The 68,484-nt window shown below is 49.1% G+C and overlaps 1 protein-coding gene and 1 pseudogene across 1 annotated transcript; one reads left to right on the plus strand and one right to left on the minus strand.

Annotated features, from left to right (window-relative positions):
* Positions 1 to 9,460: 9,460 nt before the first annotated feature.
* TMPRSS13 (transmembrane serine protease 13) lies at positions 9,461 to 33,724 on the minus strand. Its single transcript, XM_040976734.1, has 13 exons — positions 33,704 to 33,724; positions 24,281 to 24,476; positions 23,173 to 23,277; positions 21,035 to 21,157; positions 19,942 to 20,071; positions 17,452 to 17,544; positions 16,542 to 16,585; positions 15,164 to 15,326; positions 14,156 to 14,328; positions 11,600 to 11,698; positions 10,350 to 10,492; positions 10,043 to 10,195; positions 9,461 to 9,487 (listed from the first exon to the last, which is right to left on the minus strand). Exons 1-13 carry the CDS (start codon positions 33,722 to 33,724, stop codon positions 9,461 to 9,463), a joined length of 1,470 nt encoding a protein of 489 aa, XP_040832668.1.
* A 6,647-nt stretch (positions 33,725 to 40,371) lies between these two features.
* LOC121153990 lies at positions 40,372 to 40,973 on the plus strand (annotated as a pseudogene).
* Positions 40,974 to 68,484: the final 27,511 nt, after the last annotated feature.

Genomic DNA, 68,484 nt, shown 5'->3' on the forward strand with positions numbered 1-68,484 from the left:
GGTAAAGACTGGCAGAGTGAGATATCTTCTCTCCCCTGGTTCACCTGCCAGAACTTAGTTCAAGTGTCATGGGTGACAGGGGCCCAAATACTTGAGCTATCACCACTGCTGCCTAGGTAGAGTAGCAAGAAGTTGAAATAAAAACAGAGAAGCTGAGACACCACCAAGCCTCTGGGACAACTTGTTAGCTGGAGTTGGATTCAAGTCTCTTTTGGATACATTTCAAAAGATCATCAGAGAAGGCCTGATAGATCCCTGACATCTACATCCAGCCACAAAACAAACTCCACTCAAACTTCACTGCTGATACTGAAGCCATTTGGAACACTCTCCCAGCTCTGGGAAAAAGATGGCAGCATTTCTACAGCTCTGTTAGAGCACTCACCTGGGGTGCGTCAGACCAGGAAGTTCAGAAAAGGCAATCCCCATCATTCTTTCATCTAATTAACAGCCCTCTTTTTCAACAAGAACCACCCTGCCCTCACAGCCTAAATGTGACCAATCTCAGACCTCCTCAGACCAAAGATTGTTTACCTGGATGTTGGTCCCAGAGCAGGCAGTGAGGGAAAGATAAAAACATGATTCCAGGGGCTGATATTGTAGCTGATAATACTGTCACCTGTAATGCTGGCAACCCACCCACTGCAAATGTACCATTTCTGACCTAGCTCCCTGCAAATGGCCTGTGAAAGCAATGGAGAATGGCTGCTTTCCCAGGTCCCAAGTGCTTCAGACTCTGCATCTACCTGGGGGACCTGTAAGAAGCTCCTGGCTCCTGGCTTTGGACTGGCCCAGCTCTAACCTTTGTGGTCATTTGCAGAAAAAAAACAACGGATAGAGGTTTTCTTTCTCTTTCCCTCATTTCCCACCCTTTCTCTCTCTTACTCTGCCTTTCAAAGTAAGTAAATCCTTTTGGAAAAAAAAATCAGAATATTCTTGATGAGGCAATATAAATTCTTGTTAGAGTTAGCAATGTTATTAAATCTCAGTCCTGAATATTCATCTTTTTAATTGTGATGTGACAGAGCAGGAAGGACATTAAAAGCATTTTGTCCTGAGAATCAAAGTTCTGAGTTAATTTTGAGGAAAACACCTTCAAGTCTGAGCTGCCTACAGAACCAGCCTGTTTCTGCAAAGCATCGTTTTTATCTGAATGGAGATCAACAGACAAGCCATGATTATTTGGACGTGATAGTTGGCAATCATGTTCTCAGAAACAAATGCAGGGAGTTTGTCACTTCAAGGAAAACAACTGACAACATTTCTTGCTTAATGATAGAATTTGGGTTTTCCAGTGAAAACTAGAGTTTTAGAGAATATGCATCCTTCAGTGGAGCTTGACAGTTTCCTATCTTCAAAGACTATTCAGATGAGATCAGTGGTGATAATTATACACATAGTTTTTAATATTGTGTAAGGAAATGTGTCAACATATGGAATGCATTCATAAGTTAGAGAACCCACATTTTCCAGATGACCAATGAATGATGCCACAAAAGTAGGCATGGGTAAAAAACCTACTAAGAGTGCAACATAGACCAAGAGATTTTTTAAAATGTATTTATTTACTTTCACTTTTTATTTGAAAAGCAGGAAGGCAGAGACAGAATGAGTCAGAGATAGACAAGCAGAGAATGAGAATTCTCATCTATTGGCTCACTCTCCAAATGCCTGCAACATGTCAGAAGCCGGAAACCCAGAATTCCATAGGGGTCTCCCATGTAGAGGGCATGGACCCAAGCACTTAATCATCACTGGCTACCTCCCAGGGTGTGCCTTAGCAGGAAGCTAGATCACAAATGGACTAGCCAGGGTTCAAACTCTGTCACCACCAACAACCCTTATCACTGAGCCAAATGCCTGCTCCCCAAGGGATTTTAATTCAACCCGGGACAAAAAGATTACTGATTTGATTTCAGATTCTATATTACAACCAACCTTAAACAAGCTGCCATTTGTTAAATGTAAGTATAAAGTAAAATTTTTTATTTAAAAATTTCCCTAGTTATCTGAAAATGCTATCAAAATTCTCTTCCACTTTCCAACTCTCTGCATGAGACAAAGTTGTCCTCATTTATTTCAGCCAAAGCAGTTTATCCCAAAAGATTGAGTACAGAAGCAAGGATGGCTATTGAGTTATCTTATATTAAGCTGAACACCAAACAGAAGAGACTTGAATAACTGTAAAACTATGCTATTTTTCTTATTCATTCTTAACAATGTATTTACTTTAATTAAAATGTAATGTCAACATGTAAACACTAAGCTGTGAATCTAAGAAGACAGGCCTGGGATTTGTACACTGAGGACTACAGGACTATGATGATTGATATCAAAAACTAAATAAATAGGAGAACATACAGTGTTCATGGATTGACAGATTCAACATTTTGAGCATGCTAATTCTCTCCAAATTGATCCATATGCTTAACACAACTCCAATAACAGTTCCAAAAGAATTCCTGGTAAATATGGACAAGTTTGTTCTAAAACTTACACAGGAATGGGGAGGAATTAGAAAGAATATAATAATTTAATAAAAATAAATATGGAGGATTCATCTACTAATTTTTGAGTCATGTTGTAAAGTTGTACTAATTTGGACTGGATGGTATGGGTAGAAGGATAGACGTGGACAGAACTGAGAGTCAAGAATATACTCACTCAAAGATGTCCAATTGATTTTTGACAAAAATTGAAGGCAATTGGCTGGTGAGAGTACAATTTTTACAACAAAAAAGACAGAGACAACTGGACATGCTGTTGTAAAAAAAAATAATAAACCTTACTGTACAGAGACCTCAACAGTATCCAAAAATGAACTCAAATGTAAACATAGAGCAACTGAATTTTTATGAGAAAACACCAGAAAAAAAATTTTCATGGGTTTGGATTTGGCAAAGAGTCTTTAGCTATAGCACAAAAACACAACCTCAAAAGAGAAAAATAATAAATTAAACTTCATCCTTTTAAGTATTTTTATTTATTAAGGATACAGAGAATAATAGTGGAGACCACATAGGGTGAAGATAGTTAGAGGTGATAAATAAAATCAAGATTTTTATTCCAAATGAGCAAAGAGTTCTCAAAATTCAACAATAAGAAGCATCTGTTGGTTCCTAGTCCAACAAGGAAGTGGGCAGTTCAAAAATATGGAGCAGACATTTTGCAAAGGAGGATACACAGAAGGCAAATAAGCATGTAAACAATTCCCCACAGCAGCAGTCATTGGGGAAATGCAAATTGAAATATCAATGAGATACTACTGGAAAGCACTTAGAAAGGCTACAATGCAAAAAAATAACAGCTCTCCATTCTAGTGTAGACCTGGAGCAACTGGAATTCATTGCAGGTAAGAATAATGGTCAAATGGCTCTGCTAACAGCTTGACAACATCCTGCAAAGCAGAACATGTCATCAAACAGATACCCAAGCATCTCACCTATGGTTAGATATCCCCAGAATGAAGCAGTATGCTTGCAGGAAAACCTGCATACAGTTGTTGAAGGGAAGGCTGAGGGGGCTGCAGGTCACAGAAGTCATGACAATTGCACCAAGGAGGGAGGACTCAACAGCTCAAGATCATGGAAAGTTCCAGGAAGATGAGGACTCAAACATGTCTCCCAGCAGGTGACCCCAGGGAGCCACTGGTGAGCTGGATGGGTTAACATATGGGTAGTAGGGCTGTGTGCCCCTCATAGCCTTGAACTGACTGGCTGCATGGGCTACCATGGCTGACATAGCTGTCAGAGGCCATCAGGGTAGGAGGGCATTAATGACTACCACAGGAGATTTCTCCCAGGGATAGGCAGCTGTCCTGGCTCTATTGGTAATAAGAGAGTGCCAGGTAAACTCAACCCAGTGGATCTCCATGACTTAGAGAATCTCAAGCTGGCAGTGTCACCTCCGTGGACGAGCAACTCATTGCTAAAAACCCAGGAGCACAGTTTATGGAGAAATAGAATGTTTCCTAGACTTTGAAGACTTGTCCAAATTTCTCCCCCATCTCCTTTTCTTGGTGAAGCAGCATGGGGTGAAGATTTGACCCTTAAGCTACAAATTCAATATTTTGGGGGCCAATGCTATGGTATAGCAGGATAAGCTACTACCTGTGGTGTTGATATTCCATATGGGCACTGAGTTGAGTTCTGGCTGTTCCACTTCTGATCCAGCTTGCTGCTAATGTGCCTGGAAAAGCAACAGAAGATGTCCCAAATCTTGGGCCTCCGTACCCATATAGGATACCTGGAAGAAGCTCCTGGCTTCTACCTTTGGAACAGACCAACTCTGGCTGTTGTAGACATAAGGGGAGTTAACCAACAGATGGAAGATTCTCTTTGTCTCTCTCCCTCTCTTTCTCTCTCTCTCTTTCTTCTTTCTCTGTAACTTTTTCAAATACAAAATAAATATTAAAAAAACACTCAACATTTGTTGAGTCACAACATAACAACATCTTGCCCTGCATTCCTACATACATCATACTATTTAATCTTACAGCAAGAGCACGTGGGCTAAATGGTCCCATTTTGTGTATGAAGAAACAGCAGAGCAGTCAGCTTGCCCAAGCCCACATAGCCAAGCGAGTGGGAGAGCTGGAATTTGTGCCTCAAGGTACTTGGATTCTGACTCCCAGGCTCTCTTCAGTACAGCAGCATGAAAATCTGGGGACTCCTCAGGACACAGTGCCAGCTCCTTTGGGGGGCTTACAGAGAGGCTTCCTGTTGTGTCTCCATCTAGGGGGTGGGAGGCTGCTAGAAGTTGAGCTATGGAGGACCAGGTTGTATCCTCATCTTTCTCAGACATCTCTGATTCTTCTTCTTCTTCTTCTTTTTTTAAAGATTTATTTTATTTTTACTGACATCAGTACAGAGAGGAGGAGAGATAGAGAGGAAGATCTTCCATCTGTTGATTCACTCGATTCACTCCCCAAGTGGCTGCAAAGGCTGGAGCTGGGCTAATCCAAAACCAGGTGCTAGGCACTACCTCCAGGTCTCCCACGTGGGTTCAAGTTCCCAAGGCTTTGGGCAGTCCTCCATTGCTCCCAGGCCACAAGTAGGGAGCTGGATGGGAAGCAGGGCTGCCGGAATTAGAACTGGCTCCCATATGGGATCCTAGCGCATTCAAGAGGAGGACTTCAGCTGCTACTCTATCAAGCCAGGCCCTCAGACATCTCTTCTACTGAGCATCCTACCTGCATGGGTCTCCCTGCCCTCCAGGCAGACCCAATGTCTGTGTTTACTTCTGGGGCTGGGCAAGAAGCCCCAGCTGGTGTAGAGGAGGTAGGAAATGAATGCAGGTGCCTCTCAAGAGACACCCAACCACATTGAAGAAACACAGAGTAGTCCTGAATGACAGTCTGCCACAGCCTCCCAGAAATCACCTTCCTGGGGTGATGTAGGGCCTTCTCTTACTCCTGATACACCTGTCCAAGTGTCTAGAAACTCTCTGAGTATATTAGTCAACTCTTTGTCAATACAATGAAAGTGTCTTATAAGGGTATTTTAGGAAGGAAGAAGGGGTATTTCAGCGTGTAGTTTGGGAGCTCAAAGGCCAAGATCAGGTGGCCCCAATTTGCCTGCAGTTGGCTGAGGGCAGAGCACATGCCAAGGGAGAATCACGTGGCACTAAGGAGGCACACATAGAGAAGCTGGATCTAGCTCAGCTTATATAATCAACACCTGGGCAAGAATTGCCCTCTGAGGACATGCCCCTGATGACCCAAAGACCTTTGGCTAGACCCACCTTCTAGACACCATCATTAGACCAAATCTCTACTTCTAATCCATTAGCCATTTATAGGAGATTTGGGGACTTAAATATATGCTTGGGTTGGATAACCCAATCCTGTTCAAACCACAGCACTGGGCCAAGCCTCCAGTTGTGTAACACTTTGAGAGAATGGGCCCAGCCTGCTCTGTGGAACTGTCACTCCCTGCCCATCCTACAAAGACACGCAGAGGCAGATGGCAGAGCCCATGAGGTCACAGGGAGGGGTCTACTTGCTGGTAGAAGCAGCAGTAGCACACAGGGTGTATGAAAAAAAGCTTTTAAAAGCAGACAGCTTGGATCCAAAGTCCCACCCCCTCCACTTGGTGGCTGTGTTGTTCAGGGGGCTGATCTTGCTTCCCATGGCCTTTGTGCCCCTGGGAGATGATACATATCAGGTGTCCAGTGAATGTCTGGCATATGGCATACATTCTGGGAACGCTGCTGTTATTATCATGATCATCATCATTATCAAACTGGGAGTTCTCTGCTTGCATTCCCAATGTCCTCCCAATTCTGTCAGGACAAGGGCTAAGCAATTATGGGAAACAATGGCGCTTGGGAATCTAACCAAAGCCCAGAGGCAGCTGGGTGCCCAGCTGGGCTTGTCTCCAAAAAGCTATCCCGGACTCCAAAACAAATGCTCCCTTCCTTCCCCAGACAAATTCCATGCAAATTCAGGGGTTCATAGAGCTGGCAAGGCCACAGTATTTGACTGATACCTGGACTGCCTGAGATCCAGCAACACAGGACAATGTCACTACACCCCAACCCTCACACACAGCTCCCTGGAGATTCTGGAACAATTTGGGGAGCCACATTTTGGTAGCCTCTAAGCATTTCCTAGGTCAAAGGAATGCGCTGGGGATTTTTTTTTCCCTTTCTTTCTATCCAGAACCTACTTTTTCTCTACCTTGATTCCCTGCCTCTCACCCAAACACTCCTGCCAAGAAATTCATGCTCCAAAAACACTAGAAGAGGAGGGGAGGGGTCTGGTTTCTAACGAGAAAGCAACAGAAGTGACCAAAGTCCTGCTGCTCTGTCCCAGGTCTGGCTTCTGCAGGTGTAGCCAGCTTCCTGCACTGGGAAAAGCTGATGGCTCTCCTGCTCACAAAGTGCTTGTTCAAGCATGAGACCCAGGCCTACTTCATCTACGTGTGACATGAGACGTGCTAACATCTGTGTGATCACATCTGAGCTGGAGTAACTGAAGAGATGGATGTGCCTTCTTTGCATTTTATCCGTAATCATAGTATCCTACAGTGGGAATGACATAGACACAAGACAGGAAGACCACAAGTTCCTGAAAGTCATGTGAAAAGCTATCCACTGATCAGAACTCCTCATCTCCTCATGGACTGTAAGGAGATGAGAAATTAGCTTCGAGTGGCCTAAGAGACTGGACTGTTGGATCTATGACAACAGTGCTACACCCTCATCCAAGCAGTATGGCACCTGCCATGTCCTCCAGTTCTTGTAGAGCTGAAACATCAAATGACCTGTACAAGGATTGACTCTGGTGTAGATATGAGAGACCAAAGTAAATTTGAGCTGTTCAAAGGCCAGATACACAGGAGCAAATTCTATACCTGCAGCTGGAAGTAAAGTGTGAGTGTTAGTGGTGCTGGGAGCTGGGCATTCACAGACGGGATCATAATGGTTGGAGTCAAGCAAAGCAAGTGCAGAACAAGAAGGGACCGATTCTTCTATAAAATTTAATGGGGCTGCCCATCCACCTCCCTTGGAATATCCATGTGAGTGCATTGTAAACTTACCTCTTGCTAAACCAGCAAAGGCAGAGGTGGGGAAAGAGGAGGGAATGGGGAATGGAACCCTGGAATGCCTTCCCTGCCCTGCCCTGCCGCATGCTTTGGGAAGGCTTGCAGACTTGCTAAGACTTGTTTCAAGCATAACTTGCTCCATGAAGCCTTTCCTGGCATGTGCAGGTGTGACTGGTGGCCCCTGGGTTCATGTCCCATCTATGGTGTCCACACGCAATCACAGCTGCCATCACTCTTGGTCATGACCCAGTTCCCTGAGGACACAGTAGTGCTCTTTGCATCTCCTGAACCTAGCATGAATTCAGGGCATGGAGTTGGTCATGACAAGGTTGGTGAGTGGATGAATGACTGAATAGCTGATTATGTGAGCCTGGACTCCATCTTCCACCTAGGACATAGTAAAACATCCAACAACAAGTTCTTCAAGTCCCATGATTTTATTGCAAGACCATGCCTGGGGGAACATTGTCCAGCCCCCTCCCTGGTCTTGGTAACATTCTCCAGTATATATGATCCCAGTTGCCTCTGGCTGCCCACACCAGCCATCTTTGGCTGCCCTTCTTGCATTGCCTGAGCAGCCTGAGACTGGGTTGATCTGTCACATCTGGCCTCTGAGACAGTGCTTGAGTCCAAGATGCCCACAGGGAGCCAATGGAGTGGGGCTAGGGATGAACATATCCCCTGAAGAAAAGGCCAGGAAATGCCCATGCCTTGGATGGTGAGGTGATGCCGACAACTGGCAGAAGAACCCGACTTTGACTCTCCAGGGGATTTGTCTGGAGAGTCTGGGACAGTGGTCAGCTTCCTCTCTATTACAGTGGCCATGGCAGTGCTACGTTTCTGGAACAACTAAGAAATCGAAAGACAGAGAAGGCTGAGCAAGACTTCTATGTCCTGGGATAGGCCTGTGTATGAGGATGCTGTCCACTTGGACTTCTGGGGGCTCCTGGGAGCCTGCACAGGAGCAGCCTCCACATCTCCAGGCCTTGCCTATAGCCCATGCTGCACAGCAGCCTGTGGCTCTCCCTGAACTGGATTTGCTCATTGCCTAGTTGCAGATTCTCTTCCCTGAGTATCTCAAAGGCATTGCTAGACCCCGCACTGCCTTCAGATCCCCTTCCTGGGGACTCGTCCAGGCCGTTGGCTAGTTCCTTAAAGCCAGGAACACTGTGTAGGATTACAAAATTGTGCCACTCTCATGAGCCCCCCAGGGGTTCTTGGGTGACTGATTTTGCAGACTCTTCAAAAATACATCTATTTACACTTCTTAAATTAAAAAAAAAAATAGTAAAATAAAGCCCAATGCAACAGCTTGTGAGCAAACAGGCATAGTGGCCCCATTCATGATCAACAGCACAGTCAGTCACAGCGCAGGCTGGCTCTGGACATTGAAGGCACCAGCATGAAGGCTGGGCAGGAGCACCTGCTCACAACATCAAGTGGGCAATGATCCCCAGCCAAGGACAGTCCAGACACTGGGAGGCTGGCTTTCCAGCAAAAACCCTCACCCTCATCTACTGTCCCTGTCACCAGGGCTTCAGGGTGCTGCTCACTCTTGGCTGGTCCCCAAGTGAGCATCAGAGCAGCTGGAATTACTGAGGTCACCTTCCAGGCCTTTCTCTGGGCTCTCTTTGGACTCTACCTCCTCTCTTTGTGGACCCCTCTGCGGGAACATCCATGGTGCTGGCTCTTGTCTGCAAAAGGTGCCCAGTCTGGGGTTCTGGAGGAAGCTGGCAGCTGTCCTGGTTCCTGCAGAATGTGGAAGGGCAGCACACACACACACACACACACACAGTGGCACACAGTGGAGGTGGGAATCATGCAGGTGCCCACAAATGCTGCATATGGCCGAGGGTCCCTGGGCCTGAGTGTTTGCAGCAGTCCGTGTTGCAAGGGGGGAGACAGGACCTCGGTTAGGATTTCTGGAAGCGCACCTCACTCTAGGAAAGAGCAATCAGGAGAGTGCAATGAGGGTGAGGCTGGGCTTTGGGTAAGTACAGATACCCTCTCACTCCCTCCCAGGTGAGGGTCCTGGGTCTACACCCAACCCAGCTGTCAGCCAGCTCCCTCTGCCTCTGGAAGAGAGTGCCAGGAAAGAGAGAAGGAGCACCTCAGCATCATGAGAGCCCTTTGCATTCAGCCCTGGAGACCCCCACTCCAGCCCCTCTGTGCTCCTCACAATTCTGCCCTCTCCCTAGGAAGAGGACAGAAGGGCTGGGCATGGCACTGCCTGCTTCCCAGTGTACACCGAAGGCCCAGGAAGGGCAGGGGTGGAGCCTGGGTCCTAAGGTTCTGCTTCCTGCCCTAGAGGGAGGGCCTTCTAGAGGAACCAGAAGGAAACTCAGACAAACAGCAGACCCAACATGTGATGTGTCTCTGGACACTCAGGCTGAGTGGACCTCTGTCTGTGCTCCTAGCAGGGCCTGGGCTTCCTTGCTTTCCCATTTCTAGAGATAACCAGACTGTCCAGTGCAGTGCTGGTGCTAGGCACTCACCTCCATCTTGCTGTAAATCCAAGGAAGGACTTCGGTCACTTTGGTGTACACCCCAGGCTTGTTTTTCTGGCCACAGCCTGTGCCCCAGCTGGTGACACCCGCCAGGTACCAGCGGCTGTTCTGCTGGCAGACAAGAGGTCCCCCACTGTCTCCCTGAAGGGGAGAGTGAGTATGTCAGCCAGGGAGCAGGGGAGAGAGGTAGACTCTGCTCTGGAAAGGAAAGCCCCAGTTCCCGCATCAACCCCAACATGCTAACCTCCTTCCACCCCAGGATCCCAGGCCCTGAGCCCTGGCCTTGCTGCCTTACCTGGCAAGAGTCCCTACCCCCACGCAGGTCCCCAGCACACATCATCCTTGGGGTAAGGTAGCTGTCATACACCAGGTAGTCATTGCACTTCCGGAAGTCGATGAGATTGACCTGCACCTCCCGGAGGAAGGGGGATGTCTTCTCTTCAGTGAAGTTGGGATGGAGGAGAGGGGGTGGGCAGTTGATGAGCCCCTGGATCTCCAGCTGCCCCTCCCCCACAAGACTGAGACTTGGCCTCCTGGGAGTAGTGAGCTCCCTGCCTGTGCTTGGGCTATGTGACTGGACACTAGGACACAAGGGAACTCACTCATGTGCCAGACACGACTCATTGTGCATGAAACAGACCTACTTGAGCATGTACTAGGAAGCTTCCCTGGCCACACCCACCTACATTCAGAGCACCGTGGTCCTTTCAGAAACCACGTGCCCTACAGAGGGTGAGCCTTACTGATCAATTTGCAGGTGGAGAATCCTAGTACCAAAGAACTGTGTGCCTTTCAGCTGGTGGCTAGGCTTGGATTGGAAGAGGGCTGTGGCCACACCATCACACAGAGCCATGGAAAAGCAGCCCTGCTGCTGGGAATTGGCCTGAGTGTAACCATGCCACCAGTGCTGCTGAGGTATCCCCTGGGGGAACATAGAGGCCAGCAAGTCACCTGTGATCAGGATGAGCTAGGTCAAAGCAACAGTCTTTTTGCACAGGATCACGATGCTAACCTCAAAAACATCCAATATCCCTTCTTCCTGCCATTGAAGGTGCCAGCTTCTTCATTAGCAATCATGGCTTTGGATTCCTCCCTCCTTCCAGAAGAAATTACTAAGATTCCCAATCATAGAGTTGTCCCCCTTTGCCCCCCTTAGCATCCAGTCTAGAGAAAAGTCCCACATCTTTGAACCTTCTTCAAAGCACACCGATGCAATGACAAACTCCTAACACTGTCTTATAGAGATTCTCCACAGCTCCCCGTGGTGTGTCACCCCACAACCTCCAATGCAATAAGCCATGAAACCAACTTGTTCCCCTACAGGGATCTCCAGGTGGTCTTGCCATACCACCTATGCTGGCATATGCATATACACATATACACACACACATATATATATATATGCATATACATTCAGACATAGACCCTTGAATCTGTTAACCCAAACTCTCACCCACATAAGCTTCCTCTACATACACATCACCTCCATACATGCACATGTGTAGACCTGCACTTGCACACACAACACAGTGCATCCGCTCTCACCATCTGTCTCTTTGGTCTTGCCAAAACCTGTGATCCAGCACGTCTCGTTGAGACTGAAAGTCTGTCCATGCATGGGGAGGCAGGCAGGGTGCACGTGAGCTGAAATGTGATTGCAAGACATCAGTGAAGGAGCAAGGCTGGAGGGATTCAGACACAGGACACAGAGGAGCAAGAACTTAACACTCTAGGAGGCCCAGAGCAGTGAGGAATCCTCCAGAGTCTTGGGCTAACTGGACAAGAAACACCCTCACATTATCCTAACCCTTTAGCCAGAGTCCCAGAACCATTCTGAGTTGCTGCCACATTGGGCATGCATAGATGCTTAGAAGCTCTCTTATGCCAAGTAAACACTGACAGCTGCAGGTCTCTCCTTACCAAGCCCAGCTCTCCTGGCTGAGCCTTCCCCGTGCCTTTTCCTTGGAGGGAACAGAACAGCTGCAGGCCACGCTTTCTGGGTGCTCTTGTGACCTGGTGGGAGGCTACCTGTTGGTTGGCCAGGGCCATGACTCGCCCCACAAATGTTCAACTGGCCCATGGTGAGACGCCTCCCCAAGAAGGACACAGCCCTTGGCACTGACCAAAAACCATAGCACAGTTGTCCGCACACCCAGAAGGATGGAGAAGGGGCCATCGAGGACCACCTCCTAAGCTCTCTCTGGGAACTGGTGTCCCTGATAGAGGGCATCGACCACCGGATACCAAGTTGGAGGAGGCAAGCATAAACAGGATGTTTGTAGCATTAGCAACTGTTGCTGCTCACTGCAGCCTCCTGTCTGCAAACATTGAGTTAGAGGGCAAAGTAGACAGCCAGGAGAGAAACAGAGAGGGAGGATGAATGAACGCCCAATCCTATACACTGGGCTTTAAACACTGACACCTACCGCGTTCTGTCTGCTAGAGAGCAAACAGAAAGTAAATGAAGGGATAAAACCATGCATTATTCACCAACAAAGGAAAACCTGCTTTCTAGTCTACATCCATTATTTTCTGTGTACCACTGCTAAATGCCCATTGAGAGATATGCCACTCACTTATGTAGGGAATTTGATTTCTCAGTGAGTTTTCACACGCTTTTCCCAGAAAGAACTGTGACTCCCAGGTGCGAAGCCTGCCAAATGAATTTCAGAAGATCTGGCCTGATTTCTGAACCAAAAAGCAGGGCACATGGTCCAATGTGAATCTGCACTACAATTCTTGGACTAAGGGTCTGCTTCCTGCCCAGGACGGTTTATCAGAGCCTGGAGGAGGAACTGTCACAAGCCGGAAGGCACTGGCCACGAGATGAGGACTTTCATTTGGTTTTAGAAATGACTTTGCTTTTAGAATGTCAAGTAACGTTAAGGGGTCTTGACAGTAGGTAAGATCTGGGCGTTAAGTCTAATGGAATGTGGGTTTTACAAGGTTGAGAGGAACTGTGCCCCTGGATGTATATATGTGTGTGCTCATATCTGAGCCCCCATCAAGGCTGGAGGGTGTAGCTTTGGAGGTGTGGTGATGTGGGCGTGGTTATGTGTGGGCATGGCTGGAGGGTGGGTGTGGCCACAACTAAGCATGGGTCTGGGCCAGCCCTGCCCAGACAAGCTGTGCAGAGATCCTCCTCCTCACCCCACTGTGATGAGCTCACAGCTCTGACTCACAGCAGCACCACCCCCGTAATGAATGTGCCAGGAAGCACCAGCTCACAGGTTCAGGACACAAAAACGGCAGGATCAACCAGAGAGCCATCCTTCTGTTCTTCCTCCACCTGAACAGCTTGGCTGATGCTCTCTAGCACCTCCTTTAGGGGCCCTCTGGGGTACCATTTGCGTACCTGCACTATCTGTTCTTGGGCAAGCTCACCCTCCTCTGTGCTCCTCTCATCATCACTGGGCTCCCTGACTTGCCCTGGTGCATGTTGTTGGTTCTATTTGTCACTGTAATTGCAGAGCTGATTGTGTAGTAGTACACACAGCAAGGACCTGATAAATGAGCTAGTCAATGAAGGAGGCCTTCTCTGTTCACAGTGACCCGTGGACTCTAGCACTACCTGTGTGTAGCTTCTCTTGGTTCTGGGCTCACCTACATGGCAGTTGGCTGAAGGGTGGGTGCAGCCCACATTCTTGGCTGCCATGTCTGTAATTTGGAGCTCAAGGGTAGGAGCACTGCTTGGGAGTCACAGTGACCTGGATCCCACCCTGGAGCTGCCACCTTCTACCTGTAGCTTCAGGGAGTTCTCTTGCTCTCAGATGAAGCTATTAATAGAACCTGCTTAGCGGGGTTGGTCAGTTGGTTGGGAGGAACCCATGAAATAGTGTATGTAAAATGCCTTCCCGTGTCTGACCCTAAGTGCTCAGTTGAGACTAGCAGAACAATTCAATCCATGCGTATTGATGCAGACCAGTATCCAAGCCCTGGCTCTGTCATCAGTTGGTGATGCGAGTTGTATCATTTGGGGCATAAGTCTTTCAAGCTCCCTGGGCCTCGATTTCCCCAACTATAAAGTCAAAGTGTCCCACATCATCATTTCTAGGACTCCCAGGGCTCGGCTGGGTGCAGCTGGGGCACATTGTCACTCACCAGACAGGGTCAAGGGCTTGGAGAGCCGGATGAGAGCGATGTCATAGTCGTCTTGCTCATCAGTGTAGTTGCCGTTGATGATGATCTGGGAGATGGAGGCCGCCTCGGGCAGCTGGTGCAGGTTGTTGGTGCCCACGTATATCTTCCAGCCCTCCAGGATCTTCTCGCGGGTGCTGCAAGAGCGTGGGCTGGTTACCTGTCTGGCAGAGCTTGTGGGTGGTACTCAAGGAGCTGCAGCCCTAAATACCAGCTTGGAGATGGGAGGACGAATGGGACAGCCTCAGAAGGTGACCTTCTGTCTTCTCCCAGGAGGCCATAGCATCCCTCTTCACCCCAGAAGGCATTCTGAGCAGGACACTCTGTACCTTGCCATGCTATAGAGGGAGGCACACATGAGATAGGGCTCCCCTCGCCCACAGTTTCCTCTTGTGGCTCCAAGGATTGAATTATGTGGGGCGGGGGTAGGGGACGGTAGATCTCATCATGGCCCCTCTGTACCTGTAGAGACTTTGACAGGATGCAGTGGCCTGAAGCAGACTCATACTGGGGAAGTTGATGCTCCTGTGCCTGACCCCTTTTCTGCTTGTTAGATCGGGCTTGGGCCTTCCAGAGGACAAGGCTGGCTGGTGGCTCAGCAGCTTATGGCATGTTCCTCCCTCAAGCCTTGTCCTACAGTTCTCGATTTCCCAGACCCTTCTCCTGCAAGTTTTAACTACAAGAACAGGAAGCTGAAACTAAACCCAAAGCTCTCATTTCTGTTCTTCAGGGACAAGCGCCCTCTGCCCAGCTGTCCTACTCTCCTGAATACCATCGTGGCCTCTTCTCACCCGAGGGCCTTACCCCTCAATCCTGCCCCTCAAGGGATCATTGCAGCCACACCTGCACTGTTTGGCCCCAGGTGAGCATACCAGGATGGCACCCAGAGTCCTCCTGCACAGAAAGGTCGTTGTGTGGTCAGCCCTTTTCCTGCTGACACCCCATGAGTCACCTGCCACCTCAGAGACTTACACAAAGAAGCAGTGGGCAGCGGTGAGCACCCACTGGGCGTCGATGAGCGTGCCCCCACAGATGTGGGTGGTACCGTAGTGTAGACTGGCTTGCCAGGGCCACTTGCTCTCGGGAGCCAGGGCCCCTCCCACGATCCTCCCAGTCATGGCTCGCAGTCCACAGTCTGGAGGTGGGGTTGGGGGAGTGGAGGGGAAGCAGAATAGACCAGTGGTGAGCTCAGAGCCTCTGCCACATTCAGCCTGAAGCAAACCTGTGCAGAATGACAGGCATTCTTCTACCCACAATGGCCTCGCTCTCTGAATCTGATGGAGTCTGGCTGCTTTCCTCCGGCACAGCCATCCCCTGCCAGGTTGGAGATTTGACTCTAGGCAGCCCTCTTTCCCTTCAATCGTTCTTTCAGTAATTCAACAAATGCTCATAATGGCCCATGCTTTGGCCCCCTATGGGGCCTGAAGTTTGTGATGCAGAATGCCAGGGCTGCCATTAGGTGGATAGATTCTACTTAAAAAAAAATACACAAAAACTTTGTTTTCTAAAAGGTTTATCTGAAATCTTTAAAGAGCTACAGAGAGAGGGGGAGAGAGGATGAGCAGCATCATCCAGCTGCGGATTCACTCCCTAAATGGCTGTGCCGGCCAAGGCTGTGCCAGGCTGGAGCTGGGCACCAAGAAACTCTATGTGGGGTTTCCATGTACATGGGTGGCAGGGACCCAGGGATGTGGGCCATCTTCTGCTACCTCCCAGATGCATCAGCAGGAAGCTGGGTTGGAGGCGGAACAGCTGCATTTGAACTGGCCCCCCTGTGGCAGGCTTAACCCTCTGCACCATAGTGGACCAATTCTAACACAGCGCTGCATTGATGAACAGCATCATGGGGAATCTCAGTCATTTCAAAACCAAAGGGAAATAGAACTAAGATGCACAAGTGGGGACCATGGAGTCTCCAATGGACATTCAGTGCTACTGGGAGCCCTTCATCCCAGCCCGCTCTGGAGCGAGTCATTCCAGGAGGATGGCTGCTGGAGGGTGCTGGGCATGAGTCCCCATCTCTTTGAGAGGAGCTCTGGCTAGGGAGCCGGGTCTCCAGTTAGTTCTGTCTGTGGAGACTGAAGCTTTACACTGAGCTAGCAGGTACTCTCCCAGCCCACCTGCTCCTGCCCAGAATCCAGTAAGAAGCATTCAAAGGGCCCTCATGGAAGGAGAGAGGTTACTGGGCAGCCCATGCTAGGAGCAGAAGTTACTCTGGGCTGACTCAAGCCTTGTGGGAATCCTTGCCCTAAAACAGGTCTTTTCCTAGCTTAGATCCCTAGGCCAGCCCAACCCTCTGCCCACATTCCCACCCCACATGGGTCACAATACAGGAAGAAGAGTGTCTTACGGGAACACTGGAGAGAGACGTACCGCTGGGAAGGGCATTCGGACCTGCAGGAAGAGACACAGAAGATAGGAAAGGGGCACATTAACTGACTCCTTCAGGTAGTCTTCCTGATTTACTTGTTTAGTTCCTGTCTCCTTCCCAAGGAAGCTCCCTTTGGCACAAGAAGGTGGAGAGCCTGACCTTCCTCTTCCCAGAAGGACTATCTCCTTTCCAGTGTTGTCTCTGGAAATGGGGAGAACACAGTGCGGATCATTTCCACCCTCATCTGTTACCCTGAGTCTCTGGCAGTGAGTGGACAATACATGCTGGCCAGATCCAGGTTCTTTGAACCCAGGATTTCATTGTCCCTGCATCATGGAACAGCTGAACAGGTGGCTCCTTGGTGGAACAGGAACAGGCAACAGATGCCCTGCCTAATGAACTGTCCCTCACCGCCCTTTTTTCTGGGGCACTGCTTGCTCTCTGTCCCCACAAGGCAAACAAGGCTCCTGGGGGTCTGCCCCCATGCTCCTTTCTCAAGGGAGAGGCTACAGAAGAGAAGGAGGCTAGGGCCCCAATGGGCTCCTTGTGGCTGACTTTTTATATTTGGCACCCCGCTCCCAGCAGAAATGTTTACACTTCCCTACCCCAAGTGTACCCTTGCAGAAACTCTCAGCCCAAATCCAGCTGAAGAATGGCTCCAAGGTCGACCAGCTGTCTCAGAAAGGCAATTTAGTAATTAACTAACCTTGGGCTACCACTAACCTTGAGGGTCTGGTCTTCCCCAAGGCCCCTAAAACCTTTGCTATTATGAAATGGTGCTGTCAGTGAGGCCTGAGCATTCATTCTAGACTTTTAAGTCCTCCTCCAAGGTCCACCAACCCCAGACACCCCCGCTCTCAAACAGGTAGTGTGGCCCACCATACCCTACCGGTACAGGCTTTCCTGGAGGGTGGAGTTGTATTCAGAGATAGAAAAGCTGCTGCTAAAGTCCCTGTGAGCCACTTCGGTTGTCCGGTAAGCACTGTGGGGGAGGAGGGACAAAAGAATGAGCCCAAGGAAGTGGAGCGCGCCTGCATCCCCCACTGCTGTGCAAGTCCCCACCAGCCCCATGGACAGAGGCTGCCAGCGGTGGGTAGGACAGCAGCCACTGGCCCAAGCTGCAGTCAGGGCTCCACATGGCCAGAGCCCCACCCATGGATTGCATGCTGTGTACTGGCTCAGCAGTTCTCCAAGTCTGGTCCCAGTAGCATCACCTGGCAAAGTCGGTAGGTGAGTTCGCAGGCCCCACCCCACACCGGCTAAATCAGAAATTCTGGATGGGCCTGGCAGGTTGTGTTTCAGCTGGTTTGTCAGGTGGTACCCATGCATGCTGGGAATTGGGAAACACTAGTCCAGCCCTTTTCCATCCACATTGACGTCTATGTACCAGCCACATCACCCTACACCCACTGAACCCAATCTGCATTTACAGGTCACCAGGTCATTGGTTTGCACATTAAAGTTTCAGAACTTGGAGCAGGTGTTGGCCTAGAGGTTAAGATGCCACATCCACTGGTAGTGCCTGGGTTCAACTCCTGACTCCAGCTTCCTGCTCTTCCTCTCCCTAGGAGGCAGCAGGCGATAGCACACATAGCTGGGTCTCTGCCACCTACATGGGAAGCCCAGACTGCATTTCTGGCTTTTAGTTTTGGCAGGTCCAGCCCCAGCTGCCATGAACCTTGAGCATTTGAGAGTAAAATCACTGAAGGAAGATCCCTCTTTCTCTCTCCCTGCTCTTCATTTCTAGCTAATTAACTAATTGCTTGATTAATTAAGAGAAAACTTGAAAACCTTGAACAAGCATGCTGGTGATTCTGAGAGCACAGTGTACCTGAGGACGACCTTGGCAGTTGGCTAAGCAGGCTCTGCATCCTAATCCCAAAGATGCTGAGTGGGGGGAGCATTTTTACACGCTGATCCTTGCACTGTCTGCCAGGAACTAGAAGAATGAGGTGTGCCTATGCCTGAAACAAGGCCTTCACTCATGGCACTGTGCTTCCCAGAGGCCTTGATCCTTCTGTGATCTCTCTAGGCACCTTCTCTGTCCCATGTCCCCAGCACTTCCCACACAACCTGCTCATCACATAGCATCGTGCTGGGATTGTCAGTTTACGCCTTTCACCCACACTGTAACAGGGATCTTCCAGGGAAGGATATTGTCCTATTCTTCGGCATCTGGGCACCACACAGAGCCACTGGCCCATGGTAAAAGCTCAAGGAATGATCTCTTGAGTAAGCAACAGATAGCTGCATGCTCAAGAAAGACCCAGATTTTCATGAGGTCCCACTACTTGTGAGTGAAAGATGCCCAGAGCTTCCCCTACCCCCTCAAGATCCACGGATCAGGCTGCCCCAGACCATGACTCTGGGGCAGCAGAGGCTTTGCAGAACTAGTTCCAGGTGCCAGTCTCCAGCTCCTGGCTTTCAGGTGCTTCTTCCTTAGAGAACCCAAGTGAGCCCCCAGACCCTTCTCTCCACAACCTCATTCACTTTGGTGAGCTCTAGAACCACTCAGCTTAAATCCCAGGCTGGTACTTGGCCTAGCAGTTCAGATGTTACTTGGAATATCTGACACCCCACAATGGAGTGCCTAGGTTTGAGTCCCACCTCTACTTCTGACTCCAGCTACCTGCTAAGGCACATCCTGGGATGCAATGGTGACAGCTCAAATACTAGGGTCTTTGTGCCTACATGGGAAACCTGGACTGAGTTCCTAGCTTCTGGCTTTGGCTTGGTTCAGCTTTGGTTATTGTGGGAAATTGGGAGTGAACAAGCAAACGGAAATTTGTCTCCCCGTGTCCTCAAAAAATAAACACACACACACACACACACACACAAAACAAAAAACAACTTCTGACCTCTCAGGCTAAGATGGAGAAAGATGTCTTCCAATCTTAGAGGAAGGCCACTAGCATGAGCATCTTGGCTTCAGATCTTCAGAGTCCGAGATTTTGATAACTTGGCCTGGCCACACCTGCCCCTACCATTTCCCATTTAATGAGTTCCCACCACCTTGTAACTGATTTGGCTCAAGGTCTACCCAAGGGCTTGGCCATAGTGATGTAAAAAGATAGGGTCCACCTAACACACAGGGGGTCATCCTGGAAGGACGGGGCAGAACCATTAAATATGGCAAAGACATGAAGGTGCTGGGGTCACATAGCAGCCTGATGTTATTGTAGCTACACACATCATCACTGGGGCCTTGTGGGACCAGCCTGCCTCAGACTCAGGGCACCCAAGGTCAGTGTCTTTTTGAAAGACTCAGGGGGCCCTGAGACGCTGAGGTCAGTGAGGTGTCCCAGGCCTTTTCACCACAAGGGTCCTACAAAGTGCCTGAGCTACCATCTGAAATCAGGACCCCCCGAGGGAGGCTCACCTCTCGAAACCCAGCTGTCGGCAGGTCTTCTGAGAGTAGGAGTCATTCCAGCTGTGGCTGCAAACGGGCAACCACTCGTGGGAGGATCCAGAGTAGACTTTCAGCAAAGACGTATCCCAGTCGAACCTCACTGTCGGGCAAGAAAAGGGGGCAGGGCAGAGCCTCAGCTCCAAGGCTGTAGCCAGCTCTTGTGGGAGGAGCTGAGTAAAGCAGTCCGGTCCCCAGGCTCCTTGCTGAGATCCAGGAGAGATGTGGAAGGCTGGCCCCGGCAGCCATGGTCAGCTAGAACTCAGCAGTTCAATGTGGTCATTAAGGCAGCATCCTGGCAGGACTGTGGCAGGCTGGGGAGTCCAAGAAGGCACTGCCGGCAGGAGGGGCAGGCTCTGGCAGGACAAGGAGAATCACAAGATCCATGATTGGATGCATGTCCCCAGAACAGGCTTGGTTGCCGATGGCTTGGTCATCCCCTACTCTCGAGGCCTTGGCTCAGAAAGATGTTTGAGTGCATCAAGGTGAGCTGTTTACAACTAGGCTTTCAAGAAACTGGAGGTGATCATCAGAGGTGACCTGTCAGACGCGGACTTTGGGCCCCTGCCCCCCTACAGCCAGAGCTGCTCTATTTGGCTCAGTCTGATAGCCAGGAGCCATCAGGGGACCTGTTCAAGCCATTCATTTTACAATTTACGAGACTGCAGCTCCCAGAGAAGAGAAGTGGCTCATCTAAGACACATAGCATTAAGCCAGGTTTCAAATCCAAGCTGGCTATAAGTAAAACCCAAATCTTCTGATGCCCTGTCCATTGCCTGCTGTTGCACTGGCACACAGTTTAGAGTTACAACAATATGTGCACATACTTATGCAGAGATGCATGCCTGTGCAGTATGCACACACACAAACACATATGCACTATGCACATAACGCTCACATGGGCACATATATGCACACATCACACATTAATACATATACAAATATATGCATAGATGCACATGTGCACAATCATTTGATATACACATATGCACATGCATGCATGGAGGCAATGCGCTCGTGTGCATACACATGTATACACTCATGTTTTCCTGCTGGGCCTCCTTACCACAGCCCAGTTCGTCGCTCTTCAGCTTGCAGTCCACCACCCCATCACAGCGAACGGCATGGCTGGGGCAGCTCTCCACTGGCTCTTTGTACTTGATCCCCGTGTGGCCCCTCCAGAAGTGGACTGGAACAAAAGAAGCAGGTGGCTGGGTCACCACTAGCCACAGAGACAAGACTGTAAGCAGCCCAAGGCCCTTGGGGGTTCGGAGACACCGACCTGCAATCCCTCTTGGACTCTGGGGCTCTCGTCCCCCATCTGTGTGGAGAGAAAGGCTGCTCAGGACTGCTCTGGAATGCTCCAAAAAGCTTCTGCACCAGGCAGACTCGAGCAGCCAGCCACTCCGAGAGAAACAGAGAGAGGAAAAGGAAGAGGGAGATGGAGGTGGGTACCACTGTGGCACTGTGGGCACTTCCCTATGAACACACTGGCCAAGGTGGCGACCAGAGAACAATCTGTATCCGAGCCCACTCTGAGAGCACCCAGCCCGGTTCTGCTGAGCCATAGTCCTCTCTGCTCAGCCCTGACCCTATAGCTGCCTGTCTCTACAGCATCCAAAGTCTCAGTGTGCAATCCAGGCAGCCAATACCCAAGTGCACAGATGAGGCCTAGAAGAAAACAACTTCTTCACAAACCGCTTGAGCAGTCAGCTCCCTGACACGGTCTCTAGCAACAGCCTCGGTTCAGGGCAGGAACAACCCCACTGCTACTCAGAGGCACCTTTCCCTGGGGACCCTCATAGGAAGGAGTCCCAGCCCTTCCTCTTATCTTTCTGTCCCCAGTCTTCTCACTGGGCCCACCAAACTCTCAGTCTCCTAAGCTCAAGGCCATCTGGTATGATGGTCCTTCCAAGTCTTCTAACATGCAGGCCTAGGGATTGCCCACTCTGTGCCCTAAATGCTTGACCCTTCAGCAAGCTCCTGAAGCCTATGGCTTGGTGATTCTGCTGGGTAGAAGGGAGGGCTTGGGATAGGGGTTTGGGAGGAGACCTGGCTCTCATCCTGGCACCACCATATAGCTGCTGGGCAGCCTGCGCATGTCATACCACCTCTCTGGCCCTGGGAGGTCTGGAGGATCTGCCCTACAACAAACAGCCAGTGGGCACTTCAGGAAAGCTAGAAACTACCCCTGCCTTGACAGCTATTGCTGCAATGGGCAAGCCCATCACCCTTGGGTGCTGCCTGCCCCTCCAGGAGTCACTTCCTATGCTCTCGTGGAGTAAAGGGTCCCTGTGATGAGAAACCAGGGCTAGGCAGCAAGCTCCAGCCCCAGGTGGTCTCCTATCAATACCACGTGGTGAGTGCTGAGGCCTCTATGTACCCTGTGACAGTGATGCCACTGCCTGGGCAGCAGGTAGGGGAATACACTCAGAAAAGCCATTCACTGGAGGGTTGCACAGCCAGCAAGTGTGGGGCCAGGATGCCTGGGCAGGTCTGCCTAGCACTGATGTGCTGTTCTGTTGGTACACTTCCTGTTCTCACCACCTGGCCCCTGCCCCTCTCCCTCGGCCATCATCTCTCTCTCCGTCACCCTCTGGTTCCACTGGCTGGAATCCCTAGCTCTAAGGATAGGATGGCATGTCATGTGTTCCTAGTCCTCCTAAGATGGCCCCGTGTGCCGGGATGCCTAAGCTTTGAGCCCTGGATATCTTTTCCCTAAGAGAGAGGAAGAACTGAGCAGGAGCTGGAACTTCTCAGCCACTTGTACTACTGAGAGAGCATCTTGAGGCACTTTCCCAGGGTTTTCATGGTTGGCTGGCTGATTTGCTTTGCAATTAGCCCTTACAGAGTAAGGTTTTGCATCAGACATCATGTCCATTTCCATGGATGCCTCATAACCCAGTGAAATCCAGATGAGATCTTCCAGGACACAGAGCAGGTGGAAGGAGTGAATGTGCTTGGAATGATCTTGTCAGTTAACCCGAGTCAGTAACAAAGATGAGCCCAAGGAACTGTAATGCCTGCACCCTTCACCCAACCACCTCCAAGGAGCCTGGAAGGACCATGACCCCAGGCCATGTGCCGGAGGGTCCCTCTGTGAACCCAACATGGGATCCCCCATGCGGTTCCTGCTGCATACCCCATGCCTAGTCCCACCCAGCAATGACCAGAACCCATCCCCATCCTTCTGTTCAAACTCACAGAGAATGATGAGTGAGATCACGAGGGCGATGAGGAGGAGGACACATCCGATGAGCGGCAGCCGCTTCTGACTCTCCTGCCAGGAAAACTTGGGCACGCTGGTACCTAGGAGCAGCAGGTCAGTGGCAGGGGAGGGTGAGGCCATGGAGGAAGGAGATGACAGATGGAAGCAGACCTCTGCAACCCAGAATCTGATGACTACTCTTCCTCTGGGCGAGCCTGCATCCTCTGAATTCTCTTTGCCTGCTTGTGAGCTGAGGCTCCTAAGGCTCATTTTACAGATGGGGGAACTGGGCTCATGGGTATGAAATAAGCTATCTGAGCCTATTCTGCTGGTGAGCAACAGGGCATCTGACTCCAAAGCCTTTCCACCTCCCATCACCACCAAAGTATTCACACACCTGGCGAGGGCATGGCTGTGGATTGGGTCCAAGCCTTGGCCAGCATCAGACATCATCCAGCCCTTTTGGCTCGTGGTGGGGAGGAGAGAGGGAACTGTGTAAAGTCTAGGGGTGGGAAGAGGGCAATGATGAGATGGGCAGAAACCAGTTCCTTAAGAACAGAGCCATTCTCAGAGATCATTGCCCTCTCTGGCTTCTTGCAGCTGAACCATTTAATCAACAGTTTGGAAAGCTGGGATGGGGTAGGGGGCAGGATTGACCAGTTGTCAGCTTGGTCAGAATGCCTCCCTGGCCTCCTTGAACCCAAACAGGGCCACATGATCACGACCTTGCTCCTTTCCAGGCCACAGCTTCCCTGGCAGACACACAGGGCAGAACAAGGCAAGAACTTCACCAGAGCCCTGCCCTCCACTGCAGCCAGGGCGCAGGCCTGTCTTGGCAGCTTCCTGTGTTCCAGGTGCCCCAATGGGCCTGGATGCCTATGCCCTACTCCCTTGGCTCCTCATTCCTCACTATCTTGGGTTTCTAAGTGTGATTTCCTGTGCTTCTTCTTCCTCAGCTTCTTCATTGTCTGCCTAACTGTCCCGCGCCTTCACCTGCTTGGCTTGCATAAGGAGCTCGGAGCGCCAGCTCTCATTTCCTCCCTGCCTGGGGCCAACTTCCGTGTCTCCCCTTGCCGCCCGCCCCAGCACCACATCCCTCCTTACCTGGAGCCTCCCTGGTGGCTGGTGTTGAGGTGGTGGGAGATGCCCGGACTGGCACAGCCCCTACTGGTGTCGTTCTGACAAGATACACTCTTGTTGGGGAGGGTGTCACGGTGGCTGACCTGGAAGATGGTGACCCACCCGACGATGACCTGGAAGGGGGTGTCCGGGCTGGAGACACCCTCGCCGGGGGAGCATTCTGAAAGCAGAGCACAGAGCATCTCTCAGGCTGCTGCCCTGCTGACCCATGCTAGCCGTGCCCAGCAGGGACACAGATGCTCTGGGGATGCATGGGGCAAGTGGCTGAGGGTTGAGCAAAGCCTCCAGAGGAGAAGGGCGTATCCAAGGGCAGACTGGAAGTTCAAAGAGCCTACTGTCTGCAGCCCCTTACTATCCCCCCACCCCAGCACCTGCAGAGCTGTGCTATGGCTTGAACTGGGTTTGGCCCCTGAAATAACACAACAGTCATGAATTTTGATTATATTAATGCAAGTGTGGCATCTGGGAGGAGCACCTGATGGGTTCCTAGGTTCTCAGAAGGTAGCTCTAGAGAGAGAATTGGTTAGGAAGGCCTAGGGAGGCCTAGCTGTTCTCTCTGCATTCTGGCTCACTTGCAGTTCCTCTCAGGCCCCATCATCACTTCTCATCATCTCACCAGATACCCAACACATGAGGCCACCTGACCTTGATGTTGCACCTCTACAACTGCAAGCTTTAAAAAAGCTTTCTGTTTACAAAGTCACTTGCCCTCAGTTTTTCATGGTGCTCATGAAATGCTGATGGGGCCAGATGGGCTGAGGCCAGGGAGCCATCTGCTGGGTGATGGGGACACCTGCTTAGGTTGCTCGTGTCCAGAGAAGACACTTTTGGACTGGACTTCTACACTGAGCCCTCACATCAAGGAAGCATGGCCAAAAGTGGGGGGAAGCGATCTCTTCTGCTGCCCCTTCACTTCCACCCCAGCCTAGCTATCCATATCTTCCAAGCATGTGTGTATGGTACCAGAAGACTGTTCTTACAATGAGCTGCTGTCAAAAGTGGACAGAGCACTATTGAGAAAAAGCCTTGTCCTGCTTCATAGCTAGAATTCTCACACACAAATGCACATGCATACTCTGCCCCTGCTCCCTGCCAATTCATCAGGGAACCCAGAGAGGCAAGAGCAGGCAGATTCCAGTCCCATCACGATTGAATGAGATCCTCCACCTTCAATAGCTGCAGGTAGAGTGATTGATCAAATTAGCTTTAATAGTTTCACTTACAGTTATGCGGTAAGTAGCCCGCTCCAAGTGCTTTGTAAGTGCTTACCCATCTAATCTGCTTAATGATGCTTTCAGGTAGGAATTGCTATTATCCCTATTTTACACAGGGGAAAGTAGGGGCAGAGAGATTGGGAAATTTCATCAAGTTCTGAGAGCTAGAAGGTAGCAGAGTCAGGGTTTGAACTCAGGAAATCAGGTCCAGAGGTCACGTGCCATCCACCAGGCTTTGCTAGTTCCCAGGGGCAGGGATGAGGGTTACTTGGGAGGGTGCAGCAGCTGGCACAAGCAGGCAATCCAGGACTGGAGGTCCTGCTGCCTTTCTGGGGTTCCCATGCCTTTGGTGCTGCACACCTAGGCCAGGAGCCAGTGGGTTGTCAGGGAGGATGAAGAGGGCTTGAGCATCCTCTGCTTACTGCTCCCTGGCAGCCTGGGACTCCTCTAAACTGCCTGCTACCCCACACAGGTACCTCAGACCCTGTTCCCATAGCAATATTTTCAGCTGAACTGGAAATGGACCTAGCCCAAGAACTACTCTGACCCTGGGAAGCAAGAATGAGAGAGAAAGCCCACCTGATCTGGGAGCCCCTGTCCAAAAGGCTGCATAAAGGGGTACAGAAGTTCTAGACCTCTCTGGTGAACATCCAGCCCTTCGTCTCCATCCCTCACCTACCACTGGGCTTGAAAACATCTAACATTGTTAAGTGGATCGGTTGTAAGACCTCCCTAGGTAGGATGTGTGAGCCACATCAACAGCATCAGCCATAGGGTTCTATCCTTGAAACTTCCTCTTTGGGCGTAGTTGGTAATTGGTTTTGTCACTTGCCTATTTTTCTGGAGGTTGAGAGATGAATTCCAGGAGTTACAAGCAGCTGCCCCACTTAGCTTGCCAGAGGTGGGAGCAGATGCAGCTCTCCCAGCAGGTGCTAGGGCTCGTGAATGGATGTGAGCAAGAATGCAGGAATCTAATACCCCAGTCAGCTATGCATCAATCACTTGGGTGTGTGTAGGGGCCTGAAAGGCACTTGCTTCTGCTGCCAATCCAGTGGCCTGGCAGCCAGGGTCTCCCTCTCATGACCTAGTCTAGACGGAGACTAAATTTCTATATAACAAAGATAAGTTAGCCCCAACGGCTTCAGGTGGAGCAGGACTGGGTGTGGGAAGCAGGAGAGATGGGAACAGATGGACATGTACCCACTGACGCCACATGGTTTGGAGTCAGGCAGACCTGGGCCCTATGCTACTCTGTAGCAATGTGACCTTGGAGCAGTCACTTTTACCCAGGTCTTTTACCTTTCTCTAAAAATAATAATGTTTAGGAGAGCTCCTTCCAGCATGGAGCATTCAGCAGTTACAGTACAAATGGCTGCTGTTCTCTACTTTGGCCTTGGTACACACATTGCAGCACTTGCCTATCCAGCTTTCCCTATATGTCTGTCCCAGCTAGAGAGGAAATGTCTGTGATTCAGCACAATAAAATACACAGGGTACTTTAAAGTTTATGATGCACTTTCACAGCTGTAGCATCCTGAGCTCCTTCTGACATCTCTGGGATATGGTACTTTTAGAAGCCCATTGCACAGAAAAGAAAGCCAAGGTTCAGAGCTCAGAACCGCCCAGGCAGGGTCCTTTCTCCAGCCTATTTGTGCTTGAGTCCTCTGCCCCGTTGGAGTTGGAATAAAACCCTGGTGATTCCATCTTCCTCTCTGAGATGTGTGTATGGCCGCCACACTGCCTCAGGGCCCTGGGCCTGTGAGATGGGGGCTGGGGCCTCACAGAGTCAGGAATATCCTGGGAACTTGGGAGAAGGCTGGGGTTCCTGTATGGATCTACGTTTAGTGGGACTTTCCAGCCCCATGGTCAGCCAGAATCAGGCAAACATGGTGACCCAGGGTTGCAGCAAAAGGACCATAGTGACTGTGTTGGATTTAGCCTTACCCCTGACCCAGCTGTGTGACACAGGTCAAGTGATTTCACCTCATTACGTATTGGTTTTCTTATCCAGAAAGCTGAGCTAACATGGTAGGCACAGCTGGTGGGTGCAGAGCAGTGCCACACGGCGGACCTGGGTCACGGTAGCTAGGGCAGTGGAGTCTGTTTAAGAATGCTTGAGATATAAAGATCTGTGTGAAGTCTTGCATGGCTGCATCCCTTCCTCCCTGGTTCCCTGGCACAAGTGACTACACCCTCCACACAGGTCACATGGCTCATCCCATCTCCCCCTGACAAGCAGCAAGGAGCCATGAAAAAGCCATAACAAAGACCACAGTCAGCTGAGCATTTGATTCAGCTACTTTTAGTCTTACCCTGGATGTTCTCAGCCCCCTTGACCTAGACCTCATGCCTGAGGACCAAGGAGATCAAGACCGTATCCTAATCCACGCAGCAGGTGAAGGACAGGATCTGGTTCCAGGAAGGCTGCTAGGAGCAAGCTGAGCCTCCAGCAGCAGTGCCTCAAGCACGAGCCTCCTCTCTGCAGAACTTCACACTCTTCATCTCCTTTGAGTCTCACAATGTCCTTAATTGGCAAATGGGGCAAGGATGATGGATTCTCCCCACCCCCAGTCCACTGTGTATCCAAGAGGACTTCCAATAAGGTCGTAAGAAATACAATTTAAAGCTAAGTTTAATGGTAATCACCCAGTACCAATGGTTTACATAGATGTATACATGTGAGAAGATATGCATGGTACCTGCACATGTGTAGGTAGTCACCCAAACTTCACGATGAAGGACACACAATTGGCAATCCATGCCTGGTTTGCATAACACACATTTCCCACCAGCTCTCCATGATTCCCTTCCTGTGTGAAGCTTCAGAGGGACCCAGGGAGAGCTTGAGCTCCTGAATCAGCTGGCAGCCTGAGTGCTGTGACACACTCCAGCCCAGGGTGTAGGCACCACCCCAGCAAGACCTGGTGATCATGCCCATGTTACCCATGCATAATGGGCAGGAACTAAGGGGCTAGAATGAAAGGGCTGGCCCTGGAGGTGACAGGGCTGAGAGGTACCCAGGGCAGAAGGGGAGAGGCCCAGAGGCAAATGAGTAGGAAGCCATGGGATGGGGGAACCGGGAGGCACACGAGAGGCACACAGGAGGCCAGGAGCAGGCAGATTGGCAATGCTCCCCAAGGGCTGAAAACCCTGGGTCAGGAGAGCCTGACTGCCGGGAGAAGGCAGGTAGAGAGAGGTCAGGTCTGCGGACCAGGTTAAGAGAAGATCTCCCAGACCAAAGAGCTGAGTGAAAGCAGCCAGCTGGGGACGTCAGGGGGAAGCAGCATCCAGAGGAGGGCTGTCTGCTCCACAACCACCAGCCTCAACTCAACCTCCACCTAAACCACTGTGGGAAGTTGGAAGAGCTGCCGTCTGAAGGGACCACAAGAGCAGGAGGCTACACTGCTGCCTTTCTTGAGGCATTTCGCAGCCTGCTCCCTGGCAACTAACCTGCCGTATAAGCTACTCCATTGCTAATTAATTTCCTTTCCTCCATTCTTGGAGAGCACCTGCAGAGCTTCCAGCCTCCTACTCGGGGGCCCATGTGGCCCCAGCCTCTGAGCAGATGCCAGAGCAGGTGTGGCATGAGGAGGGTGGAGCCAGGACCAGAACCCAAAAGACCTCCTGAACCCAGGCCTTTACTGGTGAGCACAAGACATGGAAATGGCACTCAGGATGCTGGCTCCTTGATGGGACCTGGCACGGACCCCTCCCATAACCTGCCGATAGCCACGGGTGCAGGGGGCTGGAGAAAGGCAAATCCCATGAGTGGTCCTGAGCCATTTTTGGCCCCACCTGTCCTGGCTGCATATCCGGTGGCAGGGGTGGTGGTGGAAGGCATGCTCTGGGTTGTTGCTGCTTCTACCTGTCAGTGCCTTTATAACTCCTGCCAACTCCCCAACACAGAGGGGCCCTGCTGTCTCTAATCTTCCTAGGATGGGAGGAAGGCAGGCAGGGCAGGGTTCTATGGAAAGGCAGGGAGAGAGCTGAGAATGGCCTGGCTTTGCGGTACTTCCTCCCAACTTTCCTGGCCAGGACCCCAAAGGATTATTATTTCCATTTTACAGATAAGATATGGAGGCCCAAAAAACTCACATACTATGCCCAAAGTTATCCCCAGGTCTATCTTACAGCAAAGCAGGCATCAGCAAAGCCCAAGACACCTTCCTTGCTCTCAGCCCAGTGCCCTCTCTGCCATGGCTTCCTCGGGTTGAGCTCCTGCAGAGACCCTGTCTCTCAGGGGTCCCCCAGACTACGAAAGGAGGGGAGATAGTTAAGGAGCCCTCCCCCCACATGTGTCCTGCCCAAGGTCTCCCCTGGGTCTTCTAGGGATCAGCTAGTGATGCCAAGGAGGAGAAGACCTCTGCGTTGAAGGTCACAGCTGAATTGGGCATGGCATCTTCTTGGGGTTCTGTGGCTGCTGTTGTGGGCAGTGGCTTGGGCTCTGGGCAAGATGTGTGGTGGTCACTGAGAGCCACAGGTGGGCAGTGAGGGGGACACGTTCAAAGCTGTCCTGCTGGAGCCAGAGAGTAGCAAGTGGCCATGACAATAGTGACAGCCAGTCTGTCTCCTCAGGGCGCCTTCAAGTCTGGGCCCTGATTTGTCCTGGGCCATCCCTTACAGAAATACATATATATATTTATATTTCCAGTTCTCAGTGCCTCCTGTATCTTGGGAGATCCTCATTAGGTCAAAATCAAAATACCTCCTCATTCATTCATTCATCATCAAATGCTATGAAAGATATCGAGTGTCCATGCCTGACAGCGAGCATTGTGTAAGTCAGCAGAACTGCAGCCTGTTTCTTGCTGTGACTGTGTCCTCCTTCCCAGCCAACACTAGCTGCGGCTCAGGGCTGATGTGTAATGGGGGTTCCCTGGGTGGTCCTGCAGAGGGGTCTGCTTTCTCAAGACGGGGTGGGGGTGCTGCCAAGGCCTCCTCTTAGCCGAAGAAGCTGGGTTCCCTGTGGCACCTTCGGTAAGGCCTGCCCCACTGGCCCTGCACAGTCCACTTCTGTTGTTGTTTCACCAGGAGGAAGCTGTGTTGCCAAAATAAGACACTTAGGCTAAGTGGCCGCTGTTACATCAGTCGTTAGCCCTCCCACCTGGTACCTGACCTCCAGCACCATATACACACTCCTACCTGTCTGCCCTCCTGTTCACTGAGTCGTAAGGGACAATCCGGAAAGGCACAGTGGAGTGTGTCAGCTGAGCGCTAGTGACACCACGTGCCAGAGGTGTCAGATGAAGGCAGTGTGCAAAAAATAGACCTGGCCAGGTGTCATTCCAGAGCACCTGCATTACATTTGGGCACTAGGTGATAGCCCATCAGTCTGCCACTGCAGATTCCTGCCAAGGCCCCTTGGGGGGGAGCATGCCTATTCCTGGACCCCAACCATTTCCCCAAGACTACCCAATCTGAGGTCTTAAGAAGACCCAGGACAAGAAAAGCCTTGGGCCCGGTGCGGTGGCGGTGGCGCAAGTGGTTAAGGTCCTCGCCTTGCACGCCCGGGATCCCATATGGGTGCCGGTTCTATCCTGGCAGACCCACTTCCCATCCAGCTCCCTGCCTGTGGCCTGGGAAAGCAGTCGAGGACGGCCCAAAGCTTTGGGACCCTGCACCCACGTGGGAGACCCAGAAGAGGCTCATGGCTTCGGATCGGCATAGCATCGGCTGTTGCGCTCACTTGGGGAGTGAATCATCGGACGGAAGATCTTCCTCTCTGTCTCTCCTCTCTGTATATCCGCCTTTCCAATAAAAAATAATAAAAATAAATCTTTAAAAAATAAAAGAAAAGCCTCACCACAAAAATCGTCCCACACTGGGCCCAGTCTGAAAAAGCATAGAATGCACAGTGTTTTTCAGAACAGACATGTGGTTCCAAGATGGTCCACCCTGGATCCCACTGTGCATAGCTCTAGGCTTCCACTTAGCTGACAAACCCAGGCTCCCTGTGGCACCTTCAACAAGGCCTGCCCCAGAGGCCCTGCTCAGTCCACCTCTTTTGTTACACCAGGAAGAAGCTGTGTTGCCAAAACAAGACACTTAGGCTAAGTGGCCGCTTAGCCCTCCCACCTGGTGCCCGGCCTCTGTCCAAGAACCGGAAAGGAGCTTCGAATCGGGGCAGGAGTCTGTTTGTCCCACCTTCTTCTCTGATAACTAGGGAAACTGAGGTACAGAAGGAAGATTCTTGCTCCAATAGGGATCCAGGCTGAGACCCTAGACAGCAATGAGGATGGAGACCCTAAATCTTCATACTCGGAATCTCTGTGTCTCTGTCCATTCATCCACTTCGCACATCTCCAACTATGCCCAAAGCTATCCAAGAATATTCCACGTGGGAAAGACACCAACGGGAGGCTTAAGGCAGGTAGCATTGTGATCCCATTTCACAGATGTAGAATCGATGTTCAGAAAGCCCAAGGGGCTTGCCTTCGGGACACGTTTGGCTCTCTGTCCGCCATAACACATGGCTTTTCTTTTGAAGGTGGCAAAGCTGAGACGATGGCCCTGTTTTTCCCAGCTTCCTCTGGATACCCAGCAGGTGGCACAGAGGATACCAGACTCAAGTTACCAGCTAGTCTCTTCCTCACTCCTTCCTGGAACAGAGGGACAAACTGCATGTCTCTATGATCGAGCCCTCTAGGGAAGGCCTGGCTAGAGAGGACCCATTTCCCCAGCCTGCCTGTTCTTTGTCAGTCTTAAGAAACCTGTTGCCGCCAGTACAAAGTGTCCCAAGTCCAGCTCCCCAGCTGCCAGCTGTGTTTCAGGCTCCCCACACTGGCAGTTCTACCCTAGAGAGGGGGTGTATTCGAGAGCCTTAAATCAGGACATGGAGATTCTGTTTTTTCATTCTTAGGTAAGAAAGGATGATTGCTCTTCCAGAATGAATGTGGCTGCTACTATTCCTTTGCTGCTTCATTCATAAGGAACTGAGAGCTCCTGTTTTCCCACCAGCAATTCCACATCCGCTCCTCACCCAGTGCCCCTCTGCACCCTCCACCTCCTAGCCCCCATGGGGGTCTACGGCTTCCTCTAATCCTGCCATGTCTACCTCTGACCTGGGCAGACAGCTCAGCCTTTCTCCTCCTTTGGGTTTAGGGACCAGCAAGTTTAGCCTCTCAGCAAGTCACTAAGGAGGATGCTCCAGGGCTGTGGCGGGGGGACAATGGACTGACTTCCCCACGACCTAGGAATCCCCCACTTTTCTGCTCTCTAGAGCCCCTAGAAGCCCAAGAGGTTCAATGACCTTGGAGAGGTGGTGACCAGAGCAGAGGAGATGGGAGGCAGCAGGTGAGGGAGAGAAGAAGTTACGAGGGGCTGGAACAAATGCAGGAGAAATTGTAGTCAAGGTTGTTGAAGTGTCTGGAGTTTCAAAGGGATCACAAGGCAACTACCTGCAGAACATGGGATCAGCCGATCTTACTCAAACCCAAAGATAGTGGAGTGGAGCAGGGAAGTCAGAGTCTGGGTGGGCTTCCTTTAGCAGGAAGGACAGAGGCACAGGGAGCAAAGCTTGGTGGTGGTCGGGAGGTGGGGGAGTTCCTGTCCCTGCCCAGCCCTCCCCACAGAGCAGCTGCTCTCCACCACCCCACACACAGCTGAGCAGCAGTGGAAGAGACTAACAGAGGGTATGCGGTTAGAACTAAGGCAGGACTTCCCCAGCACAAAGGGTATGAAACCCAAAAATAAGTGACTAAGAAGGTTTGTGGGAGGGAGGAGCACAGAATCTGCTCTGTTGAACAGAACACTGGGAGTCCCATGTTCCTGGGATGGTATGGAAACCAAGGAAGGGAGGGAGACAAGATGATCAGTTAGAACATTTCTGCTCCTCAAGGCAGCAAAACCAGACCAGAGTCTCCAGGAACCAAAGCTCCCATTACGCAGGCACCCTGACCACAGTGCTGCCTGGCCATGGGTAGGGGTCACAGGCAGCCCTGGTGCTCACTACCAAAGCCCAAGCTCCGGTGGTGGCCTCGCCGGGGACTCCTTCTAGGAACCACAGTCAGCTGAAGGGGGCCAGGAGATTGTGCTGTGCGGCAGCTTCAAGCCAAACAGTGCGCCTCTCACTCCCCTTAGAACCTGCAGCACGGGACACAGCTGCCTCACCTGGCTCCCAGCCCCAGCCCTGTTCCCCAGGCTCTGGCCAGAGGCCCGCAGAGGCCACACTCACCCGGCGGCCGTCCCTCTCCATGGTCTCGGAGCTGGCGGCCAGTGTCCCAGCTCAGCTCATGTCCACAGGAAGACCCATGGCAGCCCCCGGATTCCCGGGCCTGTGGGGAAAGGGGCTTCCAGGGCCGAGGGCCGGCCCCCAACGAATGGGGCGGGGAAGCCGGTTGGGATGTGTGAGGTAATCCTGAATGTAGTATAAACAACACAGAACTTGCCAGACCTGTCCCTCCTCCCCTGTCCGGGGCCACCCCAGTTACTCAGCAAATACTGAGTCCCGGTGGGGGGGTGGTGTATGAAACCCCCCACCCTACCCAAAGCAGCCTCCAGGGCTCCCTGCTGCCTCTTGTAGGGGGACTTCTAAGATGGGGCAGGTAGAAACCCCCCCACCCCAGAGATCGTCTCATCTCCACAGGAGGTGTGCCAGGCCAGGCACAGAGCCCCAACTTGGGGAGGAACCATGAACCATGAACCTTTAACCCCAAGAGCTGTGGGTCCCAATTCCACATCAGAGCATGTAGGCTGGCTTTCTAGAACTCTGCTTTATTTCCACGAAAATCTTTTTTTTTTTTTAAGGTTGTTCACTTAGTTATTTATTTGAAAGGCAGAGTAACAGATTAAGAAGGAGAGATAGAGAGATCTTCCATCTGCTGGCTCACTTCCCAGATGGCCTCAACAGCCAAGGCTGGACCGGGTTAAAGACAACGAGCCACCTACTCCATCTGGGTCCCCAACATGGGTGTCAGGGCCCCAAGCACTCAGGCCATCCTCAGCTGCCTTCCAGGCACATCAGCAGAAAGCTGGATGAAAGTAGAACAGCCAGGACCCTATCCAACACTAGGATATGTCATGCCGGTATCATGAGCAGTGGCTTAACCTGCGTGCCACAATGCCAGTCCCTTTCCTTGGAAACTTTTTAAAAAGTTAAAATCAAATTACCTTAATTCTGCATGCAGTGAATGGCCTCTGCGGAAAACAATCAAATGCTTTCAAACATAACTGACCCATTCAAATCAAACACATAAATGTGTTCACGTAAGCCATTGCCAAAAACACTGGCTGATTCATAGCCTCACACCTGTTCCTCATTCATTCTCCGGTCTTTAGCCTCCAAGCAAAAGAGGAAGAGCAGAAGGAGTCCCCCTCAGAGCTCTGCTGAGAACCACAGAGCGAGGGGGTGTTGGGGCCCCCTGGGGAAGAATCTCCCTGAATCTGGGTACTGAGGGGCACTGAGGCTCAGTGGTTTTTTTTTTTAAATAATTATTTTTTTATTATTTTTTTATTGGAAAGGCAGATATACAGAGAGGAGAGACAGAGAGGAAGATCTTCTGTCCGATGATTCACTGGGTCTCCCAAGCGGGTGCAGGATCCCAAAGCTTTGGGCCGTCCTCGACTGCTTTTTGGGGCCACAGGCAGGGAGCTGGATGGGAAGCAGGGCTAGAACCGGCGCACATATGGGATCCCGGGCATGCAAGGCGAGGACCTTAACCACTGCGCCACCGCCACCGCGCTGGGCCCAAGGCTCAGTGTTTGAAAACTCAGAGATCAGATTCTTCAGAGACAAAGACATGGGGCTGGGGAGGCTGAGCAAATGACACCCGTCCCAAGTGGCTGCCAGCAACAACAGGCTGATGAGAATCAAGTACTAGGTGTCCTGCAGGTGCTTCACATAGCGGTCATTTGGCAAGTACCCATGGGATGCCTCTGTTCCAGGTGCTGGGGATGCAGTGCACCAAGCAGGCCCATGGCCCCTATCCTAGGGTTTGGGGTGATGAGGGGGAAGGGAAGGCAGCCAGAAACCAGCAGATGGGTGAAGCAGTCCATGTGAATCAGAACGGGAGAAGGCTGGGAGACAGGGCTGGAGGAGGCTGAGACCCAGAGGCCAGTTTAGATGCAGTGTCACTGGGACAACCTTTCTGCAGAAGACATTTAAACAAAGCCTTGAAAAGGGACTGATTCTTATTCTCCCCAAGAAACTTCTAGCTTCAAGGGGAAAGTACTGGCCCCAACACACGGAGTCTTGATGGAAATGAAGGCACAGGTAGAAGAACTTGCAGAAGTCCCAGGCCTAGACCTTCAAGGTCTCAAGTCTTGGGTTATTTTGAAGTACCATGTCCCATGAGGGCAGAATCCAGCCACCCACCAACCCTCCTGTCACCCATGCAGGGCAGAATAGAGGCCAACATGACATGCGGTCCTCAACCCCCTCTCTGGCTGCCTGAGCCTTGGGACCCACAGGCCAGGATCAAGGGCCCCTATTCCATACCTTAATGCAAGTCCCTAAAGAAGCCTCCTGCGCTGAAGATCCCTCCCACCAAATCTGAAAAGAACTCAGACATGGGGTCCTGGCCCAGTCAGGAGGCAAGATCCTGACTCCAAGGTGAAGGCCAGCTGTGTGAACTTGGATGAAGCACAAGAACATCCCTCCCTCCCAGGTACTAGGTACTGAGTGGGCTCAGAAGGAATGCCAGAGTGATGGCTTGTTCTTTTCTTGGGTTTCCCTCAGAGCCAACACTAGCCTGGCCTGTAGTCCCTGCTAACCAAGTTCTGTTCAGCAAGTACTGGCTGCTTAGTATCAGGCCCTACAGGAAGAGCTGCTGGGATGGACGTGGGAATGGCCAAGAGCTCCCAGGCAGAGCCATGCCCTGGGATGCCACCCAGCGCAAGTGAGGAGCTGAAGGCACATTGGGTGTGGTGTGCCCTATCCAGAGCAGAAGGAGCTGGGGTAGCATGAGACCTGGGCCACCTCCCGACAGCAGATCTGCCCCTGCCCTTGATGGCTGCAGCTGATCTTGGTTTTGACCTTTCTTGGTATGCTCTGTCCACGTTCCTTGTCTTCCTGACTGCACAGCCTCAATCTCCCTCTATAATGCCCCCTCGTTCTTTTACCTCCTGTACTACCCTTCACCCACACCTGACCTTGGTCACTGCCTTCCTCCCCCTGCTTCCCCAGCTGCCACTCAGCAGGTCCTGACCTACTGTCTGTTTTGCCCCCACCCCATGCAAAGCTGTCAGTGGCACCTAGGACTCACCTGTAACTCCCTGTGTGGGACACCTAAGCCAACTGCCAGCCCCAGGTTCTGGGTGTTTCCTGCCTCCAGGCATGTCCACCTGTGTGGATAGAGTTTCACACACACACACACACACACACACACTATGCCAGCTATACAGATAAGCACACCCTCCTGTAGAGGCCAACACACCTTCACTGCCTTTCCAGAAGTCCTGAGTCTCTCTGGGCCAGGGCTCAACCGCTCCCCCGTCCACCCAGGCCGGCAGGGAAGGCTGGCCCTGCAGTGTGAGTTCTCTGGACTATGACCAACCCTTTCTTCCTTCTTTTCCTTGGACCTGGACAAAGGTGAACAAGAGAGGCATTCACCCAGGCTGCAAGATTTAAGACAGTGTCAAGGCAATTAAAAAAAATAACACATTTAATGGGATATTTTCAAAAAGCAACTTTAATGGAAAAAGTTCCCAATGAGCAGAACATCAAACTTTAAATAGAGACAAGTTGGCTTTCTAACCAGATGGCCTTCCCTTTTGGTCACTTACAGGTTCCTTTCGTTCTCCGAGGGACCAAGCACCCTGCCCCTTGCAGCTTGGCAAAGGAAGAGAAACATCTGTGCTCACTGAGAGCAAGTGAGACCACCTTCCTGGGGTGGCAACCCTGCACGGAGTGAGCCCTGCTGTCACAGTGAGCATTCACAATCACGTCTGCTTTTTTCCGTATCCCTTGTGAATCTTCCAGGGATGTGCACAGTCTACCTCACCTTTGTTGTAAATGAATAGGGGTCCTCAAAATTAAACTCACCCATGCCTCAGTGACCATTGCTGCCAATCTGTGTCCTATGCTTTGTGTTTCTAATGAATAGCACAATATTAGTATAATAATCTACATGAGCATAGTTAACATACAGGTGAGTGGGTTCTGACACGTGTATATACCTAGGTGACCACTTGAGTGGCTGAGATCTGAAACATTGCTCTTAGCTCAAAAACTTACCCCAGCCTCTTTTGGTTCATTCCCTGCCCCAGCCATATGGATCTTTCTTGTTTGTGATTCCCTTTCTAGAATCACACATCCATCTGTTCCAAGACTGGCCTCTGAGCACAGACCAGCACGGCTTCTGCTATAAGGCTCAGAACAAATGCTGGACAGGTTACATTCCTGGTTAGCATATAAGGAGGCCAGGTAGGATGGAGAGATTTTGGTTTCAGGTTGAGTGCAGGGCTCTTAACCAAATGCCCCAGGGTGCCAGCTGGCTTCTTTGTTACCCTAAGGAAGTTTCCCAGGGGACTCACAAGTAGGGACAATGCTAAGCTTCACTCCTTCAACCAATATTGGACCTGTCAGCTCAGGGATAGACACACTCAGGAGGGAATCTAGAAGACCACCCTGCAAGTCTCAGTAGATCTGTGGCCCAGAGTTTAGAATCATACAGCCAAGAGTTGCTATGTTCCTCCCCATATTTGAGTTCATTGCCTCTCTCTGTCTTGTTCAGGACAACAATGTAAGAGAAGAATAAAAACTCACTCTTCCCCATAGTCAGCAGTGTTCTCATTGCATCAGCACAGACTCATGGTTGGAGAGGAAGAGGTCTCCAGCAGGATCCCAGCACTGGCACACACCAGCCCTGCCCCTTTGGACAGTACATGGCAATGGAGATCTGGCACTGCCCTCCAGGGTGTCCAAGGCCAGAGAGGCAAGAGTGTCTCATGTGGACCCTCTGCGACCTCCCCTGTCTGGGAGCTGACCAGTCTAGGCTTAACTGACTCCAGGAGTTGGAAAACCCCATCACCCACTTGGGCAGAGTTCTGACTGTAGTTGCTGCCTTTTTCCAAAGAAAGGCTCAATACAGGAGCCATTGCCTGTGATTCACCCAGATTCATTCATCTGCGGCTCTCAATGTCTCCCCACCCTGGCATTGGGCTGTGGCCTACCTGGCCACAGAAATGAAGCAGCTGCCCACAGACCAACAAGCTGACAGACAGGCCACCTTCACATGGCCACGTCATGTATTCCCGAGTATGGCTGGGTTAGTGAGTGACTTAGTCCTGTGATCACAGGAATCTCACATTCAAACAGGAATGCCTGTAACTTCCCTCTGATCTAACTGAGAAGGCTTTCTGGAGGAGGAAGAGAGATTCCTGAAGCTGCAGGATGCAATTTCCTCTAAGGACGAACAATAGAACAAACCTGGGAGGGATGGAAGGACAACATTGGAATGGTGAATGCTTTGCATAATAGATTCTGAGATCAGACTGCTATGGAACCCCAGCTCTTCCAAGTACCATGGGCCAAAATGGTTTCAGATTTCAGACTTTTTATCATGAAATTTAGCATACATAAATGAGAAATCTTGAGAATCCCAAGATCAAATATGAAGTTCATTTGTTTCATATACGCCTATCACATAGCCTGAGGGTGATTTAATATGGTACATTGACTGCACCTGTGTTTTGATTGCAGTTGGTCACGTGAAGTCAGGTGTGGAATTTTCTACTTGTGGTGTCATGTCAGCCCTCAAAGAGTTTCAGATTTTAGAACAATTTAAACTTTGGTTTTTCAGATCAGAGATGTTCAACCTTCCCCCCAAGTCCCCAGGCAAGTTATTATCTCAAAGCTTCAGGGTCCTCACCCATGAACTAGGCATAGTGGTTCTTTTCCAACAGGTATTTTAATGTTCATTTCATAAAAGATTAGTATAACACATTTGGCACAAGACCTGGTATGTCATGCCCTCCAATAACTGGCAGTCACCAGACTTCATTTTGGTTTGAGCAACAAGAAAGAAGAATATGGTGGTGCACTGTGCAATCAGTACAATTTAGGAGGCGAAGCTATACATATTTGTGGCATAACTATAAATGTGCGTATGTATATTTCATGGATAAAAATAAAAGGAACACCAGGAAATAATAACTCACATTTGCAAAGCATTGGTGCATAGATTATTTCATTTTGTTCCCAGAACACAATTGCATGAAATTATTGTAATTCGCTTCTTCCCCCATTTTGTAACAAGGAGGCAAAGGCTCAAAGATACACAAGTTCCAGGGCCAACAGCTTCCCCAGGGTGGAGCTGAATCGCAAAGCTAGCTTGTACTCCACATCTGAGCTCTTGCTAAGACAGTGTCAGTTGTAACAGAGAAGCATAATGAATGAGTCATTCTATTTTTTGATTTTCCTTAATGTCAATCAACTGTTTTGATGAAACATGCAACAACGATCAATTTGCACATTCTTGTTTGAAGCTTTATCTGCTCTCTTTGCACAGAGAATTTGTACAGCAACACTTCGTTTCAATGCACTTCTCTAAGGTTGATTTCTCAGCTACAGCAGCTGTGTTTTTACACATGCAGGTGATAGGTGTGAAGTCACTGACAGTGAACATGTGATGTTTTGCCACCTGTTACCTAAAGATGGATATTTATATCGTTTGCTTACTGAAAGGGAAATGGTATGCATTTTGGGGGGAGATTTTTTTTTTTGCTTTATTTTCAAATGTGAATTATTTAAAGATTACAAAGTCATTAGACTTTCAATCTGCTTAATATAAGAAATGACAGAGCCATTGCAGTACATTGAGCTCCATGGAGACAGCGCCAGGGCAAGTGAGAGCCGGACGGGCACTGGGCGACTCTGTGCCTCACAGAAGAAAATAACTAACCATGGGAAAAGGAGATCCTAACAAGCCAAGAGGCAAAATGTCATCATATGCATTCTTTGTGCAAACTTGCCGGGAGAAACACAAGAAGCACCCGGATGCTTCTGTCAACTTCTCAGAGTTTTCTAAGAAATGCTCAGAGAGGCGGAAAACCATGTCTGCTAAGGAGAAGGGAAAATTTAAAGATATGGTAAAGGCGGACAAGGCTCGTTATGAAAGAGAAGTGAAAACCTATATCCCTCCTAAATATCGTCCAAAACTCAAAGGGGAGCACCCTGGCCTCTCCATTGGTGATGTTGCAAAGAAGCTGGGAGAGATGTGGAATAACACTGCCGACGATGACAAGCAGCCTCACAAGAAGAAGGCTGCAAGCTGAAGGAGAAGTACAACAAGAATATTGCCGCATAACAAGCCAAAGGAAAACCTGATGCAGCCAAAAAGGAAGTTGTCAAGTCTGAAAAGAGCAAGAAAAAGAAGGAAGAGGATGAAGAAGATGAAGAAGAGGAGGAAGATGAAGAGGATGAAGAAGACGATGGTTCTAGCACAGTTTTTTTTTTCCTTGTCTATAAAGTATTTAGCCCGCTGTACACAACTCACTCCTTTTAAAGAAAAAAAATTGAAATGTAAGGCTGTGTAAGATTTGTTTTTAAACTGCACAGTGTCTTTTTTTATATAGTTAACACACTACCGAATGTGTCTTTAGATAGCCCTGTCCTGGTGGTATTTTATAGCCACTAACCTTGCCTGGTACAGTATGGGGATTGTAAATTGGCATGGAAATTTAAAGCAGGTTCTTGTTAGTACATAGCACAAGTTAATTCTATAAGGGGATGGTAGTTTTTCATCTTCAGTTGTCTCTGATGCAGCTTATATGAAATAATTGTTGTTCTGTTACTTGAATACCACTCTGTAACTGCAAAAAAAAAAAATTGCAGCTGTTTTGTTGACATTCTGAGTGCTTCTAAGTAAATACAATTTTTTATTAGAAAAAAATGACATATTTAAAAAAATATTTATTTATTTGAAAGTCATAGTTGCAGAGAAAAAAAGCTTCCATTTGCTGGTTTACTTTCCAAAAGCTTGCAATGACTGGGCTGGGCCAAGCCGAAGCCAGGAACCAGGAGCTTCTTCCAGATCTCCCACATGAGTGTGGGAGCCCAAAAACTTGGGTCATGCTCTACTGCTTCTCCCAAGTACACCAGGAGGGACCTAAATTGAAAGTGGAGTGGCTGGGAAATGAATCCATGCCCATATGGAATGCTGGTGTCTCAGGTGGTGGTTTGACTTGCTAAGCCACAGCAGTGGCCTCAATCTTAACATATTTGAACATAACCCAACTTCTCTTTTGTTCTTCAAGTGTGAAAAGAAAACATAATCTTTTAAAAGACTTCTCCATTTTAAAACAAATTCCCCTAAAGAAACAAGCCCTTTTTCCTGTGCACCTAGAGATGTTTGAGTGAATTCTAAAGTCGTTTCTCAACCTGAACGTTTGCAACTTTGCTATGATTCGCTAGAGGAATCCCTGTGAACTCTTGGACTGGATTCAGCTCAGTCTAGGCAGAGAAAGCTATGCACCGAGCCACCACAGCCGGATGCTGGGTCCCAAGGGACACCTGGTGTTAATCTTCAGTCTGGTAGTGAGACTTGAACTATCACATTTGCAAAACCCCTGTCTCTTCATTTGTCTCATTGAGCCCTTAGAACAAGCCTCTATGGTAGACAGGACAGATAACACACTTGCTGAAGCCCAGAGAGTCTGGACAGCTTGCTGCAGGTGCCAAGGCTGTTGGCTGAGCCAAACCTAGCTGCAACTGAAGTGGCTCCCAGCCGTACCTTTCACAAGGTTCAGGAATTCTCCATCAGCCCCAAGGTCTCTCACATACCACCAGCACGATGGGATTCCAGAAGGCACAAACACTGCCTTGAACATGTCTAGTTTCCAAGCCACAGTACTTCTCAGGCATGGTGCACCTAACCCTGGCCCAGCCCTGGCTTGGCCTTTTCCAGAATGGAACCTTGGCCCATAGTGTCACATGAGTTTTCTCAGCTATGGGGTGGCAGTGATCTCTGTCTTCCTCCCCATGACCAACCCCTCTTAGAGATGGAAGGCGATGGTGTGATGTGGGCAGTCCTGGCATCCTCCGAGGTCCCTGAGCAGGACTCTGGGGCTAAGCCCTGTGCGAACACACCCTCCCACACTCGGCATTAACTCACTTGGGCTCTTAGTTGCTCAGATTTCAGGAGTTCGTACATTTGCTTTTTTCCATTCCTCAGCCTGTGTTTTCCCGCATGGAGGGATCCCCATGTTTCTGGCAGCTTCTGGTGGAGCTCCCTTCCCCACAGAATGACTGAGTAAGGGGCATCCTGCAAGGGCAGCATCAGATTCCAGGTGAATTCCAAAATCCTTCCCTACTGAAAATGCCCCAATGTGTCTCTCACAACTCTGAGATCCCTTCTGTGAGTGGAAACACACATACACCCCCCCCCCACTGTGCCACACATGCTCCCTTCTGTTTTTTTATTTTTTTAAGATTTATTTATTTTTATTGGAAAGGCAGATATACAGAGAGGAGGGGAGACAGAAAGGAAGATCTTCCATCTGATGATTCACTCCCCAGGCAGCTGCAACAGTTGGAGCTGAGCCAATCTGAAGCCAGGAGCCTCTTCCAGGTCTCCCACATGGGTGCAGGGCTCCAAGTTTTGGGCCATCCTCCACTGCTCTCCCAGGCCACAAGAAGGGAGCTGGATGGGAAGTGGGGCTGCCGGATTTACAACCAGTGCCCACATGGGATGTTGGCATGTTCAAGGCGAGGACTTTAGCCAGGTCCACTTCCTTCTATTTCAACAGCTTGCAGCCCTCTCGCTCAGCCCCGACCTTCTTTACTTGCTCTATGGAACCTTGTGTTCTGGGTCTATATGTTCCTGGGATGGCTCAGGCCACCAACACAGGGCTAGGGCAGGCTGGCACTGGGCCTGTGCTCAGGGACTTGCCCACAGGGAGGAGCCTTATTCTTTTTCTTCTTGACCTTCCTCACCTGGGGCCTTGGCTGGCAGAACAATAACAGTAAACACTAGCTTACTGGAACTTCTCCAGGTGCAGTGTCTTCATGGTCACTCTGTGTGAATAGGAACAGGAATATTATGTATATTCCCATTTTACAGCTAAAGTTACTGAGGCTCCAAAGCGTAAGTCATTTGCCCAGGAGCACATGCAATCTGGAGACATGGAATTCGCATCCAGTTCTGCGAGGCTTCTGAATGACTGCTCTCCAACCCCTCTTCCATGTGGGGGAAATCATCTCCAAAGAGTTCATAGGACTTTCAGTAAGGTTCGTTCAGGCCGAGATCCTTGGGGAGTGGTACATGAAAATGCTCTGTCAACATTAGCTTTTGTTTTTCTTTACACTTGGTTTTCTTTTCTAAGCCGGCTCCTGTCTGAGGCGATATGGCACAATGGCTAAGGATACAGACTAGACCATGTCTTTTTTTTTTTTAAGCAACCATAACTTACGGGGGCTAGTGCCATGACACAATAGGCTAAGATTCCACCTGTGGTGCTAGCATCCCATATGGGCACCAATTCGTGTCTCCAACACTCCACTTCTCTTATGACCTGGGAAAGCACTCTCTTTCTGTCCCTGTCTCTCCTCTCTATACTCTGCCTTTCATATAAAAATAAAACAAGTCTTTATTTTAAAAGCTTAGATTGGGTTCTGGGTTACTCTCTGGATCTCAATGTCTGTGCATCAAACAGGGAGTGTAATGCCTATCCCATGGGTTTGTAAGGTTAAATCGGGTAACAATCAATCAAAATGGTAGCATGTGTTCTTAGGCAATGTTTTTCTTAACTATATTTTCCCCCCAGTAGCTTTGAAATGCTGGAAATTTTCAATATATTTAGAAAATCTAAAACAAATGTGAATGGCTTCTGTTTAGCTTGATTAACAGCTGTATTTTGTTCCATTTGAATAGTAATATTTTTATCCGAGTTCATCTCTAATATTTAAAAATCCAAGGTGGTCTGGTCTACTGTCACTGACTATAATAGGCACTCAATAAGTACTCATTGATTCATTTAATTCTCTCATGTGCCCTCATAAATTCAAGCAGTTAATCAATCAACAAGTCTTTATTGAATCTGTACTTGTCTGCCAACAGGAGTTGCTTCATAGCTAAATTGCTTCCACTGGTGACAAAGAAAAATGCCTCCATCCTCCTACAAAATAACTTCCATTGGCTGACTCATGGCTCTACCTCCTTGAGATAGTTCTTATGACACATTGAGCATTCTTGAAAGCAGAACAAAAGAGAGCCAGGGTTTCTAGAATTTCAGAATTCAGGAGTATGGGGTTGTGGTTGGTTGAGACTTTGGTCTGAGTCACATGGACCCAAGTTTGAACCTGACTCCACCATGTGGGAGGTTCGTGATGGACGGCTTTGATTTCTCTGAGCCTCAGGGTGCTCTCCTGAAACCTGGGCAGGAGAACAGGCGGTACTGGAAGGGCTGCGGGTGCGCAGAGAGATGACGTGCATAGCATAGGCTGTGGCTCCAAGCGTGCTCAGTCGGACGTGCAGAATGTGGGAGCCAGCAGGCATGCTAGGGCTCCTCGATCCTGGCCACTGGGTCCCAATGCAGTCTTCTAAGGCCCTCTGGCCGAACGTTCGGAGATGCCAGGAATCTGAAGACTTGTCTCCTGCCCACACTTGCTCTTTCTTCCCAACCCACGCCCGAAGGCCTGCCAGCTGTCTGGGGCTCCTTTGTTGTGCACGGAACCCCAAACCACAGAGAGAAAAATCTCCAGGGAAACAATGAGGGTAACCAGCCGGCGTCCTCAGCCCTGCCTGGAACCACGTCTGTTCCATGTACTCTGAGATTCAAGGTTTGGGATGAGGAGACCAGAGTCCTCCTGCCCTCTCACCCCACCCCTCCCACTCTCATCACTGGATGCCTTGGCTCTCTGTTCATCCCAGTGCCTGGACAAGCCAGCTCTCCCAGTCTGCATTGGGTCAGGACTGGTGTAACGCCATAGGGTCCGAGTCATCAGCCCAAGTTCAGATTGTTGACTCACGGGTGCAGAGGACACCTATGGAAGAGCTAACAGGAGTGATCAAGCTGAGTGGAGTGACAGCTCAACCATCCAATGGAGTGCTATACTTTAGCTGCAGAGAACAAGGTGGAGGGGACCACCAGGAGCCCCTCCCAGGCCTGGAATGAAATACCCCATAGGCCTGGAATTCTCATATGGGATAGGGTGCTGGGTGCATGCATGAGCACAAGTTGTTGCACATTAATTGAGCAATTAATTGAGTCCCAGCTACCAACTCCTGGGACTGTCCTGCCAGATTTATTTCCTTTGATAGCCAGGAGGCCACTGCTGAACGAATCAGCTCATTCATTCATTCATTTGTTCATCCTATACGAATTTGTAACAAGGTCATTGAGACAGAATTCAGATACCATGCAATTCGCCCTTTCAAAGGTGTCAGATTAAATAATTGCTCTTATATTCACACAGGTGTAGAACCATCACCACAATCAATTTTAGGACATTTCATCAGTCCCCAAAGAAGTTTTTTACTCATTAGCATTCTCTCCCCAATTCTCCCCACTTCCTGCCCCCAGTCACAGGCAACCACTAAGCTACTTTACATATCTACAGAGTTGTCCATTTGGGGCATTTCCTGTAAGCAGACGTTTAGAAGCACAGCCAATTGTGACTGGTTGCTGTCACTGACAGTACTGTGCTCAAGATCCCTCCACTCTACAGCTGGTATCAGTACTTCCGGCCCTTTTATCATGAAATCACGTTCTGCTGTGGTGATCAGCCACCCACTCCTCATCCCAGTACAGAGAGATCATACCGGACACAAAATGAGTGATGTAAGGAGGAGTCCTTATCGGCCAAGCTTGATGGCGGCAGCTCCCCCTACACTCCCACTGAAGGAACCACCACACTGCATGATGTCAGGGATTTTTAAGCTCCCATTGGCACATAGTAGATCAGGCACATTTCAAATTAATCAACTTAAACAGCACACAATCCAATCAACTTATACCCTAGGACGATCAGCTAACAAGCATCATCTCTACAGAGGCAGATTGTTGCAGTTAGCCACACTGGAAACCTAGTCCAGGAACCCAACTGGAGTCACACCTGCTCACTGCCATGGGTTCTATCACCCAGATGCACCCTGTCACAATCCACTCAGCAGGTGGCAGTCTTCAGGCCATCTCCAAGGTTCAGCTGTTAACGATCTGTGCTGCCTCAGGTTCTCATGTTCAATTTTTTATGTGAGTGAATGTCTCCAGTCCTTTGGGGCATGCATCTGGGAGAGGAGCTGCTGGGTCATACGGCAGCTTCTTTAACCTTCGGAGGAAATTCAGCACAAGCAGCTTTGAGGGCTTCTTCCTGTGTCCAGCCTGGCTGGGCTAGGTAGGTGCCAGAGATTCTGAACAGATCTGGTGAATGAACTAGATGAGGGCCTTGTCCTCATGGATAAGGAAGATAAAAAATGCTGATAAAGAAGACAGGTGAGGTGAACTGATGCTGCTGTTTAGCGCAACTTGTAAAGACTAGTGAAACTGAGGAAGAGAAGGGCCAGCCACGGAAGGTGCTAGAAAGCAGAAAGGAAGTTGAGTGTGAAGACTGGAGGCCCCGGGAATCTATGTTAAAGGGCGAGGTTGGTACAGGAGCAGAGTGGACCAGGAAGAGCTCTACAGACCACAGCATGCCAATTGCACCCTTTGCACCAGGGCAGAGTGGCCGTAGGATTTGATTCCATAAAACCCACATTATCAGAGGATGATTGGCACATTCTAAATGTTACCCTGGTGGAGTATGTGGCTGGAGGAACGTGGGCAAACACACACGCCTGTGTAGCCACTGCTGCAGCCTAATAGACCACATTTGCTTTTTCCGAAACCTTTCCCAAGGCCTCTTCTCAGCCCGCTGGCCACACCCAGTGCCCAACCTGGATTCGTGTTTTGTTGGTCCTAGTGATAGAATATCATATAACATGTCTATTACTGCCAAGAAGTACTCCTGTTGGGTGTGGCTTTAGCATTCATGTTTTTCAGATTCCTCTCCCTGGACCTCTAGCAATCGTCTGTGTCTTGCTTATCGCTGAGTGGGCTCCTGTTACAGGTATATGCCTCAGTCTGTTTCTGCTTTTGCCAGTTAACTGGCATTCATTCCTGGGGTGGGTTCATTGTGAATGAAGTGTGCTGGAATATCTGCGGACATGTGTTTTGCTTCTCTTGGGTAAATGCCTAGGAGGAATGGTGGGGTTGGGGGATCTGTGATACACGTATGTTTCATTTGACAGGACATCCTAAATTGTTTCCAATTTGGCTATACGTTCCTCACGCCCACCAGCTGTGTGGGAGGGTCCAGCTGCTCTGTGTCCTCACCAGCACTTAGTGCTATCACGCTTTTTATACTTCAATCATTTTAGGGCCAGCACAATGATTAAATTGGCTGATCTTCTGCCTGCAAGTGCTGGCATCCCATATGGGCACCAGTTCGTGTCCCAGTTGCTCCATTTCCCATCCAGTTCTCTGCTTCTGGTCTGGGAAAGCAAAAAGATGGTCCAAAACATTGAGACCCTGTAGCCACGTGAGAGACCTGGAAGAAACTTCTGGTTCCCAGCTTCAGATCAGCTCAGCTCTGGCAGTTAAGGCCACTTGGGGAATAAACCAGCAGATGGAAGCTCTTTCTCTCTGTCTCTCCTTCTCTCTGTAAAATTTTCCTTTCCAATAAAATAAGTGAGTTTTGTTTAAGTTGAACTATTTTAGTGGTGGAGAGTAGTGTTTCGTGAGATCCCGGTCTCCATTTTTCTGGAAGGTGATGCTGTTGCACATCTTTCTCTTCATGTGCTTTTTGGAAATTTCCAAGTGTCGTTAGTGAAGTATTAATTCAAGCTTTCCTCTTCCTTTTCAATCAGGTCGTGTGGCTCTGTACTGTGCTCTGAGAGTACTTCATATATTCTGAAGCCTTCTACACATCACTGATGTGTGGTTTGCACATGTTTTTCCCCCAACTGGCGTTATCTTATCATTTTCTTCCATCTGTTAAAGAGTATGAGTTTTCAATTCTGGTGAAATTCAATACATCTACTTTTTTTTCCTTTATGGCTTATGGTTCTTGTGAGTTATCCAGAAAGCTTTGCCTAACTCAAGGGATTTGCCTGCTGCTTTCCTCTGGCATTTTAAAGTTTTATCTTTTACATTTAGATTGCAAATCTAGTTTAAATTAGTGCTTGAATAAAGTCTGAACTAACAACTCACTTCTATTTTTTCTTTAATATTTGTTTATTTAGTTGATGCAGGGTTACAAGACACACAGAGAAAGATTTTCTATCTATTTGTCCATTCCTCAAATGGCTGAAAAGGCCGGGAGAAGGCCAGGCCAAAGCCGGGGACACAAACTCCATCTGTGTCTTTTTAAAGGCTTATTGATTGATCAGCTATAACCAACACAGCCCCATTAACACATTTTTTAAAATTTCTGTTTTCAATTGTTAATTGCTAGAAATACAACTGAAGTTTGTATCTTAAATTTTGGTACCATGGCCTTGCTAAAAACTGTGTATTCATTTTTTGTCTTTTTTTTTTTTTGATTGATTGATTGGTTTGAAAGGGAAGGTTACAGAAGGTGGGGGTAGAAACTGGGAGGGGTGGGCAGAGAGAGGAGGAGAGGGAGATCTTCCATCTACTGGTTCACTCCTCAAAGCTGCGAAGTCCTGGGCTGAGCTAGGCCAAAGCCAGGAGCCTGGAATGCCCTGTGCATCTTCCATGTGGGTGGCAGGGCCCAGGTCTTTGGACCATCTTGTGATACTTTCCCAGGTGCATTAACAGGGAGCTGGATCAGAAGTGGAACGGGCAATGCCACTCTCAGCTAGTGCTCAAATGGGAAGCCAGTATTACAGGAAGTAGTTTAATCCACTACACCAAAGTGTCTGCCCCAAATTTTCCTGTTGATTCCTTAGGGCTCTTTTTTTTTTTTTTTCATAGCGAGAGACAAGGAAAGATGGGAGGGTATGGGGAAAGTGGGCAGAGAAAGAACAGCACGGTGGCACAGTAGGTTGATACTCAACCTTGTAATGCCAGCATCCCATATGGGCACTGGATCATGTTCCCGCTGCTCCACTTCTAAGCTGGCTCCCTACTTAAGGACTGGGAAATCAGTAGAGGATGGTTCAAGTCCTTGGGCTCTTACACTTGCTTTGAAGTCCTGTAAAAAGCTCCTGGCTCCAGCTGTTGTGGCCATTTAGGGAGTGAAATGATGGATGGACCACTCTTTCCTTTTCTCCATAAATCTGCATTTTAAATAAAATAGATAAATCTAAAAAAAGAAAGAAAAGAACAAAGGAAGGAAGGGAGGAAGGAATATCTCTCATCGTCAGTTCACTCTCCAGATGGTTGAAATGGCCAGGGCTAAGTCAGGCTGAAGCCAAGAGCCAGGAGCTTCATCTGGGTCTCCCATGTGGGTACTGGAACCCAAACACTTGGGCCATTGTCTGTCACTTTACCAGGTGCCTTAGGAGTTGAATAGGAAGTGGAACAGAAAAGACTTGAACTGGTACCCATATGGGATGCTGGCATTGCAGGCTGTGACTTTAACCATGAAGCTGCAGAAATAGCCCCTCTTTGGGATTTTTTTGTAGATATCATGTTGATTCTGAATAAAAATTTTACATGTTCATCTCCACCCTGCATGCCTGCTAGTTTTTCTAGCTTTCTTGTTACAGTACAACGTTGAATGAAAATGTCCCCATTTATTCTGAGTTTCCAATTCAAGATAGAACAAAAACAGAAAGAGCAGACGTCTTTGCTTGCTCCTGGTTTTTGGAGAACCATTCACTTTTCATCATCAAGAAAGATGTTAGCTGAAGGTTTGTCACAGATGCCTCTGCAAGATTGAGGGTATTAGTAGATTTTCAAGGTTTCTGAAATTTGTGTAAACTATTTGAAAGGAAGAGAGACAAAAGAAGAGAAAGAGACAGACAAAAAACTGCCATTTGTTGGTTTTGGTCAAAGCAAGGAGCCAAGACCCCAAACCAGGTCTCCTCTATGGGCAGCAGGAACCCCAACACTTATGTCGCTGCTACCCAGCATGTTTGCTTGTTTGTTTGTTTTTAATTGAAAAGACAGATTTACAAAGAGAAGGAGAGACAGAAAGATCTTCCATCTGCTGGTTCACTCCCCAAATGGCTGCAACAGCCAGAGTTGAGCTAATCTGATGCCAGGAGCCGGGAGCTTCTTCTGGATCTCCCATGTTGGTGCAGGGTCCCAAGACTTCTGCTTTCCCAGACCAGAAACAGGGAGCTGGATAGAAAGTGGAGCAGCTGGGACACAAACCAGCACCCGTATGGGATGCTGGCACTTGCAGTCAGAGAATTAGGCAATTGAGTCATTGTGCTGTGAGATGCCAGTGCTTGCAAGGGGAGGATTAGCCAACCAAGCCACTGCGCCAGGTCAAACAGTTTTTTATTTATTTATTTATTTATTTTTAAAGATTTATTTTTATTATTTTTTTTTCCATTGGAAAGGCGGATGTACAGAGAGGAGAGACAGAGAGGAAGATCTTCCGTCCGATGACTCACTCCCCAAGTGAGCGCAACGGCCGATACTATGCCGATCCGAAGCCAGGAGCCTCTTCTGGGTCTCCCACGCGGGTGCAGGGTCCCAAAGCTTTGGGCCGTCCTCGACTGCTTTCCCGGGCCACAGGCAGGGAGCTGGAAGGGAAGCAGGGCTGCTGGGATTAGAACCGGCGCCCATATGGGATCCCGGGCGTGCAAGGCGAGGACCTTAACCGCTTGCGCCACCGCGCCGGGCCCAGGTCAAACAGTTTTAAAGCTTCCTGTGGTGCAGCAGCAGCCAAAGTCAGAGTCCAGCACCAATGCAGCTGAGCATCCCAAGTTGGCTGTGAGAGCCTGCTCTACATGGCCTGGCTGATTCATTGGCTCCCTGACCCTGGAGCTCACCCACACACCCTTGTTTCTCCCGCCAAGCACACTGCTCTCTCTCTGCTCTCTCCTGGGTCACTCTCCTGCTCTTTGTACCTCTGAGCTTGAGCTTCAAACTCCAATTCCATTCAGCTTTTACAAACATGAATTAGATCATGCCAGCCGTGTAATCCGCCAAGCAACATACTAACTAAGAGTATCTGCTTTGTGGAGCAGAAAAGCATTTGTCACATTTGTCACATGGTAGCTTCCATTTATGGTCAAAAAAGAGTGGAGGGAGCAGGTATATGGTGTAGGGGTTGGGATGACCTCTGCGTCTCCCCAGCTTTAAGTGCCTCCTGTACCATTCTACTGCCACTGCCAGCCCACCCTGCTGGCCCTGAGCAGTGTACTGTGCAGAGACTAGGACAGGGAGTCCAAGGGTTCTGGACTGCTCAGGTCACAGGGAGCTCCCCAGGATCGAAGACTTGGCAGTTTTAAATCAGGTCACTCCTGGGAGAAGAGTTGTGGCATAGACACTTACAGTGCCAGGATCCCATGCAAGCACTGGTTTGAGTCCCTGTTGCTCCAGTTCCCACTCAGCTCCCTGCTAATGCACCTGGGAAAGCAGTGGAAAAGGGCCAAGTGCTTGGGTCCCTGCCATGCCTATGGGAGACCCCACTGGGTAGGGTCCTGATTCAGCCTGGCCAAGCCCTGACCATGGTAACTATTGGGGAAGTAAATCAATCGATGGAAAATCAATTCTTTTTTTTTAAAAAAAAAAGTATTTATTTTTATTGGAAAGGCAGATTTACAGAGAAAAGGAGAGACAGAGGAAAAGATCTCTTACCTCCTGGCTCACTCCACACATGGCCACAATGTCCAAAGCAGAACTAATCCAAAACCAGGAACCAGAAGCTTCTTCCAGGTCTCCCATGCGGGTGCAGGGTCACAAGCCTTTTGGGGGAAAATCAACTCTCTCTATTGGAAAAACATAAAATATAAAAAAATAAAAAACATCGCTAACATTGAGAAAGTTCTGGGAAAACGGGACAAGAGCGGTCATCTCAGTTGAGCGGTGACTTATCACTTAGCATGCAGGAAACAGTGCGCAGGGTTCTGAATCGGGCAGTGGGATCCTGTTCTCTGATCCCACAGGAAGGTGGTAGAGCGTCTGTGGCTGGCTTCCCCTCAGGACATACCATCTCCCACATTCACAAGCAGAGCCTCAGCCTGCAGGGGCCTCCGGGGAGAAAAGGAGTCTGTCCCTTCCATGCAGGTCCCCCTGCCTCCAGGGATGGAAGAAGAACTAACTTGCTTCCTAGTCTTCCTCCCTGGGGACATGGGAGTCTCTATAACACTCACCTTGACCCTGACCTTACAGGTTGATCGCTGTCCATCAGATTTTCTTTTTAAAAGGTTTTTACTTATTTCATTTGAGAGAGTTCCCATCCACTGATTCACTTGCCAAAGCCAGGAGCTAGAAACTCCAGCCAGGTCTCCCATGTGGGAGACAGGAACCCAGCCACCTGAGCCAGCATCTGCAGCAGCAAGAATCATGAGGTGAAGCCAAGACTCAGCCCAGGCCCTCCCGACAGCAGACAATGATGTCCCAACGAGTCAGGAGTTAGCATGAGGGCCCTGTCTGTGGCAGCTCATTGTGCATCTCAGTCCTTAGCCCAAGAAGTGCCCTGAAGTAAATGCTCCAAAAAGCAAAGTAGACTGACAGCATTATCCAGTACTGTGCCCAGGGAACACCAAAAGACAACACGAGTAAGAGATGCATTCAATGTCTCAGCCTGGTGGGTGGCCGGGGATGCCCACTGTTGGGATTCAGATGATCACATTTATCAGCCCTGCAGGTGTACAGGACTGGCAGTGGGGGAAGGGGCAGCTTGCTGGGAGGTCTCCCTTTGCCCCCAGCTGCCTGAGATAGGGCTGCTTCTTGGGCAGTCGCTGGATGCCCTCAGTCTCCGGCCCCTCCCTGCCTCAGTGACCTTTGATATGATTAATAGCGACTTTGATGTTCAGGGCTTGCCTCACTGCGGATGCCTACAAGGTCACCATCATCATCAATAGCAGCAGCGGGTCTTCAGGGAACCTCGTGTGTTACCCCAGCAGCGGCCGTTGGCGCAATATTAGTGATGGACAAGATAGGACCCGGCCGTTTTACCATCCGGTGGTGGCAGATAAGATGCAAACTTAGAAAACGCTCGTCAGACTCTGAGGAACGTGTGCCATCAGTGCCCTAGATGTGGTGGAGCTGAAGTGCCCCACCGTCACAGCAGGGCGAGAGCTTTGGGTGTGTTCTTCACGGAGGCAGGCCTCTCCAGTCCCCACTCTCCCAGCTCAAACACGAGTCTTTGGCGCCTTGCTCCCATCCGCCCACTGCGCTGCCCAGACAGGAGTCTCGCTGATGAAATCCCGGCACCTGTGAACAGGTGCAAAAGTTGCACTTAAGAAACTGATGAGAACGCTGATGAATGTAGAATGAACAAGGTAAGAAGACCACCGCCAGCTGCGCCCATCACTGTCACGTTTAATGAAGGGATAGTGCTTCTGCCCCTCCCCTCGTGGGTCCTAATGCCCACCCAGGAATGAAGTCATCTCGCTGAGTCATTTCCTGGGAAGTAGAAAGCTCCCCCTGCTTGCTCAGCCCTTCAGTACTTGCCCTAGAGCGCCACCTGCTGACACCCTAGCAAAGGCACTCCGGCTGAGGTTGGCCAAATTGGGACTCCTCTGTGCTGGGAACTCCTGGATTCTGAACTGCCCAACACAAGCCAACCAGCTCTCTTCCAAAACCCCTTTCCCCAGGCCTATACTCCCATGGTGAAATCAGGGCCATGAGTATCCTCCTGATGACAAATGCCACCTGTGGGGTCGGGCAGATGCAGTCAGAACTAGTGTCACTCTCCAAATCTCAAAGACGCTGCAACGGGTCTTAGGTATCCAGTGTCCCCTCTAGTTCTGCTTGCATTCAGGTTGCCCTTTCCTGGCATGATGCATAATGCTGGACCACCCCTTGCTCCCCGAGGTCACACCAGCTAAGGACTGTGCCTGCAGCTGGAGGTCGAGAGTCACATGGGCCGGACTTAGAGGGAATGGCACGGGTAACCAGTTCAAGGTCAGTGTTGGATGTCCCTGTACGACACTGCGTGGAAGATGCGGTTGGGGGCCTTAGATCAATTGATTGCTGCTTGCAGACCTAGCCCCACCCACTATGGGGAAGCAGCTCCTGGCGGTTTTGAACACGAGGGTACTAGATTATGTGGAGTGCAGAATCCTGCACTTCAGGAACTCATGTAGGAAGCAGACAGCTGGACAGGTGAAGAGATGATTTCCATGATGGTAAGTGGGAGACAGACAAGAGAATACAACACAGTGAAGACCTTTATTACACAATGAGTGCCAAGAGTGCTGGCAGGAAACAGGAATACTCTAAAACATGGGCTGAGAATGGGACCAGTGTTTGGTACAGCAGGTGAAACCCCCGGCTTGTGAGGCAGGCATCCCATGCCTGTGCCCGTTGGCATCCCAGCTGTTCCACTTCCACCCAGTGCCCTGCTAATGCACCTGGGGAAACAATGGCTGATGGCCCAAGTACTTAGGCCCCCAGCACCCAGGTGGGAGACCCTGGCTTCAGCTTGGGTCACACCCGACTGTTGTGGCCATCTGGGGAGGATCTCTGTATCTCTCCCTTTTCATAAATAATAAGAAATCTTCAAAAAACAATGAGGTCAGGGATTCTTGGCAGTGATGATGCGAGCCAGCACTTGAGTGGGTAAGGAGGCAGGGGGAGGGAAGAAGAGAGGAGGAGTTGGAGCCAAAAAGATGCTCTTCAGCTTCAGGGTGAGGCTGTAACAACAGGCTCTCCAGCGAGGTAACCAGCATGACTTCAGAGACTGCAGTGTTGACCCGGCAGTTTGGTGTAGCCGGCTAAGTGTCTGTGTGAGATGCCAGCGTGCCATGAGGGCACTGACTGCTCCACTTCCCACCTGGCTTCCTGCTAATGTGCCTGGGAAAGCAGAAGAGGATGGCTCAAGTATCTAGGTTCGTACAGGAACCTGGGAGAAGGTCTTGGCTCCCAGCTCAGACAAGTCTAGCTCTATGTGTTGTGGCCACTTGGAGAATGAGCCAATAAGCAAAGCATCTCTCTGTCTCTCTTTCTCTTTTTGTAATTCTGCCTTTCAAATAAAAAATAAGTAAATCTTTAAAAAAAAAAAATAAACAGCATTGTCACCAAGCCAGTCCAATCCTATGTCTAATGGGTGCTGTGATTTGGCTTCTCCTCTGAGCCCTTGTTTTCAGTAAATGGAGCATACTCATGGATATTTTTGCTCAAGGGAGTTTTGACTTTTTAACTCGGTTTCTGTTTTGGTTTTGAGAGAACTCAGGCTGCCACGCGTGAAGCAGAACAGAAAATACCTGTGTGCAAGTCCAAGTGAAGGGAGCAGGAGGGCTTGGCCTCCACGGCCCATGGAAATTCCTTGTGACCTGGGCCTCAGAGCACACCAGGCCTGCAGCTGGGAGTTCAAGTTCATCTTCCAGACCTCAGGGAATTGGCGGGGGGTTGGGGGGCAAGGTCAGTTTTGAGGATGTGATCCCCACTGAGAATGTTCCTCTGGTCTCTGCACCTGGGTACCCTGTGATTCCCGCTTCACAGAGGAGGAATAAAGGCTCAGAGGAGACTAGAGATCCTTGAGTTCTAATCCAGCTCCACCCCTGTTTGCCTTGAACCACATACACAGGGACTTCAAAGAAGTCTGAACAGCAGTAAAATGAAAAGATAAGCCAATTGGGGTGCAAAAAAAAATTGTTTTTGAAAATTATGCGTAGTTTCTCATGACTCACCTTTTCACGAGGTTTTGAAGATTCCCTCATATACACAGTTTTCAAATATGTATATTTTTGCACAGAGATAAGATTTTGCGGGGGGTGGGGTAGGCAGTTAGCCTAGTAATGAAGACATCTGAGTCCCATGTCAGAGTCCTTGGGTATGATTCCTGCATCTGGTTTCTGACACCAGTTTCCTGGTTAATGCGGACCCAGAGGCAGCAGGGGAGGGCTGGAGAACTTGGGTTCCTGACATCTGTGTGGGAGGCCTGGCGTGAACCCCTGGCTTCCACTTGGACCTGACTCAGACCCGTCCACTGTGGGCATCTTGAGGAGTGAGCCAGCAGATCAGAGCACTGGCTCTCCCTCTCTCAAATAAATAAATAAATAAATATTTACTCTAAAATGTATTATTTATTTTAAATTTATTAATTTTAAATATATTTTTTATTTTTAAAAAGATTTATCTATTTATTTAAAGGGCGGAGTAGCAGAAAGGAGAGACAGAAATATATACGCACAGAGAGAGATTGAGCTTCTGCCCCCTGGCTCACTACCCAAAGGGCTGCAATGGCTGAAGTTAGGCCAAGCCGAAGCCAGCAGCTAGGAATTCCACTGGAGTCTCCCACATGGACAGTAGGGGCCCAAACACTTGGGCTGTTTTTCTGCTGCTTCCCCAGGTACATTAGCAGGGAGCTGGATTAGAGGTAGAGCAGGCAGGATTTGAACCAGCACCTATCTGAGATCCAGCAATCACAGGTGGTGGCTTGTTGTGCCACAACCCTGGCCCCAACACATGATTCAAACAGCTTACCTTTCAGTGCCATTTCACACACTTCAGAAGTTCCTTTGCACGTGAACTACATGCATGAAGGAAGGAATAGATGCTGCTCCTGCTGGCTTACCTCCATAGGCAGACACACACTGACAACAGAGTGGCCTCAGCAGGGCACATCTGGTGGTGGCCAGCACAGCTGGGGACAGGGCACAAGACAGCCCTGCCACCAAGAATTATCTGGAGCAAAATGTCACAAGCCCTGAGGCTAAGTCCCGTGATGTGCAGAGTGCTACAGGGAGGGCGGTAGCAGAGCAGCGGACAGCCTGTATCTCCGCTAGTCCAACCCCGGCCCTTGCTTTTGTGAATTCTCCATGATGCTAAGGCCCTGAAGAAATTATTTAAATCCATGAAGAAGGAAGGAAGGAAGGAAAGAAAGAAAAGAAAAGAAAAGAAAAAAGAAAGAGGGAAGGAAGGAAGAAAAAGGAGGAAAGGGAGGGAGGGAGAGAGAGAAATAAAGAGAGAGGAAAAAAGGAAGGAACCAAAAAGGAGAGGGAGAAAGGGAGGGAGGAAGGAAGAGACTTCTAAGGTTTTTTAAATGCAGATCTCCCCAAAACAAATAAACAAGCAAGAGTCATCCCCATTATTTGTAACTGTTCTTACATTAGACCTTGGTTAAGCCAGAGAAAGCAAAACACAACGAGACACTGAGGTGTGTTCACAACCCTGCAGTCCTCCCTGGCATGCAGGGAGTGGGAGCGTGGGAGCCGGAGCTGTCACCGGCAATGGTGTACCACTTCTGGCCGTACCCCAGGGATGCTGCTGTGGCACCTGGGCAGCCATTTATCACCAGAAGCTGGCCTTCCAGAAAGATCCTTACCTTGAGCTAGTCCAAGACCCACAGGGATGAAGCGAAGGGAAAGAGCCCAGGAACAAGGCGATGAATTCTGCAGTGCTATGTCCATCTGTTTGTCACACAGCCGGGACTTCACCGGCAGCAGAGCGAGGAAGTCTGCCCCCAGAAGCCGACTGTTCACCCAACTTGGAGTCAATCTGTACAGTGGAAATGTGTGGACCTCATGGGCTCTCAGCCTTCAAGAGCACTGCCCGCTCTGCCAGGACCAAGCAATCCAGCCCTTTTGAGAAAGATCGTGGTGCTGAACACACGGAACCTTCCAGCCTGACTCTCAGTCCTGGGGACACCTGTGCTGCCCACTGCCCTGCCTCCCTCCTTACTGACGCCTCCTCCTCCCATGGGCCTGAGGACCAGGTGGAGTATGTGAGCCTGTCTGTAGCTCGGTTTGGCCTGGAGTGCATTGGCTTTCCAGTTTGGCTCCCTTGACATTTTTGTTTCAGTTGTGCATGGACTAGAAAAGTCATCTGAGTAAAGATGGAGTCACTATGTCAACCCTAACAAAAAAAAAGGAAGCCAGGAGGTTCTTCAGGAAGGGCTCTTAACACATGATTGGCCAAAAAGAAAGACCACAAAGCTGCAGAAGCCAGGCTGGCCTTGCGTACCACGTCCTTCTCTGAGGCATCTGCCCCAGCAACTGTCCAGCCTTTGATTGACATCACCCCGGTTATTAATCATTGTGGTCAAGGAATATGGTTTCAGAGTATCTGATGTAGTCATCTTCAGTTTTGCCTTTAAAAACTTCCCCTTGCCTCAACCTTTCGGAGCACACCAGAGCGTACTATGGCACACACGTAATTGCCAGCAAAGCTCCACTATTCCCCAGGAAATACCATGGTTCTTTGGAGAATATCTCTCTGATTCTTGCTTTTTTTTGGGAAGATTGACACAACATGAGTAGCCCGTGGGGGCCTCTCGCCTGTCACTTTCTACAGTGGGTTCTAGCTGCCTGACCATGCAAATGGCCCTCCCCACTAAGTCTAGAGTTGGTCAAGCTCTCAGCCCAGGCAAATTGGGGCTGGAGTGCTGACTGCACCACCTGCTGCTGTGTGACCCCAGGCAACACATCTGATCTCTCCAAGTCTCAGCTTCCCTGTGTGTAAAGCAGGGCTGTTAACTGTGGTCTCCTGTGGTCGGTGTGACAGTGAAAGGCGGCTGTGCATGCCCAGTGCCCAGCACAGGGCCTGGACATGGGTGCCCTCTTCAGTGATGGCTAGCTGGCATGGCTGCTGCTGTCATTTCATGCAGAGCCTCGCCAGGGCAGCAGGCACCTTACATCATTGTGCCTGGTGCTTGCTTGGGACTCATGGAGCCTTCAGTGAACAGCCTGAGTCTCTACACGTGTCGGGTGTGTATGGCTATCTGACCAGGGACAAAGGGAGAACCTGAGGTGGAGGAAAGGACAGTGACACAGCCAGCCAAGGCTAGAGGTCTCAATGCCATCCCCAGTGAGCTGCCTGACCCTAGTGGGAAGTTGACCCACTCACTTTCCTCATTGCTAGATGGGGGCAGATGGCAGCACCGACCTTGTATAGGCCAACACTGCTTGATAGAAATACAGCACCAGGGCCCAGAGCAGTAGCCTAGCAGTTAAAGTCCTCGCCTTGCATGCGCCAGGATCCCGTATGGGTTCCTGTTCTAATCCCTGCTGCCATGCTTTCCATCCAGCTCCTTGTATGTGGCGTGGGAAAGCAGTCAAGGATGGCTTTGGGACCCTGCACCCATGTGAGAGAACTAGAAGCAGCTCCTGACTCGTGGCTTCGGATCAGCGCAGTTCCAGCTGTTGCGGCGACTTGGTATGCTCCTTGATATGCACACATCAACCCTTGGTATGCTCACATCTCGTATCAGAGAGTCTCTGAGTTTGAGTCTTGCTCCTAAATCCAGCTTCCTGGTAATGTGCACCCCAAGAAGCAGTAGGTGATGCCTCAAAACTTTGGGTCCTTGCCACTTACTGGGGAGACCTACATGTGTTTCCCAGCTCCTGGCTTCAACCCGGTCCAGCCCAGCCCTGACTGGCACAAGTATTTGGAGAGTGCACCAGTAGATGGGAGAACTTTCTCTTTCAAATAAATAATCAGGAAAAATTTTAAAACGAGAAAGCAAAAAATGAAATTGATTTTAATAGTATTTTCTGTTTAATCCAAAATTTCCAAAATATTGTCATGTGGGTATGCAGTCCCCTGAAAAGGGGAATCTTTTCTATTCCTTACTGGAGACACACTGGCTGGCTCCAGGCCGGAGGGAAGTGAACGCTGGCATTATGTAACCTGGGGTAACTGTGTGCCTACCCCACAGGGCGGTGGTGAGCAGAAAAGAAGTTCACTTGGGTGAAGCATGCAAGACAATGTCTAACTCCGCATCAAGGGCATGCCAAGGGTGAGGCACACCCCTCCTGTTTGTTAGAGAAAATCTGAAAGAACACAACAGTTGGAGGAAATGGTAATCGATTAACCCGAGTCCTTCCCACCCCCTAAAAACCACAGTTGACATTCTCTTCGTGGTTTCGTGATAAAACAGAGGGGCCCCACCCATTTCCTCTCTTGAAAAAAAATAGAAAACACCTCCTCCTCCCTGCTTCACTCTTGCCCCAGCCCCTCCCCTGCCCTTGCCATTTCTGGTCCCATTGGCCAGGAGAAGGCTAAAGAACATTCCTACTATCAACAGGAAAAAGCAAACCGAGGATCTGTGCTCTGAGTCAGTCCAGCAACACGTCCCTGGTCCATCTTCCCGCGGCAATGTCGTGACTATGTTAGTTTGCTTCTTACAGATGTCATTTGAGATGGGACTGTTGGTTTGCTTATCACGTAACCCACAGCAACCTGTGTGTGAGGCACGTGGCACCATCACGTGAAAGGCCCAGGGCCCTCTCTCAGACGGACTGGACAATCCCCCTTGGATTTAGGAAACCAGGACAGCCAGAACCCAGGGAGTGATGGTGAAGTTAACAGGAGGCACCAGCCTGTTCTGAATAAATGGTGAGGGACTGAGTCACATTCTTAAGAATCTCAGAAGGCTCAAACTGGACAAATACAGAAGAGAAAACAAAAAATGTCACCCCAGGGCACAACAGCAAAACTGCTGAAGACAACGACACATAGAATCTTTTTTTTTTTTAAGATTTATTTATTTTTATCAGAAAGACACATATACAGAGAAGGAAAAACAGAAAGGAAGATCTTCCATCCACTGGCTCACTCCCCAAGTGCCCACAGTAGCCAGAGCTCAGCCAATCGGAAGCCAGGAACTTCTTCCAGGTCTCCCAAGCGACGCTGGGCCATCCTTGACTGCTCTCCCAGGCCACAAGCAGGGAGCTGGAAGGGATGTAGAACAGCCAGGACATGAACCAGTGCCTATATGGGCTCCTGGAGCATGCAAGGTGAGGACTTTAGCCACTAGGTTCCCACATACAATCTCGAAAGCCGGTCCGGACACATACAATCTTGAAAGAAGCCACACACACACACACACACACACACAAACAAACAGACAAACAAAACAAAACAAAAAAACCAACTCGTACTCTGAACAGCAGCGAGAATAAAACCGACGATGGCTGATGTTTCTGCTTGAGCTCACTGTAGCTACTCCCTCTGCAAATTTCTACCCTTCAGTCCTAACATTAGCACCTTAGCAAGGGACTGTATATGGAGACAGGGTCTTTAAAGGGGGAATTACGTTAAAGCATGACCTCAGTGAGGGCCTCCACTCCAGTGTGACTGGTGTCCTGTAAGACAGATCTGCACAGACACCCATGGAGGGAAGGCCACGTAAAGATGCAAAGGGGAAGACAACCATTCACAGGCCAGTCAGGGAGAGACCAGTCCTGCCAGAACTTTGATCTTGGTTGAATTTGTGCAGTGTAGAGCCCCAGGCCTCTGGTGTTTTGGTGTTGGCAGCTCTAGATCAGCAGTCCGTGTTTTGACAGCTGATTGGTTGCTGCTTTTCACCAGGATCCTCACACCGTGCAAAGAGAGAAGCTGTGACCCAACTCAGGACGAGAGAGTGGGTAACAGAGAAAGAGCACTCCAGACAGTGAGAGAGAGAGCTGTAGCCCAGGAGCTGTGCTGTTTGCAAGGGATCCGGGGAGGAGACGGCCACATGTCCTAGGGAAGAGCCCCCAGACAACAGTGAGCTGCAGGCTCCTATTGCCACTGCTCCTGCCACAGCCTGATTGTCCCCATGTCCTGCTGCAGCGACTGGGAGGGGGATCCCATGGGGTAGTCCAGGGAGTTGATGAGTTGCCACACAAAGAAACTGCCCGTGGCCAGGCAGAAAAGCAGGTGAAAGGATTGGAGGACTGGCACTCACACAGAAGTAGGAATAACGTGCCCCACCACCCACACTGGAGAAACTTGTAGGTCACAACAGTTTAGGAAAACACTCAGAGTGTCTTGCCTCCGTGGAGGGGAAGGAAGCAGCCGTCATCGGAACTCTGCTTCAGAGTCGCCTAACAAATCAGCAAAGCACGATGCAGAGGGAGCGAGCTGTTTCCAAGCAACAGAGCTGCATCCTGGAAGAGAGTTCAAGAATCAAAGTATCTAGGAGCCAACAGCTAAAATCACAATGTCTGGCACAGAACCACAGGTGACGAGGCATGCAAAGAAAGAAGAAATGATGACCCAAGGGTTGCCAGAGTCAGTTGGTACTGATCTGACAGATGGTAGAATCAGCGAAAAATGACATTGATATGATTACAATTACTACGTGTCTCATATCCCAGAAACTAAGGAGAAACATGAAAGAAAACATTTTATAGTCTCAATTCTGATTTCTGGAGATGAAAACTACATTGTCAGGGGTGAAAAATATGCAGATTACACTAGATGAAACAACATAGAAGAAAAGATTCCTGAACTTCGAGATTTAATAGTAGACAAAGTCCTGTAGTTCGGGGGTTGGGGGGAATGAAACACAAAAGAGAAAATAGAAAAAGGAAAAAGGAAATAGCCACATGGCCTGGGAGGCATCTTCCAGGCACCTGATACTGAAATCTGTTAGTCCCTGAAAGGGATAAAGAGGGAAAAATAGAAAAATGTTGAAGATATAACGGCCAGGCAGTATGTCAACTCAATGAAATCATAAACTTAGAAGTTCAAGACACAAAACAAACAATGAAGCGAAGCAAAACAAAAATCCAAGTTTGAGAAACAAGCAGAAAAGGACACGGAGGCCCCATCCCGATACAGTCCCTCCACATCAGGAGCAGCACATCCCACAGAGAGAGGCAGATCCAGGATGGGCTTCTCATCAGAAGCCAAGCAGGTGCAAAGACTGAGGAGCAAGGGTTCTAACACACGAAAAGGATAAGATAGATGACCTAGACTTCTATGCCAAGGAAAAAAAGAAAACCTTAAAATAGACATCTCAGGCATAGAAAAGAACAGTCCACCAGCAGAAGCACACTGCGGGAGATGTTCAAGCACGTGCCGCTGGTGGAAGGCACGCAGACAGGTGGAACTCTGGATCAGCACTAAGAAATGAATGATCCTGGAACTGGCAGTGACTACACTGATACATGTGTGGGTTTCTGAAAAATGGCTTAAATCTCTTTAAAAGGCAAAGGAACATTAACTCAAAAATAATACCAATGTTTTGCAGAACGTAGAAAATATACAAAAGGAAGATCATGATGAACACAGCGTGAAGGCCAGGAAGGAGGGCATAGAAGTGTGCTAGTGGAAAGCTCTTGTGGCTTGCGTGAATTGATACACTTGCAGGTGACCTGTGATGCTGTGTAAACGAAAATGCACACGGAAACCCAAACGCAACCACTACAATGGCCCAATAACACGGCTTTAGCTAATGAAGATTTGAAAGTATTTAGCCCCCAATGTGAGACAAAAAGAAGAGAAATGGTGGAGGAAACAGTCAAACCTAACAGCATCAGGGTCAGGCATCTGGCCCATCGGTGAGGCTGCTGGAGAGGGTGGCCGTGCCCTATGGCACGATGCCCAGGCCTGAGTCCAAGCTGCACTCCTCATGCCTACTTCCTGCTAATGCAAACCCTGGGAGGTAGCAGGCGACAGGCCAGTGATTGAGTCTGACCCAAGAGTGAGCTGAGTTTCAGACTCCTAGCTTTGACTTGGTCCCAGCTCAGCTGTCATAAACATTTAGGGAATGATCTAGTGTATCAAAACCTCCCCCAAACATTTTTTCCTCTCTCTTCCCCACCCTGTCTTTGCATTTCTCTGCATCTCAAGTAAATAAGTAAATAATCAAATCTAAAATGTGAAAACCTAAACACAACAATAATCAATTCAAATGTATATGATCAAATATGCAAATGAAAACTCAGAACTTACAAGGTAGGATTCGAAAAGCAAGTGCAGCCATATGCGTCCAGTAAGTGTGGTTTGAATCTAAAGGTGCATCTGGCTTAGAAGTAAATAGATATGGACAGTCCATGCTAACACTAATCAAGAGAAAACTGGAGTATGGATATGAATAACAAACTGGATTTCACAGTAGAATATATTCAGAGCTAGAGAAAATCATCTTAATGTTATTGGGATCAATTGATCAAGAAACACATAATCCTAAATATCACATACCTTTGAAACACAGAAAGTAGCAATTGACAGTTGTAAAAAGAAAGAGCTAACCCCCGCCTTTATAGTCAGCAATTTCAATACTCTTTTCTCAAGAGTTAGAACAGTAGGTAGGAAATTAGTAACACTATAATTATTTGAGGCGCGTTGTCAGTCCATTGACATGATTAACTTTTGCATAATCAATCCACATAACAACAGGAGATGACACTTTCTGACACAGAACATTGACCAATTCAGGCTTCATTCGAGGCTGTCAGGTAAGTGTAAATAAATTCCAAAGGAGTCCAACCATACCAAGAGTGCTCTCTGACCACAGTGGCATTAATTAAAGATAATTTTTCAGAGGCCTGGTGCGATGGCTCAGTGGCTAAAACTTCACCTGGCATCCATTGGAATTCATGTCCCGGCTGCTCCACTTCCCTTCCAGCTCCCTGTTTGTGGCTTGGAAAAGCAGTAGAGGATGGCCCAAGCACCAAGTGGGAAACCCAGAAAAAACTTTTGGCTCCTGGCTTTGGGTTGGCTTATTTCTGGCAATTCTGGCCACTTGGGGAGTGAACCAGCAGATGGAAGGTCTTTCTCTCTGCAAATCTGCCTTTCTGATAAAAATAAATCTTTAAAAAAAGAACTTAATTTTCAAAGAAATACCTGGAAAATCCCCAAATATCTTGAAACTGAATCTCCTGTTTTTAAATAATCCATGATTGATGGAAACACAGATGGGATTGATTGATTGATGGGATCTTGGACATTCAAGGCAAGGACTTTAGCCGCTAGCCCACTGCGCCAGACCCTAAAACTGAATGTTAACTGAACACCTAACAGCAGATCTACACAAATTCTTCCCAAAACTTGAAGGGAAAGGAACACATCTCACCTCACCTGGTTTTATTTCATGAGGCCAATGTTACCCTGATACCAGAACCAAAGACATTTATGAGAAAAGACAACTGAAGGCCTAAATCTCTTATGAGCATGGATGAAAAATATTTAAACAAAATCTTAGCAAATAGGATCCAACAATCTAGTAGTTATCATGACCAATTGAAGTTAGGGCTGCAGGGTTTAATTAACATTTGAACATCCCTCAGTGTAATTCTTGACATTCAGAAATTTAAAAGGGGAAGTCCTAGAATCAGTTGTAGATGGCAGAAACACACACACACACACACACACACACACACACACACACACACACACACACACACCGAAATTTACCATTTGGTCCTGTGTAGTGGCTTATCATACTAACCCTCCATCTGCAGCATCAGCATTCCATGTGGGCACTAGTTCTAGTCCTGGTTGTCCCACTTCGTATCCAGCTCCCTGTTTATGGTCTGGAAAAGCAGCAGAGGAGAGCTCAAATCCTTGGGCCCTTGCAACCAGTGGGAGGCCTAGAAGAAGCTCCTGGCTCAGGATCAGTTCAGCTCTGGCTGTTGCAGCCATTTGGGAAGTGAACCAACAGATAAAATATTTCTCTTTCTCTGTATCTCTTACTATCTGTAAATCTGCCTTTTATAGACTTACAGATAAGCAAAATAAATGTGAAATCAATATTTAAAAAATTAACATCTACTCCTGATTAAAATGCCCATCAGATTAGCACTAGAAGGGAACACCCTCAATCTGATGTATTTTTTATATATATATTTTAAAAAGAAAAAGTAAAGACTAAGTTGTCATCACACATCACACATAATGGCAAAGAACTGTTACCCCTGTATACAGGGGTAGACAAGGGCCCCGTGGTCACAGCTAATCAGCATTTTACTGGAGGTTTTAGCCAGGATAACTGAGAACAACGTAAAAGGCATATAATTTGAAAAGAAGTGAAAGAAATCAGGAGCTTTAGTGTAACTCTAAAGTGTAACTTTTTTCAGTATCTCTAGGGTTGGGCCAACACCTGCAGTGCCAACATCCCGTGTCAGTTCATGTCCTGGCTACTCCACTTTTGATCAAGAGCCCTGCCAATGTGCCTGGGAAGCAGCAGAAGATGGCCCAAGTACTTGGGCCCCTGTCACACATGTGGGAGACCTGGATGGTGCTCCTGGCTCCTGGCTGCAGCCTGGCCCTGTCCCAAGTGCTGCAGCTGTTTGGGGAATGAATCAATAAGTACAGGATTTCTTTCTGTCTCTTCCTCTGCAAGACTTTCTTTCAAGTAAATAAATAATTTTTAAAATAAAAGAAATAAAATTTTATTTGCAGTTCACATGGTTATCCATGTGGAACGCCTGATGGGCTCTATGAGAAAGCTATTAGGACTAGTAAGTAGTAAAAGGCAAAGTAACTGGTGGCAAGCTACGGATTCAAAAATCAACTGTAATTTTATTTACTGGCAACAAATAATCAGAAATCAAAATTTATAATAATTAGCAGTATTCCTAATAGCTTCAAAAAATATCAGCTACCAAAATTAATAATGTCTTGGCCCATAAATCAAAACTTGGTGACTTTCAAACATTTAAGTAATTTAGAGGGTATTTTACGAATCAACAATAAAAGTTGTCTAGGGATCAGAGTTGTGACTCGGCAGGTTAAGACCTGACTTGCAATGCTGACACCCCACACTGGATTGCTAATTCAAGTCCAGGCACAAGAAATCATAATGAAAATTTGTAAGATTTTTAATCAGGTGATAGACATAAGGAAGCCTACAGAATGTGACTGAGGCAGTGTCCAAAGGGAAATGTACAATCTCAAATACTAGAAAAGGTGAAAATCAAGGATCTAGGCTGTCAACTCCAGATTATTTTATAAAGCAAATAGAACTTAGAGGAATGTAAAAAAGAGCAGAGGTTTATGAACATGAAATATGGAATTGGGACCTAGTGTTGTGGCACAGCAAGTGAAGTCGCAGCTTGTGCCACCAACATGCTGCGTAAGAGCGCTGGTTCAAATCCTGGTTACTCTGCTGCCAATCTAGCACCCTGCTAAAGCCTCGCCCAGCCCTGCCTGTGTGGCCCTTTGGGCAGTGAACTAGTAGATGGAAAATCTCTCTCTTTCTCACTCTCTGTCAGTCCGAGTTTTGAACGAGTAAAATAAATCTAAAACAAGCAGAAAAAAAAAAAAATCATGAAATTAAAAGATTTGAAAAACCAGAAGTGCTTTTTAATAGAAAAGATTCCTGGACTTGATTTTTTAAAAAAAAGAATTATTTTTTAAAAAGGTAATAAAATGGATTATCAATATCAGGAGTGGATGAAAAAGGCACATTACTACCATTTCTATCAATGGTATAAGACTATCCATGCTATTTTGTGAACTCCATTCCAATAATTTTGGCAGCTTAAATGAAATGGATGAATTCTTCACAAAGGCAATTTTACAAAAATGAGAGGAGCATACATGGAATTCTAGAATATTGGAGATTCATTAGAAGCAAGGAATCTGCACTGTGGCTCTCCGGCGTGTTCCTTGGAAGCTCACCTAGTTACTAAGTAGGGTGGGAACCAACAGATTCAAAGGAAGGGGTAAGCATTTGGCACACAGTTAAGGTGTCTGCCTCCGGTATCAGAGTACATAGATTTGATTCTTGGCTCCTGATTTCAGCTTCTGGTTAATGCGAACCCTGGGAAGCCATGATGATGGCTCAGTAACTGGGTCCTTGCCATCCATGTAGGGCCTCTGAATCGAGTTTCTAGCTTTGGGCATTTAGAGAATAAACTGACAGATGAACTCTGTTGTTCTGTCTCTGAGTCTGCAGGCATCTTGGGGTCTCCCTGGTCTGTGTGCCCTTATCTTGGGAACCTACATTTTTCTGGCTGTTCTGCTGACTCTGAGCCCTGACCTTGGACTCAGATCCCAGCCCAGCAAGACTCTATACTGTGGACCACTGTCCCTCACCACCCCTCCTCCCGCAAGGGGTACCAGAATTGTAACCTGTATTGCTTTTTTATTTTTATTATTATTTTTTTTAAGATTCTCTTCATTTTCCTTGGAAAGTCAAATTTACAGAGAGAAGGGAAGACAGAAAGACTTTCCATCGGCTGGTTCACTCCCCAAGTGGCCACAATGGCCAGGGCTGAGTTGATCTTAAGCCAGAAGCCTGCAGTTTCTTCCGGGTCTCCCATGTGGGTACAGGGTCCGAAGGTGCTGGAC

Source organism: Ochotona curzoniae, unplaced genomic scaffold (assembly GCF_017591425.1).
Source record: "Ochotona curzoniae isolate NIBS_2020 unplaced genomic scaffold, NIBS_Ocur_1.0 contig_2723, whole genome shotgun sequence".
NCBI classification, from domain to species: Eukaryota; Metazoa; Chordata; class Mammalia; order Lagomorpha; family Ochotonidae; genus Ochotona; species Ochotona curzoniae.

Bases quoted from the DNA above. Each gene is read 5' to 3' on its own strand.
- TMPRSS13 (XM_040976734.1), bottom strand. From the start codon at position 33,724: ATGGAGAGGGACGGCCGCCGG. The intron at 24,477-33,703 runs GTGAGTGTGGCC...CTCTGCTTTCAG, and splicing joins TGGAGAGGGACGGCCGCCGG to AATGCTCCCCCGGCGAGGGT. The intron at 17,545-19,941 runs GTGAGCCTCCCT...CCTCCCCCACAG, and splicing joins CGACAGCTGGGTTTCGAGAG to TGCTTACCGGACAACCGAAG.